Consider the following 70,815-nt stretch of genomic DNA (forward strand, 5'->3'; position numbering starts at 1 on the left):
ACTCTAACACACCTGATTTGAATGATCTGCTCGTTATCAACCAACTGAAGCGTCTCAGGGGATTGATAACGAGCGACCCCTGCCACCCCTGCTTTAGAGGAAACTCATTTTGGCTGCTTGCAGTCCCGTTCTCATTCTTTCCGTCACTACCCAAAGCTCATGACCATAGGTGAGAGTTAGAACGTACCGTAGATTGACTAGTAAATCGAAAGCTTGGCCTTCAGGCTCAGGCTGCTGCCCTCAAGTTGAAAAAAAACACCAAGAGGAGCAGTTAAATGAACTGAAACAGTAGAATTGGCAGCCACAAAACCAAAACAATGAGCTGAAAGAAGCTGGAACACTGTGGAAGATCTGTTTTGTTCTCTTTGGCGGCACCCATGGCAATAAATGGTAATTGCGGGAGCACACTTCCCAGATATACTGGACAGTGTTGCATGTGTGACGTCCACAGTTGGCTCTGGTTGTAACTCTTGATTTTCCTGGCTGACGGTCGCTTTCCTTTTCAGACTGTTTGCTTCATCTGAGCGTCGAGTTTGTTTCTTTTTCTTTGGATTTTCACTTATTGTTGAAGTTGTATCTGTAGTCATCCATCTTTTCTTTGTTTGTTCAGCCACTGCTGGCTGATGGAAAAGGCGTCACTAACTCGGCGCTGTTTGTGATTTTTTCCGCGAATGTCGCCACAGACACCCAGTCCATAATAATACTATATACTGTAAATGCAAAGGCTTTCATCAGTGGGCCATAGACTCAATCACCATTGTGTTACCTCATTTGGCGATAGAGACTTAACAGACATTTATTTACATGAAAATCTTCGAGATTACTTTAAAGTAAGGAGTGGGTGATTTGGGAGTTTTTTTAAGGGACATTAAAGAGGCTCAACATTAAAGAAAAACGTGTCGTCACATTAACACACTAAAGAAACGGAGTGTTTCAATTGAACATGATGCCTTTTTATTAGGACATTAAAGAGCAGCTTACAGAGAGGTAATGAAATACGACCTTTCAAAACACCATTGTTGCCTTATTAAACACTCGAGGCCACATGTACACGGAGGTACATTCAACTGGTTAAACTATAGAAAATGTTCCTCTTCTGCCTCATAGACAGTAAAAAACATTTCTAATGCTGTAACTTATTCCGTTGCATTTTCAAGTTATACGAAGACATTTTAAAAACACTGTTGTGTTCTCCAAAACAGCTGACCTAAGATCAGTGTTCATGTCCTATTAATAGTTTTGTTTTCATTCAAGTAAGAGCAGATACAGTCAGAACTCCAAACTCTGCATCATAAGTTATTAACTCGATTAAACCTTAAGAGCACCAACACTTCATTATACTATTAACATAATCAAGTCTGTTAAAAGTTGCTTGAAAACCAACTCTGCAGAAAAATATCAGGTTTCACAGCAACAATGTGCTGTTAGGAACATGTTAACATGTTGTAAAGTAATAATTTAATTTAAATACTTATTTTCCCTTAAGTGATCTTCTCATGTAAGACAAAGCAGATAATCTTATCCCATTCCTCACACTATGTATTTACTTCTCACATTAGTTTAAAGCCAGACTTGATGTACTGTCTATATGTTGTGCGTTCACACTATTGTTACCTAAACATGGTCGGAGTAGGAATCTGAGGTAATGTCCTTTCTCTTTAAATATTCTCTTCCGATTGGCCATCAGCCGTGACATCGTCGGGCCAGTACTCGTCCTGCATGTAGTGGTTCGAGGCGGCGAAGCTTGGCGCATGTTGAGTGTCGTCGTCATCCCGCAGTTTGTCCTGCAGCTCCTGCTCCCACTCGCCCTCCACCAGCTTGTAGAGGTCGAGGGCGGCTCGAGCGTCCTCCACTGAGCAGTGACCCCGCCTCCCCACCTGAGTCAGGGACATCAGGGTGCAGTATGGTTAATAAAGACAGACTTCACTGTAGCTACATGTACTAACTATGAAAGGATAATTATTTATTATTTATCAATAATACACGAGACAGCATCAGAATCATAACGTCTCACCTGTATTTTTCTGTTCAGCAGCTTATTGGACAAGAACTTAAGGGAGACGCAGTGTCGACTGGGGAAACCGGCCAATCGGCTGAGGAGACGGGTGGTAATAGTGTCCCTGACCATGTGAGCAGGATGCAGCAGGTCCAGTGCCTCAAAGTCGTTGTAGATGGAGTGACCTACGACCACTTTGCCCTCAAGTATGCTGTGGATCTAACAGAAAAAGGGCAGGAGAAGAATAAAGTAGATTTACCTGGCAGTACTGGTCATGAATGAGTGTCAGCTAGAATAATGGGACACTTTAAAAACTTCTTTGACCTGTTAAACCTGAACTACTGCTTCGGTCCTTTCTCAGCAACACCTCATGTGTTTACATATTTGTTTCCACCACAGGAAAGCTGGCTGCTCAAATTTTAGCAACCTTAATGTAGAGCAAAACCTACCTAACAAACTGATGTAATTGTTTGTATTGTGAGATTATCCAACTTTGAACACTAAACTTTTATACTAAATGGCTGATGTATTCCTTTTAAACAGATCTATTAAGATTGAGTAAGAGGAGAGGATTTGATAATGAATCAATAAATCTCGGATGGATAAATCAACGCAGGTCTCACCTCCTCCCTGGCCTGTGGAAACGGCGTTGCATTGCACAGGTGATGCCTTCGGATGCCACTCCAGCGAGTCCTGTAGTCTGTGACCGGCTGACTCGGTCGGACATATTTATCATACAATACGTTGCCGTGGTAGTCCAGGATGCTGCAACGTGCCAGCTCACTGCAGCGCCCACCAGGCCCCGTCCCCACCATCTCACAGTCCAACGCCACCACTGTGGTGGAGCATGCGCTGAGGCACGGGGAACTACGCCCACTGGCCGGGGGACTAGCCTCAGAGGAGAAACCGCTGTCCACCTCCCAGCTGTCTCTGAGGGCTGTGGCTAAACTGTGCTGGTCTGAAGTTTTATGCTCAGAGAGTCCAGGTTTAGAGACATTTTCAGAGTTCAGAGTGCTTTCATTGTGATGTTCTGCATCGCTCGATTTTTTAACCAGTTTATTTGTGTCCAGTGGATCATTGTGTTTGTCCGTTCTTTTCCTCTTCATGTTTGCATCGAATATCCTCTGCTGGTGCTTCCTCTTAGCTCTTGCATTCTCCATGGCGCGAAGCATCATGGTTTTCTTGCACAAATATCGGTAGTTGCTGAGAAGCCCCCACGCGCCGGCTTTAGTCCTCTTTGACCGCTCAGCCATCATCAACCAGTGCAACTGATCTGGAAGTCATTTCTGAGGATACAAATGAAAATAAAAACCTGATTTAAAATGAAAGAAAATCAATTAGCAGGAATATTAAAGAATCAAAATGTTCTGTAAACAATTAATTCACTGGAGCTGTTGCAGAACCTTGTATCATCTTATCTCACCACATGTGTACTTGTAATGTGAGCAACATAAACAACCAACATGGTAAAGTAAATGGGTTTGTGGATGCACAAGTTAATACTTTTTAACCTGTTTTAAACGTCGTATGTATATATTAATTTGCTGGCTGTATAGCTCAGAATTTCTAGCCCTTAAAACATTCATCAGAAGTGACCATACAAAAATATCTCTGACGATGCGGGGCAGGTGATTGACAGCAACACATTACAGCACGCCAAATGTGTAGCAACAAACTGAAACACTGTTATGTTAGCTTCGTGAATTTAACTCTATAATTAATTGTAATTTCAAGAAAAGTAAATAACGTCTGAGGAATGCCAGAGAGCCATTATTCCAAAACATGCCACATCATATTTCCCATGATCTTGCCACCCGACTACATTCAGAATTTCAACAGTTTTAAGTTATATTTCTTGTACTGTTAAACCACGCCCACGGACATATTCATTAATTGCTGGACTAAAGTGGTAAATACAAAATAATATAAATCTAGTATAGCCACATGTACGATTCATCATAACCCGTCACATGCCTGCCTCCTCGAGCAGGCCGTGATAGAAAGCTACGTTAGCCTGACCATACTATTGTTTAAAAAGCTTACACGTCTACAAAAGCGTGTTTAATAGTGTGGGTAAACAAGTGGAGCTGTAACTGTCAATTATTTCAATAGTTTGGCGTCCGTTCTGCAAAAGCTAAGTGTCATCAAGCAAGCTGAAGAAAACCGCGTCAAACACGACACTTAAGATCATTCCTCAAAGAAAAATAATACATTAGACTAATATCAAGCTTGTTGATAAAAACACACAAGAATAACACGGCATTAAATGTACATTACCTTCTGATTGCAGCACGTGTACAGTCCGAACATGCCTCGACAAGTGTCGTCTGCTCTAAATCTGATTGGCTCTTTTTCTTCTTCGTTTGTTGTTTAACAGGAAGTGTTTATCTACGATATATGGGGGAAGTCGCCGCCTACTGGATAGGCGCGCAGTTGTCCCCCCCTTAAAATATGTATCATAAGCGCAACATTTTAATATACTGTATATACATAATGTCATTATAAATTTGTGTTATATTTTGAGTCACGACTGTTCTTCTATTTTAAGTCGCTTTGTTTTTTATGTACTTCTTGAAAATAATTTATCAGTCAAGTGTCATTGTCTTATATTTTCACTATAATGGGTGTACTTATTTCCATCATTGTTCCTAAATGGTGCAATTCTGTACTTATATAGCCAAACAAATTCAGTTTAATTAAAATGTTTACATTAACGCTCTAAAAAAAATAATTTAAGAGGGATGACTTGTTCCTCTAAATAAAAGGTGGAACAAACCTGGATTATCTTTCTACTTGTAGCACTACGCTAAAAAATAGTTTGTTGATTCAAATTCTCAAGGGAAGAATTGCTTTTCTGCTTTTCATATATAATAGCGATGGTTGATGATGATGGTAAAGTCTGGATGACTGTGACAAGAAAACAAGATACTTGAAGACCTTTGACTCTGGAAACAGACTTTTTTTTGTATTTCCTGACATAATACAGACAAACTGATCAACTGATTAATTGAAGAAAATAATTATTTACAAATACCAAGACAGGAAGTGATATCTAGTTTTAGCACTACAAGTCTTATAATATGTAGATTCAGTAAATAAATCAAACACTTTTATGTGCAGAGGCTTTACAATAAAACATTCATGAATGACATCATACAGTTTGTTTTGGTTTTGTGGGCCTTTTTATTTCACAATCCTTCCAAATGTACAAAAACAAAGACGTTTTACAAAACAAAACAAAAAAAGAGAAAAAAACAAAACAAAAAAGAAAAAGGAATTCACCACTGCCAATATCCCCGTGACGACGACAACAACGACAATAACAACAAAAACCAGAGCGACAGATGACCGGAGACTGGTGTCTAACCAAAGTGCATCAGCCTGAGGTGTGGTAGACAGACCCGGGGAAATAAAAATCTCAATTTTCAAAAGCTGTCCCCTGTTCCCTAAAAATTTGTTTTTGTTTTTAAACATCGGGCAGGCCCTGGCCACCACCTCTCCACCTTCCACAGTTTTCCCAGAGCAGCGGAGGACCTAAAGGGAGAGCCGCGTCTCTTTGATTCGGCCTCAGAGCATTCGGTAGTTCACTAAGAGAGTGGAATATAATTTAGTTCTTTCTTTGAATGATTTCCCCATTCCTCCTCCTGTTGTGTGTGAGGGGTGTTGAGTTCTTGTATTGAGCTTTTATAGCTCCGACTTCTTCTTCTTCTTCTTGCCCTCCTCCGGCACTACCAAGGGGTTGGTGGCCTCCTTCTTCAGGTAGGAGATGAAGTCGCTCACCTCGCGACCTCCCTGCAGCACAGACAGCGAGACAGGGAGCAGTTAGCAGAGCGGAAACAAGTACGACTTAGTTTTAACGATCACTGAAGCTGATGCTCACCTCGTATTTCTTTGGGCTCATCTTACGTCCAGCTGGTGCAAAGTACATAGTTGGGAAACTGGGAAACAAAGAATTCATATCGTTAACAGGCATCAGACCGAGCTGTTTAAAGACGATCTATAATCACAGTGACCATAAGGCACCATTATCTGTAGTCCACACAGAGCAAGTAAAACTTTATTTCAATGTATTTTTAACCTGCCAAATATCAACATCTGTTTTGGTCTCAAAAATCCTCTCGGCTGAGAGTTGTTTTTTATAAACATTAATACACAAAAAACCTCAAATCTTAATACGATTCTTTAGAAGTTGGTTTTACTTTTTAAAGAAAAATCTTGACACGGATCCTTTGAATTACTTTTTTAAAGAGGGGATAAAACCAAGGCACTCTTCTGGAAAAAAAAATAGTAATGTCTTTATTCAACGAGCCGTTTCAGAGGGAAAATACAAAAACAGACAATTCAGGCTCTTCTAGCCGCATTACCGGGCTTGTTAGACATCTTGTTGTATATTGTTTAAAGTGAATTGTCCGTGTGTTTAGCATTTTCACTTAGAAATAACTTCTCGTATAAAAGGCTTTCTACTTTCCCCCCCAGGAGAGTGCCATCCCAGTGAGCACCAACCGGGATTTCAACGTTGAAATTTGATTGAAACTACAGGGTGAAATCAGGTCTGAACGTCTAAGACTTAATGTCAACCATTTTTCAAAACGGTTACGGCATCAACATGTCAGAAACACATTTTGTTACTTTATTTTAGCATTGGAAGGGTGACGAAAGTGACGATTGTAGCAGCTTTTCTCCTAAATCATTTTGCAGCGGTGGGTTAAATCTTCTCTGTGCAAAGACGTAATTTCACCACACTTTATTCTTCATACAAAAATCATAAATACGCTTTATGGGCTGTGTGCTGTTAACAAGAAGGTTCAGAGACATCGTTAAGAGTTTTAAACATTCCCCACAGATGAAGAAAAAAGAAGATTGAGCATGTGCAGCTCTGACGACGAAGGCAGAACGTCCCCTGGATGCTGACGTAGGTGATTCAGACCTGACGGGACGCCAAGCTTTAAGTGCCCTCGGTGGAGACGGGGATGAGTGCAGGACTTTGAATGACGCGCTTGAGAGACTCCGACTCAACTCATGTTTGCTCACTTGTACAATCATTTTAGCCGCTGAATATGAGAGTTGAAAATCGCCGTTAATACGCGTGTGAATGTGTGATGAATCTTGTGACAGAAGCAGGGAAATCTGGTCCAAACATAAAAAAAGTCTTCAAATAGTCGGTGAAAAACCTTTACTTTAGAAGCAGTCTTTTCAAGTCGTTCATAGTCGTCCTTTAAACTTCTCCTCACAGTGTTGTTTTTTCTGCCCTTTACTTTCTGTGATCCCGACCAGAGAGCTTCTCTACTCGACTTTGTTTTAACTCCAGAGCACTTCAGACTCTTTTCCTTTTATCAATGATTTGTGACCAGAACACATACCGTATGGGACATTACACAATTAATAATAATCTACTTGTCAGCTCTCTTCTATGACCTCAAACCAAGTCTGACATTTCTGTAATAAATCCCGATTACTACATCAAAGTGACCCGTAACTCACCCGCTGACTTCATATGGAGCTGGCACATCGTTGGCTGTGGCGTCCATCTTTGCGATGATGATGTTGGGATCATCAGCGAGCTGAAAGAGCGGAGGAGAGGAAACGGTTTGAATGCAACACATCCAATCCAACTTTTACTTAATGCTAGTTTCTATCAAGTTACAGAAGTGTTGTCATTAAATGTGGCTTTAATTGAGTATCATCTGGTAATTAAAGCAGTTGGTGAAGAGTTGGTTCCCTCACCTTCTCTCCCAGCTCTTTGTATTTGGGCTCCAGGCTCTTGCAGTGTCCGCACCACGGAGCGTAGAACTCGATCAGCACGTCTTTGCTGTCATCGTTGACGAGGGATTCGAAGTTCTCAGCCACCACAACCTGAATGTAAACGACATCGAGGACTGATGAGCACTTTGTCTTTTCTTAATTATTAATAACATCCACAAGGCAGCACGGTTTCTGTATCCGAGCGTCTGATGCTGGCCAAAGATCAAAGCTGTACAAAAATATGAAGGCATTTAAAATGTTAGAAATGCTTGAATTGAAACATCACTTTCACATGCACGCTTTTATTCACAACTCATTCCCAAGTTTAGAATCACAGTACATGAGCTATATTATCAAATGCATCCAAACACCTGCGATTTAGACCTTTCTATCTACCTATCTTTCATTTAAGGAGCACGTTTCTTGCATCTTTTTAAGATCTACAGAGTTTCTGGTTTAGTAAACTATCATTCAGCTCAAGTCCAACATTTATAGAAGCTTTCCTCTGATGTCTGTAGGGACAGGATCATTTAAATGCATAATATAAGACCTTGGTGAAAGCTCTTAAACCGTCAAAACAGTCAGAAATATGCCAAAAAAACTTTGAATGATTAAGCATTTTGTTTGTCTTCTTTACTGTGTATTTTTTCCTGGCAGGAGCGTACAGTTTCAGATGAAGTAAAAAAAATGTGGGAGCATTATGCAAAAATAGGGCTCACACTTTAAATAAATACAAACTAAACACCACTACACGGTACGCATAGAGTAGAAGTTAAAACTCGTCCTGGGTGTTTCAGCTCACCTTGACAGGTCCGTCGTTGTTCTCTGGGATGGGCTCTGATTTGAGGTACCGCTTCAGCTTGCCGTCAAAGTAGTCCTGCAGGAAACGCTCCAGAGCTTTTCCGTCACGGCTGCAGAGAACAAAAACAAAAAGGTGGTTAAGTAGCCGTTACGGAAACTTTGTGTTTTGGGAATGTGGAAGCAACATACCAAGAAGTTTTCAATCAGATAGGAAAACAGGTCCTTATCATCTACATCTTACAGTTTATTTTATCTCTTGATCTTGTGATTCGGCTTTCCAGCTGAAATGTATTTTCATTTGTTCAGCACATTTCTTACAGAGCGAAAAAGGTGTGCTTTATAGTGAAACAAAGAAAGAAACATGAAGCTTTAAAATGACTCAAAACACATCCATGGACTAACCTCGCACTGACCAACATTTACAAAGTCAAAACACAGAACAGCAGACGCACACACAGACACACTCAGGCCCTGTTTACACCTGATATCAACATGCATCCGATTAGATCAAAAGTGGACAGCCTGAAGTAAAAGGTGCAGACACACTGCCCACATGTGTCAGGCAGTGTGTCTGCACCTATCCTGGGCCGCACTAAAGGACTGCCTAAAAATATTTTAGCTATATTATTTATCATGTCATTCCCAGCATGTGCAATGTAGTGTTTGCATTAGAACAGGATTTGCACAAAATACGGGACAAATCCCGCCCAGTATTGATTCACTGAGGTTAAGTGCATTTTACATTCCAATAAGGAACGATCCCATACGGACGAGGGAAGCAGGCCGGAGGTTTAACCCCTGTGCAGTTTAACCGTTTAGAAAAATGCAGCCCTGAAGGATACAGGCGACTCAGAGAGCAGATGAGCGTACATAACCATGTCTTTTCCTCTGTATTGACATGCACACACCCGCATATGATAAATTATCTTTACATCTAGTCGGTTTATAGAGAAATCTGTTGCTTTCAAAGTTTGGAAAGCTTCTTAGGTTAGGTGTTGCTGGGGTCAGAGAGTTGTTGGCAGAGGGCTGAACCAAGTGTGGTAGAAGTAGGAGATGTGTATATACTTTGATTGTTAAACGTGCATCAGAAGATGAATAGAGGCCTGCATGCATCTGGAGAAATTACCTGTTCTGTTTCATGTCACAGAAATTAATTTAATCTTTTCATTTTTATACTTGACACACATTCTAATGTAAACACATCAGCACAGGCGCCGCCTCACTGTGTTAAATGACTGTTTACTGCACATTAAAACACCTTCAGTTCAACAGTATCTTAAAGTAAACTAGCTCACCAAAGGGAGCATGTGTGTGTATATAATTAAATTACTTAGAAATGTCATGCCATGCAGATTCAACTAAATGTTTAAAATGTGGCAAACAGGCCGAATAACATCCGACTTGACTTACGTGAACTCCTCAGCCATGACAAATTTGTCTCCCTTGACGGTACGGATGGCAACCGCGGGCAGGTCTCCCGATGCATCCAGGCCGAACTCGGACACCTCGTGGTTGAACGTGTTCTTGTTGGCCACAGCGAAGCTCAGCTTCTTGCCCTGATCCAGGAAGCTCTTGGCGACCTTCATCACCCTGTAGAATGTGAGGATCGATCAGTGTTAAAAGTGAAAGTAGCATCTTACATAAACGTCTAAATTTAGGGAGAGAAAGGTTTGTCTTTATCCTACTACAAGTGGAGAATGTGACATAAGATGACAAGCTAGCTCAGGTAAGCGTTTGCAAGGTTTAAATCAGTTAAAATTTGTGGGATATGAAGAGAAAAACACTTTATTTGCTGCTGCAGAGGACAAAAAGTTAAGAGGTTAAGATTGGAGCTCAAGCAGAGCAAGTAAACTGCTGCTGCTCGATGCAGAGGAAAGACGACTGAGTGACACGTACCTGTTCCTCCAGTAGTTTGAGCCTTTGGGATTTTTGTCATAATCAACATCATAATAAGCCACCAGCAGGTCTTTTCCCTTCAGCTGGTCTTTGTTATCGTCTGTCATGTGGGGGCAGATTCCAAATCTGAGATTAAGAGAGAAAAAAGGAAATGATCAGAACAATGTATAATCTTTTAGGCAGGTTTTAAACAACCATACAACAGCAGTATCAAGTGCAAACGTTATTTAAATATGACTGTCATTCTGTTAGGGTTAGTAGTACTAGCAGTAGTCAGTCTTTACAAAAGAGGTGTGGCTGGAGCAAAGTGAAAGTAAAACAAGTGTGAAGGGGAATTCCACAGCAGGGCTGCAAAGTTTATCAACATATAATTGTAATGGCGAAGTTCAAAAGTTTCTTCTGTAAAAAGGTGAAAAGCTGTCAGTGGAGCGCTGCGGGGATGCAAAGGAAAACGTCTGTTTGGTAAAGACCCCAACAAGTGTCACAGAATCAGGAATGTAACATTTAGCGACATAAAAACTACGTTACAAAAGTGATCCTACAAGTAATTAATCATTTGCAATATTAACATCTGTCAAAATATTAGTGTAATTTTTTCAGTATGCAGCATTACAGCAGACTCATCTAAGAAGCAGAGTCACACAGCAGTTAGTGAGCTTACTGATAAACCACATCTAGATGAGACGTGCATACGGCTGCATTCTTGTTTTAGTTAATGAAGCAGTAAGTTCTTTTATGTGAGCCACATGTAGAAGTAAAGGCCCTTGTGTTACATGTGCTGAGCAACAAATACAGAAACATGCAAAGCAGATCACCTTCGCTTCAAATGTAAAACTAACACATTGCTGTTTTAGTGCACAGGCGGAAAAGATAAACCCAGGAAGTAGCACTCTAGTGGCTTCACACTGACAGGGTCCTCGCTAAACTGTGCTTCTAAGTGAACAACAGTTGACACACTGGCGACATCAACTTAATGATGAAATAAGCCAACTGAAGTTAAAAGCCATAACTGAAAGGTTAAGAGTCTTTACGTGTCAACAATCATTAAACGGACAGTTTGAAGATAATGATTATCTGAAGGAACAGCCCCAAACACACAAAGTGGCATCACTCAAGTCTCTAAAAGTTTGCAGTCTGCCCCTTAGACAAGAGGGCAGACCAATGATTACCAAGAAATAATGCAAATAGCACTCGTTCTTTATGCAGCTATGTAGTTACCCTTTAAATGTTATGACAACAGATTGTATTTGATTGAGAGCTTGCTGTATTTGCAGAAAAGACACTTCATGTCCTGGTGGCCCTGGATCATGCATGTAAATATGTGATGTTCCTTTGCAGGACATCTTTGTGTTCCACCACAGCCAACAAGACCAACCACAAGGAATGTATTTCATGCCAAAAGGGAGCTTCTTCTCTGCTGCACAAGCACACGGATGTTTGACAATGGGGCTCAGATGATTCAACACTCACAGGTAGTCCTGGATGAACTTCTTGATTTTGTTGCTGGTGAATGTGTCTTCGGTGTATTTGACGGAGTTGTCTTCGAACTTGTTGTTGAGTCGCACTGGGCGGAACAGGATGACTCCCCTGGAAATAAAAAAACGGGAAATGTCATTGTGGTCCTGCTGCACCAACATCAGCCACACTGGTGATGTCAAATGTCTGCTCCTATGGCACATGTAAGAGCAGGAGCGATGACTCGACCGCATGCAGAAAGAACTACTTACTCTCCCTCAATGCCATGGCTGCTGAGGAGGTCCTCATTGTTGGTGTGAGCGAAGCGGTAGTTCTCCCTCAAGGTGTTGGCTGTCTTCAGGAACTCTGCCTGTGCAGTGCTTTTGTCATCAGCAAAGAACCCTGAAGCAAAGATGAGTCATGTTCAGATCAGGATGAAAAACAATCCAAGTCTTTCCAAATCTCACCGACCTTTACAGAAAATAACTTTTATGATTTATTATGTGTAACAAAGGCTTGTCACTGCAGCAGAAATAAACGGTCCCATGCTTTTTAGTGTTACTGATGAACACAGATTGATTGTTAGAGAAGGCAACTATAACTCAAAGAAACTCACCAACAACACTTGCGTCTCGGTTTCCAATGAACGTCTCAAGGTCTAATTCAACCTTGAGCTCCACAGAAGCTGGTCCAGCCTGCTTCTTGAGGAAACTGACAATCCCATCTACAGAAGGCCAGAGGGACAACACAGAGAGGAACATTTAGATGGTGAGGTGACTGAAATAATAATAATAATAATAAAAAATAAAAGGAGTAATTTTGAGAATCTTTAAGATATTTTAGACAGGTAGGTAAATCACATCAGAGGCACATACCTGCAGTTCTGGGACCTTCATAGGGACCAGACTCCTCTCCATCCCTGAAGATCTTCAGAGTCGGGTAGCCACTGACACCATATTTGCTGCATACGTTGCTGTTGGATGTGCAGTCAACCTACAGGGAAAGAAACTCATTGACTCTCTGAAGAGGTACAGAGTGCAGAAAAACAAGCAGAGAGAGTTGAGTGAGCTGTATTATGCAATACCTTGGCCAGAGTGACGAGGCCTTTCAGACGTGTGGCGGCTGCCTCGTACTCAGGTGCAAGTCGTTTACAATGGCCACACCTAAGGGATAAAGGATATGGATCCGTTAAACAGGGGAGCAAGCAGCACTTCAGCTGTATTCAGGTTTCATCTTGGCAAAGATCCTGCGGGAGATCTAGTGATTTCACAGGGAGGAATTCGATACCTCTGGGGCAGGGTTTGTAAAATACAATACAGTCAACTGTTTTGGGAAAAATAAAGGATCCACAGGACAGGAATTGTTCAACTTAAAAAGTTGATAACCACTATTAGGGGCCCGACTAACTCAGAAATGTTTTCTTTATTATCGTCTGGTAACAAAAGGTGACAGGGCTTTTGCAGTCAGAGCCCCCAGACTGTGGAACTCTGCCCATCACAATTAGACGGGCCAAAACTTTTGCTTGTTTAAAATCCTCTCAAGACTTCTTTCTGAGTTGTTTTTATCTGCTTTCCTTTTTATCTTCTGTCAAGCACTTTGTAACCTTGTTAAGAAAAGTGCTAAATAAATAAAGTTCATTATTATTATTACCATTAATAGATAAGAAACCCTGCAAATATACACATTTGGTGAGCTGGAACCTGTTAATTTTTAAAGCATTTTTTCTTGACAAACTATGTTTACACTCTTGATGAAACAAAACGTAATAAAATGTTTTTAAATCCAATGTTTTATATATATTTAAAAAATAACCGTGTTTCACTTGTACTTTATTCAAGTTTGGCAGAGTGGTACACGTCACAGGCTGGCTGGCCCAATCAGAGGTCGACACCAAAACTTCGTGGGCCAATCAGCGCGTTACAACAGTGAAAGGACACACCCCCAACTTCCTCATATCCTCATTCGCACGTAGTTTCAAGTGAAAATGTTTCTTGTCACAATAACAAGACACAATTTATTGCATTTAATTTTAGATTGTGTAGTATAATAAATTTGTGTCCACTTTAAATGTTAACCAATAGAGCGAGCTTGCTTACACCTTTCCGTTTCTAGCTAACATGCTAATGTTTGGTCAGAAGCCAATTTAGCAAAGACAATATGACAGTACCGACTCTTTAAATGTTGGAGACAAATAGAGATTTAGTTGCGAGTGTAATTCAAACAACGAATTCAATCTTTTAAAACACCCCCTTTGATAAATTCAGCGTAATACATTCGGCAAGTGATCGCCAATTAGCTGCACTACTCACCACGAAGCAAGCTAGCGTTCGCGCTTACGATTGGAAACAGTTTAATTGCGCACATACTCTGCAAATAACGCGGAAAGACTCACCAAGGCGCAAAAAATTCCACGAGAGCGAGGCTATGGTCCCCAATCCTGCTTTCGAAGTCATCATCCCCGTAGTCAAGCACATCACTGGCCCGGGAGAACCCGGCGAGAGCAGCCAAAAAGATTAGCCTCAACATCGCACACCGTGTTAGCCCACAGACTTCTTTAAGACTGTTTGTTAAACAAAAAAAACTTTGAATTGCAAATTGTGTCCGTAGCAGCCCCCCTCTTCAGCTCCTCAGACGCGAATGTCAAGGCTGCTAATGACTCGGACTGGGCCAAATGCAGACTAGTCGATAGAGAAAGAGAAAGGGATGAAGGCGGTGAAGATGTTCAGGCAGGCAGCGGGACCTCTTCTAGCCAGAGTGTGGCAGCCTCCCATTGGTCCATCCAACGCGTCACTCTGCCTTGGTGAGCCAATGAGAAGCAGGAAAATTAGACTTCGTCCTCTCAGAGCCAATCACAACTCGACAAAATCAAAACCTCTCTCTTACACGCGGAAGTGAGCATGTCACTGTTTCACTGGTGGAAATCATGAATTCAGCTTCTCGTATCTTTTGTTAGAGTACTTTAAAGATGTAACAATTAACTTATTTAACTGTCCTTTATCTCCTCATAGCAAGAGAGATTTACTTCAGAATTTTTAATGATAAATATCCTTCAGGAGGTCTCTTTAGACTAACGTTCAACTTCATCACAAAAGCTGCATCTTCTGTAATGAGGAAATGCATTACCTACTAGGATAACTAATCTATTTAAGGTCATATTTTGAATCCATTAAGTATATAAAGACATCACCTGTATTTGAGTGTTTTTGTGAGAGAACTAGCACTGTTTTGCAAATTGTTTAAGAATATATGAAGAAACAATATTGATGCCCAAACACTATTAGAAGAGACCCCTTGGCCTTGTGAGTACGCACCCCATAGATTTTTAAGATACCTGAAATAACATTGCAGACATGAAGCATTTATGCAGACAAGAACATAACTAATTTTAAAGAGTAAAGAAGAGTATGTCTTCGAACAACAGTGAATTATGCATACAGAAAAGTACAGCAAACAAAACAAAAACAAACAAAAATCGAACCATATCAAGGACGCCTAAATCACTTTTCCTACATGAAACAACACTTTTATCATGCCTAAATGCTCGATGATTCCCTCAAAAAGCTTGACGAATATTAGTTTTATTTGAAAGAAAATGTTATACAAATAAATATGTGCATTTTGTACATAACCTAAGTTTAAGTTCTTTTCTTATGTTGCCAAGTGAATGTGTACATTTGTTATTTCTGCATCTGCCAGTGGGCCACTACAATAAGAGTAGGCATGATATCAATTCCACTACAGGGGAGACTTGATGTTCTCTGCAAAGAGGTGGAAAAAAACGTGCCTGATATATCAGTATCGAAATTGGCAAAAAGAGTTGGAAAATATCGGATATCGGCAAAAAATCCAATATCGTGCATCCCTAATTAGTTCATTTAGCTGACAGTTTTATCAAAAGTAAATTACAGTAAGTGTATTCAATCATCTGGATACAACCAAGTACATTAGCTTCATCAAATGAGCTCACCTGCTTTATGGGCTGCACTTAGACAAGAATAATAACAACAATAAGAGATAGAGAAAAGGGTTTTCATTAATCTATAAACCAAAGGCCAACAAGAGAAAGTATAAAAAGTTGATTGTAATAAGGTTAATTTTCACCCTCAAACGAAATAATGTGCAAAAATAATTTATTCCAATTCTGTGAATCATTGAACATCAAGGAACAAGTAACAATGTTTGCATTAGATATTTTTCCATTTTTAAATTATTAGAGGTGTCTTTAAAAACATTATAAAACACTATTTCCTAAAAGGCAAGGCGCAGATTAAATCTCTGTCCAGTGATTAGTAGAATAATCATTGCGGCTCTAATTTGGATTATAGCTCAGCAAACATACTCTAAGTCGACAACACTACTGCTTCTAGTTCCCCAAACACCGTTCTTCAAAGCCCGCATTGATGAAATTTAGCTTAATTCCCACTGATTTTGATTTCAGATATTCTTTAGGCAGACTGGCAGCACTACTGGTAACCACTTTCATCAGCTCATGAGTTCAAGTGGACAAATCCCTCGTCTTATTAAACTAAGTGCAACTTTGGCTCAGATGTCAGAGGAACTGTCAAACACTGATCATCACCATGTGGCCTGCAGGTTTCTAAAGTCATTGTACTATTTGTACCATGTGTCTGTTGTGGAAAAACTAAGCCCCCCTGGCTTTAGTGTGCTGGTGCCATTACTCATATCATATACATTCTTGGAAATTAATTGTCATAACCCAAAGTTTGTTTTCTGTGGAATTCTCTATCTTTAATTTTTCCAGGATCTGCTGTGAGCCGGAAGAGGACTCAGTCATAACAGGAGATTATACTAAAGGTCAAACACTTGCTGTACTAAAACAGTTGAGCAAACAGCAACAGATAATTTAGGATGATGGAAAACAAGCAGAACTGCTCCCATTATGATTAAGGCTGAATTTTCACCTGGGCAAAGCAGACAGGCGTCAGCTCTTTGTGCAAATTTGATTGATTGTAAGTTTTCTTTTGTTTTACAGTGTACCAGGTTGGAGGTTGAATTTGCTACCTGAAGTAAGAAGCGACTTTGTTCTGTGCGAACCTGAAGGCAACATACTTTGGGAGGAGGGAGGGGAGACAAAGAGGCCCAAAAGCAAGTTTTCCATGCCCTGGGGGCCACTTTTTTGAGACAAGTATGTAGGCGTTCAGTGTTCTTCCACTCCTTTTAATCCCACTTAATGTTTTTAAAGCTCTCAGTGTTTCAGATGATCTCAAAATAAAAAATATTTTCTGTCTATGTATAAAAATCAAGTGAGGATCAGGAGAAACTTTAAAACAGGTGCAACAAATCACAAGTTAATGTAATGATGGTCAGCCAAAACCATCTGTTGTTTTTGCACCTCCTCATAAACATAAGTCTTTTTAAATAATTGAATATTGTTCTTAGGGAAAATATCTCGTTATCAACGAGTCGACCTTAGTAACTTTAAGACAAACCTGCTCAAGTGGATTGAAATTATTTGACCTTCATTACAAAACTCCCAAAGCAGATTCAATTCTAATCTTCTCTCTGATTATTGAAGACATGCAGGAAAGGATAAGATTCATACTGATTAAAACGTCACTTGTAGTATGTGCTTAACATTCCCCCCACTTTTTAATAATGCTGCAGTTTTATTGTCATACCAGCAGATGGCGCCCTCTGACAGGATGGATACCTGCTCAATCAGTGATATACTTCCCTATGTCTGTAGTCCATTAAGTCATTTTGAAAAATGCATTTCCTACCAGTGTTTTATACAAGCACACAAGAGACATACAAAACCTCACTCTGAGGGTAGTCACCATATTATAAGACGGCCTTTTCCTTTGATATTATGACCAGTGTGGGGTGCTCAGGGATGTAAGTGGTATATATATAAGAAACGTATTATCATTTAAACACTTTTGATTGGTCAGTATGGAAGCCCTAAGCTGACATGCATCCATGCATTTTATTTACTCAGTTTTCCCGTGACAACGAGTTAATGTCATTTTGTTTTCTCGTTTTCTCGAGATAACTCTGCACCACAGTAACGTCAGATGATCATAACTCGTATCCTCAGAGCTGCAAAAGCACAAAACAAACATAGAAACAGGCTTAACTTACCTCATCAGTGTGGGCGATGGCAGCATGTAATGTCCTGCTCTGGGATATCGCAGTGACCAGCCTGTTGTTCTGTTTTCTAGATCAACAGAAAATTATCTCGTTATCACGAGAAAACCAGCTTTGTTATCTCGAGATAACGAGATACTGCATATGTCGAGACAACTAAGACAAGATCTCAAGAAAGCAAACGGAAATCACTCGTTATCACAGGAAAACGGAATAAATAAAATGTATGGATGTATGTCCGCTTAGGGCTTCCGTAGATCAGCAACTGAAAAGGCAACTGATATTAAAAATCCTAGACTAGATAATTGATAACCCATTAGCTACAGCCAGACAACAGCTCATGTTAGCATTCAACCACTATCTTGCTAACATTGCTGTTAGCTAGGAATGCATGCCTTTCTGTCGTATTGTATAATACTATCAAAAGGCTATGTTAGCATACTAACCTTAGCTGAAGTCTGATGGTTGCTAATGGGTTATCAAATGTGCTGTTTTAAATTGAAATATGGTCAAATGTCCCTCCAGGTGTTTTACTATCAAACGTCTTTTCAGTTGCTGATCAATAAGGAAGTGGTTGTCTGATATCCCAAATTAAAACATTAGAACGGCTCTGATGTCCGCCGTGTGAACATGGTAATTGTCTAATAGGCTTTGGAACTCGCAGTCCTTTTAATAAGTATTTGAACATGGAATATATCATGATACATCTTTAGAAGACTTACTAAATGACTATGCATACCTGTGCATTTCCCTGCTACCCTGATGCCCAGTGAGAACTCCCAGAACCAAGATGTGTGAGATCTAAAAATATCTCTTTATGTTACCCGATTAAGAGTCTTTCAGCTGTTTTTTTCCCTGTGGAGCTTAAACCTTTATCACCCTATTATTATCAAATTCATGTTTCTCCTCATCACTGCATTTGTGGTTGAAAGTTACACCAACAAAATTAAGAACATTAACTCCATATTACTTTCTAATGAAATGGCTAAATTCTAGCAGTAAAAATGTACAACATATAAAATAATGAATTTAGGAGGATCGACATCAGGAAGCTTTCAGATTTGCATAACTTAACATTTCTATTGTGACCTATTTCTTATTGAGGCACAGAACACACAGCGCTATTTAAAGAGCATTTAAATCTTTGGAAATAGACATTTGTATCTGGAATATACTTCTTATCAGGTTGTGCAAAACTTCTTATCAGGTTGTGCAAAAAAAGGGTGCATTTTAGGAGCAAGTAGTGGTGTGGAGGCTTTACGATACATTGTGCACTCAGTATGTTTTACTTTCCTGCCCTTTTGACCTTTATAGGTACAGAAAAGTACAAGAAAGCAATGATTATATTTAGATAACTTACTGAACTGTCTGCCAACGTATTAATGTTACTACACATCCCTGTTTTCAGAGTGTATAAAGTCACTGAGCGTGCAATAAGATGCATATCGTCGAAAAAATGGGGATTTTGAGAAGGAAAGGGTTTCAAGACATGCTGTTTATTCACTGCAGACCCTTCAAGCTCTCAAGCTGAAGGGTCCAACCATCCTATAAATAAAGAGTTGAAAAAAGAATGTATTTCTTTCTTAGTTTTAAAGTTTAAAGTCCCTGTGAGGAGTTTTTTTTATGGTAATGAAACAGACTGAAATTAATTCTGATTACTCTCTGTGACCTACAAAAGCAAACCAGACCATCAGCGACAAGATTGATTATCAGGTGTCAGACGAAGCGATTCACTGCACATTGCCTTTGTTTACATTTTCCAGGGCTAAAATTTAAAGTGAGAGATACATGTGACTGTTAAAGAAAGTAGGATGAGATTTTTAAAATTTAAAAACCACCACTTAAATATTTACAGGACAAAATCAGCACAGAGATAAGAGGTACGGCTTTGTCCACAGGGGGCGCCAAAATCAACACAAACCAAAAGTTTCCTCACAGGAGCTTTAAATGATTATTTATGCACTGATGGACCTCCGTGACTTTAAACCCAAACAAAGCTCCACATTCAGCATCTTCTTTTCTTCATCACTGCTTCCTAAACACATCTGTTTCTTTCAGCTCACAAAGTGTCCTCGTCTCCAACAGCCGACGGGCGAGCCGAGCTAATCCTTTAAATCAGAGCGGCCTTTCTTCCAGAGCAGCCAGCGTTTACTGTAAACTTACAGCTGAGAGGCAGAAATAGACACAAATCATGCAGAGACCAAATTAGGTTATAGGACAGGCTGACTGTCAGTGTCTGTGCAGCTGTGATTAAAGAGTGTTCGTGAGCGTTACGTTGCACTACACAGCACTTTGTTTAAACGCCGGGTTGTTTCAAGGTCACTTGGAATTGTTTACTAACCGTTCTTAGGTGGAAATTTCTCAGATAGACTTAGATATTTATTTTAAGAGCTTTCATAACAACAAATTTAAGAAAAGTCCTCTGATAAGAAACCCACTAAGATCTAAGCTAACTATCTATTCACGTTACACTAAATACTGCAGGCTAAAGCATTCTCATTACTATTTAATCTAGATTTTAGTACGTCATCACTATTCACCCACCATTTTATCCTCAGAAAACCTTGCTTCTGCGCGCTCTCCTACACTGTAGAGATTTGTTTTGTGTTACCCACAAAGCCCCTTGCTTCCCAAATCGGGAGCCCCCATTGCCTCAGTGAAGTGGTTACCATCGCAACCCGCTCGCTCCTCAGCCATATCTGGAACAAGGAGGAGGAGAGGAGACGAGAGAGTCTGCAGCATTATGCTCGTGACATACTCTGAGAGGAGAGCTGTGAGGGAGGGAGGAGGAGGATGTTTGTGTGTATTCGTCAGAACCGTCTTCAAAATCCTCGCAGAGAGAGAGAGGAGCAGATTCTTCATGCCTCGCAACACCAACACTTGACGTCTCCCTCAGCTGCGTCTCGTCAGAACACTGAACCGCCTTGTTGAGCAAAACACTGGAAAAATTGTTGCCTGTTTCATCACCGGAGACAATGAAAATGTGTTTATTCACAGCGGGACAAAGCACTTGTTCCATGCTTCCTGCACTGCAGAGAAAACACGGGAAGCTTTGCACTCAATTCAACAAATAAGACACACGTTCAGGTTAATTTTCTCTCTCAAGTGCAAATGAGGCGCATGATTAACTGAGCATGTTTCTGCTGTGGTTGTGGACTTGGTGTTTGCATCATATTAGATGTGTTCAGATTTGATACTTAAAGGAAGTTTAAAGGAGTAACTCTCTGTGTTCCTCTGCCTATCAACACAAACAAATCATTTATTACTCTTAATAGTTGATATGGTTTAAATATTGCACTTCCTTTCGTATTGTTGTGGTTGCTTTTTGTTCTGTTGTCTGCTCTCCTTCTCTCTGTTTTACTGTCTCATTGCATCCATCCATTGTCTGTACCGCTTTAATGTTCAGGGTCGCAGGCAGCTGGAGCCTTTTCCAGCTGTCATTGGGCGAGAGGCGGGGGTACACCCCGAACTGATCGCCAGCCAATCACAGGCTGACAAACAGAGACAGACAACCTTTCACACTCACACATACGGGCAATTTAGAGTCACCAGTGACCCTAACGAGAATGTCTTTGGACTGTGGGAGGAAGCTGGAACTTACGCACGCACAGGGAGAGCATGTTCCACACAGAAAGGCCCACTACATCCAAACTGGGACTCGAACCAGGAACCCTCTAGCTGTTAGATGGCAGCGCTGGTCACAGCATTTCTTTATCAACTCAGACGGAGTTTCAGTACCTGATCAAATTTTAGTAATGGACGGCATGGTGGTCCAATGGTCAGTGCTATTGCCTCACAGCTAGAAGGTTCCTGGTTCTTTCTGTGTGGAGTCTGCATGTTCTCCCCGTGCATGCGTGGCTTCCCTCCGTGTACTCCGGCTTCCTCCCACAGGCCATGTACCAGCTGGGATAGGCTGCAGCCCCCCATGACCCTGAACAGGACAAGCTGTATAGATAATGGATCGATGTATAGCATCAGTCTGTTTTTCAGACACTTGACTTGCTGCTATTTATCAAATATTTGTCACTTTACTTTGTAGTTTTGTCATTATCTGCTCTTTGTATCTTTTAGTTTTACTGTCTCTCTCTATCTTTCCTTCTCTTACTGCTCGGCTGCAACAACCAAACTTCCCACCTGTGAATCGATAAAGTCTTTTATAATCTTATTCTGACGTTAATTAAATCAATATTTAATCCAGGCGCAGATTCAGAGGTGTTGGCTCTGTGTGGAAACAAGCATCCTGAGCACCAGACTTTCTAAGCACAATACAGTTTTGTTTTGCTTCTGGCTAAACATTGTCACATGACGCTTCGCAACCGCGCTGATCGCAATCACGCTCCTGGAGCTTGGTTACCACGGTAACTTAAAGCTTGGGCTTCATGCTCGGAGAGAAATCCTGCTGGAGACCAAAGAATTAACTCGAGTCCATGTAGAGACAAAAAAACAAGCGAGAGAGGCAGAGGAGGAGGAGGTACTGTTAAATAGATGATCTCTTTAATAAAAGACTTTACGGTGAGACATTCACTCATGAGCTGGAATGATATTGCTTCAGAAGCTTACAGTACATAATCCAGCCCGGCCAGTGTGTGTTAGGACTTTACATTTCGACATCCAGTGTGTCATCAAACACACGAAACCTCCGGAGAAAGCACAAGACTCCTCAGTTTTACCCTAGTCTACATTCAAATCCACTCGAAATGGTGAAAAGAAACGCACAGTCCACAATGGAAAGTAAAGCACAAATGGATGGAGTATATAAGCACCAGATAATAGTCATGACCGACAACACACAGGGCTGAGAGGGGAGGAGACTGAGTATAGGACATGCGTCAGGAGGGGGCAGAGGCAGGGTAAAGCCAGGTCAGGTGGGCCGAGGGGAGCTGTAGATACTGTGTGGCCATGCAGAGATGTGCAAACCGGCGGAACATTTTTGCTCCGCTGCAGCCTACAGTTTGTGCATCCTTCATCAATCTTTGCTGCCATGTTAGAGCAAGGTTTGTGTTTGAGATTAAACGCCTTCAAATGCATCTCAAACATATTGAAGCCCAGTGTTGTGGGACTTGGTTTGGTGTAGCCTGATAGCTGCGTGTAATACATAAAGATTATATCATAGAGAGGTATACTGAGAGGGCGGGTGAGGGAGGGAGGGGTGAGTAGATAAGTAGTAGTAGTAATAGATGAGGCAATGACATAGATATTTATGATATCTATGGGCACAGAGGGGGTGTTTGTGCATGTGTGTGTGTGTGCGCGTGCCCAGAGGTTTGTGGGGTGAGTTCGGGGATCAGTGACTACTTGAACTGCTTGAGAGGTGGGGGCACCTTGATGTCCTGGCCTTTCTCCAGTCTCTTCTCACACTCGATCAGGTAGTTGACGCCATCAACCACCGTCTGCACCAGCTGGACCTGAGGGAGGGAAACAAATACAATCACCACAGCATTACTAGCACATGGTGCAGACTCTGTGAAGCTTGATGATTCTGTATGTTTCCAAATATAAATCTGCACTTCCACATATATTTAGGTTTACTCGTCGTGAGGAGTATTAATAAGCCTGATAAAAAAAGTGGTATAATATCCCATATGTTGGCAGTGTTTTTGTCTTCAACATGACACAAACACAGCGACAAAACATAATATACTCAATGAACTATGTATGTTTAGTTATGAATTGAATTGTATATGTCTTTCAGTCTTAGCTTGCTTGAAAGCTCAGTAGAGATGGCACCATAAAAAGGCCAGGTATATAACTTTTGACAAAGGGAAAGAAAAAAGAAAGGCTCCTATAATCGTAGCTTAGCGTGAAGAATAGAAAAAGTCTTCAGGCGCTCTCACAGCGAGCCAAGGATTTAATTTAACATGCCGTCATCTTAGTCTTAATCTTAGTCATTGACTCTTTCTAGCCACGCCCTGAGAAAGACCCAACGACGGTTGAAACCGGTTGCCATTATTTCTTTCATATTGATGTATTTGTACAAGAGCTGCCCTGATTCAATAAAGGCATTTCAAACTAAATCCTTTGCTCGGTGCGAGAGCGCCTGAGGAAAGCCCAGTCTTTCAAGAGCACCTGGCGTTCACCTGGAGTTTATCACCTTGCAACCGTAAGCATCCGCTATCCCTCTTTTTTTCTAGAAAAAGACAGGCTTCAGTCTCAAGTGGTTGCCTGGCAACTAGTCACAGTCAAGAAATAATAATAATAAGTGTTTTTATAAACTTTAAATTTCATATAGATCAAACAGAAGAGACACAACATGTTAATCCGTGAGACTTAGAGGTGCTGGTTGGTGTATTTTTCTCCCTTCGGACAGGGCCAGACTCTCTGCTTCCAGTCTGAGCTAAGCTAACAGTCTGCTGTCTCAAGCTGCATATATACAACACAGACACAGGAGTTGTATTAATCTATTCATCTAACTCTTTGCAAGAAAAGGAAAAAGTTAATTTCCCAAAATGTCAAACTTTCCCTTTAAGGATAGTGACGACGTGCGACTGTGAGTAGCTGCAAACACAAGCAGCCTGCAGGTCTGACACCTGCATTCCCCTCACAGCTGATCCGTGGACATACAGACACTGCCAAATCTTGTATAAACACAAACAGTCTGCACTCATAACTGAGCTGTGAGGGAGCATCAACCAGAGGCTGATAGCCTTTCCTACAACTGTCGTTTACAAAAACAACACGGCTGTTTAGATTACGTAACAGGGATTTAATTAATGTAGATGTGTGTGATGAAAACAGCTCTGCAGCTTAGAAACAAGCAGCCTGAGATAGGTTGTATGTTTTGCTCTTAAGAACCAAATCAGATTTCAGGTTAGTTCTGATTAAAAAGTCATTAAAAGTCACCATGGACGTCTTGTGAGCTTGTGTTGTGCACATCCAGGGTATCGTATCTGATGGACTTCAAGAGGAACAATTTCTTATTATTGCCCTACTTCTCCGGTTCCTCCATCTATTAACGTATTGACACAGACTGCAGAGTGCTCCTCTCCTGAGTGCTCATCAGTCTGTGATCTGGATGATGGAGGACCAAACAGCAGTGAGCGGCCCACGCGCTCCAAAAAGCTTAGAAAAGGAGTGGATGTAGGAGCCAGACGGGCCACAGTGCTTCTGTTTACCTCCCAACACTTAAAGCTCTCCGTCAAAGTCCCGGATTTATTTCTCCTGCACAGAAGTAATGAGCAGACTGTGCTCCCTCAATCACAAAGAGTCACATCTCCACGTTATGTAACAGTAAGAAAATCCGACGAGCTAATTAGAGCAGTGCACCCCAACCAACAGGGAATAAAAACAGCAGAGAACAGCTCCATTGTTCTGTATGACTCTGTCACATAGGCATGACAGCATTACCAAGGACATAACAAAGAAACACAACATGTGCAGCCTGGACGAGAACACTTCTGTCTTCTCCTCTCAAAATTGAGAAAAACATCTTCAGCTTTGGTCGGAAAAATACGCTCCAACTGTTTTTGTCCCGTTTGTGCCCCAAAGAAATCAAACAGTCTTTCGGTAACGGTCAAGCTGCCGTCTGATACGTCTTTAGTGTTTGCAAGGCAGCATGTTTGGCAGTAAACTGTGCTTTAAATGACACACTGATGACACTGAATGCTTTTCATTAGGTTGCTCACTGCCCTCACGAGCATCTCTTCCTCATTTTACGCTCCTCAAAGTGAGGTAGCATGTGAGAAGAGAGGAGCCGAAGCTGCTAAAAGAGTAATCATTGCCTCTGCGTCAGTTTGAAGTCATAACAGACTAAGTGCCACACGGGGAGGTGCAGCATTTATACGGCAAGCACTTGATAAAAGAATTCAATGTGGGATAAACATGCGTTTCCTGGCTTTGAGCTCCGCCAGAAGCCTCCTCTTCTCTTGCTTCTAGTCTCCTGAAGGTGCTACGGGAGTTTTAGAATCCTAACTGATTAAAAAATCTGGTTCCATCAAGAAGAAGAAACCACTTGTCTGAAAACAACAGCACATCAATCAAGACAGGATATTATTTCAATTATTCATGTGTGCCAGAGGAAGCCACCTCACATGATCTTGTATGATCTCACAGTGAAGCAGATGTAAACAACTCAGAGACTGACGACAACCTGCTGTCATGATGCTTGGCAGAGGGAAGAAACAAAAGTCTGGATGATAAAATGTTTTGGGGGGCGCGGTCAACGCAGGTTGTCTATTCTTCAGCAAGACCTGGAGGTGATATTGTTTTCTTTTAACAGCAAAATGCTAGCTAATGTTAGCATCAGGGCTAAAATGTGTATTGTTTAAAGACACTGTCTGCGTATCCTTCTCTCTGTTATCATCCAGATTTCATTGTCAAAAGCCGTTAAGGGGAAATAAAAGTGGAACTGTAAACTCTTACATTACCAGGTAATCTGACCCGACCAAGGACACAAACCAGATTGCTTCTCTGATTTCTTGAAAAGGATGAATCAGATATAAATTGGACCTAGCCTTAAATGGGAGTGAGGCAGGACGAGGAAGGTCGCAAAGGAAGCATAAGCAAGCATGATGAAAAGCACCAGGGGATGCAAAGAGTAGTTAGACTACTGAACCGTGTTTATACAGGAGGACTTGTCACTGAAGAGTTTTTCAACACATTCAGATGTCATAGTCCTATTAGCTCTTACACACTCCGGTGTCGTGTCTCTGCAGGTGAATGCTCTGTTAGTAAAGTCTGTTTGTGCATTCTTCAAGTCGAGCTGAAACGGCATTTCGAGAGTATCTATCTTCCGTATCGTGACGTGTTTCCGAGTGAAACAGGACGTGCAGGCGGGACATATCATTAGAGGGATTTGATTTGATCGTTGAGAAGTGGGCGTAGACAGACGTTCTCCACAGCGCAGCAGCTAGCTAACTGACCGAGCGTTCTTGGTGCTCTGCGGCTAAATGTTGCAGATTGATTGGTTGAGATTGTTTCGTGCTAACTTACGTGAGCACGCGTGAAATTTAGTTTTACCGGAAGAAAAAATGATCAGATTTTGATATAAGAATATGAAGAAATGGATTTTCTGTATTTTTTTGGCCTATATTGTCAAATAGATGCACAATATTACCGGGGATGTGATCTAAAAGGATTAAAATGACATTTTTCATTTCACCTCGACTTTAAATATACACAACGTGTCCCTACCTCAGACTGTCCCAGGCGGTCCAGGTTGGAGATGTCAAATATACCTCCCACAGCAGCCGTGTCCACACCACCCGTCCCTCTCTTCTGCAGACGCAGGTTGCTCAGGATCTTACTGAAGCGGGGATCCTGAGGGTGGGGGAGAGGAGTTAGTGTGCTCAATGTACAGTTAAATATATTTTCTTGTAGAGTGAGAAAACAATTTGACGGGTTATCTTCCATAATTTAATTCTTTGATGTTTTTAAGGCCATGCAGACGCTCTGTTTTCAGTCAAAGTGACACAAATGCTAAAACAACACAAACAAACCTCCGTTATCTACAAAAGAGTGATTATCAGATGATTATCTTTCCATATAAACTCTTGTGTTACCTTGCTCACTAGGGGCAGTTTGACGTGGACCCCGGCCCTGAGCCCTGTGCCCAGGTTGGAGGGGCAGGTGAGGATGTAACCGAACCTCTCGTTCCACATGAACTCCCAGCCTCTCTCCTGGATCAGATGCTCCACCTTAAAGAGAGACAGAATCAGTTGCACCACAATGTCTGTCTGTTTTATTCATACATTCTGTGACCTTTGGTGTGTTTGATTAATGTGTTTATTCTGTTCAGACACAGGACACTGTTAGGAGCTGTTAAATTTACATTTTTTTTGGAGCTGTCAGGTAAAGAAAGGACACTCGTTTACTTGTTTGACTTTTAAATGACTCCTGGTTGGAGTGAGCAGGGCAAACACTGGCATGGTGGGGGAATTAAATCGGCACTAGTCTAGCAGTGAGGTGTTTTGTCACATCCTCAGTGTGCATCAGATATTATATTAGTTGGCCTTTGCTGTTTCACTAATAAGCAATTTGATAAATAACTAATGCTTGAACGGCCATGTCCAGACAGTTTGTCTACAGGCTTGAGACAAGGTTAAAACTAATATAAGTTCTTTGCTGTTGCAAGCATAAAATAAATGCTTTTACGCTGTGTTAATACCGACACGTTTGGCTGATTTAATCTGCACAATCATTGGATGGCAGAGGGACATGTCTGTTACAGCTGCTCACTAAAACATGCTGCACAGAAGTGCACTTTAACTTACTTCAATCATGCTCAACTAACCCCAGGATTCTGCAAACCAAACTGTGCCCTTTGACCTGGTAGTGTTGGTGTCAAAAACAAGTCATGACCAATACCAGAGTGCATCGGGACCGAGACAACACAAAGACTTTAAAGGGACCTAGACCAGACCAGAAGCATTTATGTCAGAGCTAACATTCGATGTAACAGAACTTATTTAGCCGCATAAGGAACAGCAACGTGTCCCCACATGCCCTGTACCCTCAATCTCCCCTCAAGTGAACACTGCACAAGCAGAGTCACTCAATACACAGTATATTTACTTAATTAGATAGCTTGTCGTTTTGCATCCAATCATGATGTTATAAATATCCAAGCAACTCAGCAAAATCCAAAAGAGTGGTTTCAGACAGGTTTTGAAACCAAATGCAGACGTATATGTCTGAAACTGAGATAAGACCCTCGCTACTTCCTGAGACGCATTGAAAACAGAGTAAATGAAACGTTTCCTCTCCTCATTTCAAACTCAGCTGAAGTCTCTCACGACTTAAAATCTTTCACAATCACACATGTACACAAACACGGCCGTACCTCCTTCAGGCCTCTGCAGAACCTCTCAAAGACCCGCTTCATGTTCCCTCCCTTCTCCATGGAGATGACCCTGGTGTGATCCTCCTCGTTGACCCAGATCAGGAAGGTCTTCTCATTGTTGTGCCTGCACAGAGAGAAGGTATATTGAAAGTGTTGATCCTCATGGGTCAGGGTTTTTTTTGTTCTTCAGTTATTTACTTGTAACAGTTATTTACTTGTAACTCCCCCAGTTGCTGAATGTTGCATAACTTTATTGTACAAGTAGCGTTGATCAAAATGTCTGGTCGTCCACACAGGTTTGCTCTTAGTTAAATCATCATGCTTCAAATTATAAAGCGCACACAGCCAGTGTCAGCCACTACAGAGGCTTTTTGTCCAGACTGACCTCCTTAATATTGTTAGAGATTTAATAAGGTAATAGAGAGGTTATGGACACAGCGGATTTGGGAGCGGACGAGAGAGAGAGAGAGCAGCTACAAGAAAAACAGCAGTGCAGGATACTTAAAAGACAGAGAAGGAGTGAAACAAAAAAGAGTATTAGAAGGAATGAAAGTAGAGCAGACTGAGCCACAGCTGCCAGTGAAACTGAAGGAAGGGATGATGGAGGGATGAAGTGAAGGTGAATTATTAAGGAGAGCAGAGGAGGGAGAGGCTGGCTGATACCGGCTGGCAGGAGGAGAGAGGAGGGAGGGTGGTGATTGATTTTGGCTGGCTAACACGTTGCATTAGGCTATTCCTGGGCACACGCTGAAACTCAATGCTGAGGCAGGCCTGCCTGCTAATAGACCTCCAACAGAGCTCAGCGATGGGGTGATGAGATTATTGGTGGTATCATGTCAGAGTACAAGTGATAGGAGAGTTCATTAAAAGCCCCTAAAATTAACTAGGGGTCAATTTTCACAAACTGTTAAATATGAAAGTGAAAAAAAATCTGCTTTAAAAAGACTTTATTCGGGACAGTGGAAGATTATGGTTACATCATTTTTTTGCTCTGACCTGCTTATAGCCTCCAGCAAGAGGAAAAAGTGAGAGGGGGGTATTATGCCAATTTCAAGCTTCATATTTCACTCTGTCTGTAATACCTGTGGAGTAGCTTAGCATAATTAACAGTTGAAAAAACCTCATGTTTCTCACACTGGTGCTCTGCAGGCCCTCATACAGCCTCTGCCTGAAACCACTCAGTCAGCTCTGTCCCTTTAAGAAACCCCGCCCCTACAAGCCCACTTTCTTCTGATTGGCCAGCTCTCCGAAGGCCTGCTGAGGCTGCACTTTGTGACGTCACAAAGTGCAGCATGTAGAAAAAACTGTGTGAAACCCGGCGTTCACAGCAGCCTGCAGACTGAGCTGAGGAGCCTGGGGATTACTCCGACAGATACCTACAGATTTGAAACGTCCAACATTGTAACATTATATATGTGTCTTAAAATGTGAAACAGCATAATTCCCCCGCTTTATCAAAAATATGAGTGGATTCTATTGATATTAATTTACTCAAATGTTATAATTATCAACGAAAATCAAGTTATTGACTTTCCTAACAAAACAGCATTAATAATCAGATAAAAAAAACCTTTCTCCGATAACTTTGGGACAAAACAGAAACATCAGGATGTTTAAGAGTTTCTGATGGAGCACTGCTTCGATATTTTGGAATCTAAAAGTTGAATCTAAATTTTGCAACCTTAAAGCTCCTGTGAGGAACTTTCGGTTTGTGTTGATTTTGGCGCCCCCTGTGGACAATCTCATCCTGCTTTCTTTAACAGTCATATCTATCTATCGCTCACTTTTGTGAGTGTTAAGATTCGCCAGTTCCTTGTGTTTTCCCTGTGTTTTTTCCCTCCCTTGTGTGTGTTGTCTGTCTTGTCCTTGTTTTCAGGCTGGGCGTGGTTGACCTACTTTTACTCCACTCTCACACCTGCAGTTCATTCTCATCAAGCCATTCTCCACCTGCTGCTGTACTTAAGCCTGGTCAAGCTCTCTACTCTTCGCCAGTTCGTTCCGTCTTCTCCAAGTGGTAACTCGACAAGGCCGATGCAGATGCTAAGTGTTACTACTGACTCTGTAAACCTGTTTTTTGACCTTGTTTTTTCCTCGCCAAAGATACCTGTTACACCAGCGTCAGTCTTTCCACGCCAAGCCTCACCTGTTCTCCGTCCTGAGCCCAGGAAGTTTTTTTTTGTGCCACAGTTATTCTGCTGCCTGTTACCTAAGTTCTTATTAAACAGGATTACCTGTATTCTGCCTCCTGTGAGTGTGTCTGCTTTTGGCATCCAGTTCTACTATTAAGCTTAACACAAAGACAGCGTGCAGTTAATGGCTTCATCTGACGGCTACCCCCTGCCCGGAGTTTCAGACATTAAAAATAACTATATAGAATTCAACCTTGTCGCCGATGGTCTGGTTTGCTTCTGTAGGTCATATAGAGTCATCAGAACTATTTCAGTCTGTTTCATAACCATCGAAAACTCCTTAAGTTGACTTTATATATAAAGCCACTCTATTTACAAATAAATTAAAACAGCAGATCAGTGATCAGACAATCAGCAAGCTACAAACTGACCATCAAATACATTTTTTATAATACAAGAACAATTTCTTACTTCTTGAATACCTCAGGCTCACCCTACCCTTCTCCTCATTGGCAGTCAACAGTTCACGGTGTAATTCTTCTCGTACTCTAGAGATCTTGAGTGAATGATACAGCAGATGAAGTCTTTAACCTGCTCTGTTAGGTCTCCTAAAGGATAATTATGGCCGTCTGAGACATCTCCTTAAAAACGGACAAACCTACATGCATCCCAAATGGTCTGTCTTAAATGGAGGGAAGGATTTCCCTCTTAATCCTCTCTTCAGCGTGATATTATCTCACTTTTACCAAAGACAAACAACTGACAGTGCATCCATTTGGAATTATTTGCTGCGGATGAATCTAAAATATCACACTTTTAAGCTGAATACTTCACAAAATATTTTTAAATTGACGATGTTTAGGAAGAGAAGTAGTAGGGAAACATAAGATAATACTTTATTGATCCCCGGGGGGGGGATTCATGAGGGTTAGGGTTAGACATCATAATCAACACTGATTTTAAAAGATCCTTGGAAGAACCTTGGAACTGCCTTTGACACTGCTGATCATGTTTTAATTCAAAGGCTTAAAGATTCAGTTGTTCTCTATTTATTTATAGGAGGGATGACTCTGTTGATTCCATCATTCTTTAATAAGGAGCCTGGAAACCACATGAATGTTGATGATCCTGTATTTGTTCTGGGGGAGGTGTGTTTGGTGCTACTTCTGTTCAGACAGATTTACATCCATCCTGATTCAGGTTGCGCCATGTTCATTTGCCAAATATTTGGCAGGTCTAAGCTTCACTGAGTTGTTACTGTAAGCAAGATGGGTGCGGCTGATGTGGGATATTCTAAATCTTTAATTGTGTCATTATTTTGTCTTGCAAAATGTCTTTTTATTATGTTGAACTAGAAGCCATAAGAATTGGATGTTTGAGCCAGCTAATTAATTCAATAGCCTAGTTTCCAGAGGAACTTAGGTCTGCGCCTGTGGATAACGAACAGACAGGTTCAATACTAATTTGCATTTGGGGATTGGTCTGGCGATGTCAGGTGAACATATGTATGATCAGGTCAATCCTGGGACCTTGAGATTAGTTGTATCTTATGATTTACATTATTATCAGTCCTCGTAATGATCACACATGACTGTATTTTCCTTTCCACCTGTGATCACAGTTTAATGAACAAGCAAGTAAGTTGTCTTAACGATTCGGCACCAAATCACCTAACTAGGGCAGCTTTTACCCAAAGTTACAGAATTCACATCTCAAACAAGGAAAGGTCACATGCCACATGAACTGACGCTGGAATACCAATGTAAACAACAGAGAAGTTGTACAAATGATTAACTGAAGGTTTCAATACACGACTTATTGTTTAACGTTGAAAGAATACTGTGCTTATGACATGTAATAATATATAAAAAAAACAACCCTGTTTTGTTTTAACTTACCAGATACCACGTGCATCTGGCCAGTCTCGAGCCATACCAGCACACGTCAGGAGGGGTGACACAGGCTTGTCAAACAGGAAGTGGTCCTATCATAAATACAAAGAACAGCAGTTTTATATTCAAAGAGCCAACAATGGGTATAGCTGAAGCAGGGAAAATGTAGAGTGGTCAGTATTCAATCAGTCAATCTTTAACATTGTGGGTGGGACAAAAATACCACTGCAGATGAATTCTGATTGCTTATCATATAAACATGTGCTCTGCTTTTCCCCCTCTGCAAGTTAAATCAAGTCTATTTAAGTTATATATAGCCCAATATAACAAATCCCAAATTTTCCACTTTCCGCGTTATGCACATGACACCCTCCCTCCCACTGGACTGAGATAAGGAAAAAATCCACAAAACAAACAATATACAAGGGGAAACTGGAATTGTCACATAACTGTCTTCTCCCAAACAAGTATTTTAATGAAAAGAAGCAAAAACGTGGTATATTATCAATGTTACACATACAGCAGCATCCCTGCATGACTCACATCAATGAGCTGTTGCTGCTCTTTGTCTGTCATCTGGGTGAGACTGTAGTACCTCCCAGCCAGGTCATCCTTCAGGCCTGAGAGGGCGTCTACCACCACCCTCTCCACCTCCCTGCGCTCCGCCCGAGTGCAGGCGGGGGGCAGACTCAGCCCCCGGATACTGCGGCCTGTTCTCACCCTGGACGACAGCACGTAGCGCTCGTCAAAGTGGCCCGACTGGAGCTGAAAGAAAGACGGACAGGAGTGTGAAAGACCTACATTTGTTCTTACTAAGACCTACTGGAATAAAGCCCAATTAAATACACATTTGATAAATAAAATAGGAAGAGGTTCTGTGAGGCCATGTTTTCTTAAGTCCTGCTGTCTCTCTGAGTAATCATAGCACTGGTTATCCAAACATTACATCCATTGACTACTGAATATCTTGTGTATTTGATACTGGATTGCAGTGTGAGCAACAGTATAATAAGGTGCATGTTATATCTTGCCAAACCAGTTAAATCCTAGCTTTACTTAAAACAAATAGTAAGTCATAAAACATTTGCTTATTGAGATATATAATTGTTTATAATAATACATTACAGTTACCAGCCTGCAGACTGAAATGATCTGTCTGTGTTTCACTTATAGTATCACCTTGCTGGAGTCCAGGTCGGTGGGGTGTGTCATGGTGCGGGGGTCGTAGCCGTTGTGTCTCTCTTTGATGACAGGGTCCAGCAGGTCTGAAAATACCTGCAACACACAATTATAAGTTTAAGAAAAGACTTCTCAAGCTGCCATTGTGCACTAGATATTTGAAATCTGATGATTAACAATCGTCAAAAAAGTGCACTGTCAAGAATGATTAACATACTCTTTGGAAATGACACGACCTCTCCCCTGACCTGCAGCTGAACCTTAAAACTCCCACTCCGAATCCATAGTTGCTATCCATTTAACAATACAAAGACAACTGTAAGAAGTCTTATATTTTAGTGGCCTTTAAATGGAAATAAAGTAAGAGCCAAACTATACATAGACACAGAGACATCCCAAAAGAGGTGTCCTAACCTAAAATTGTAAAACCTCATCTCCTGTGCTGTAACAATTGCTTTCTCTGAAACAGGACATGGAGGTTGGATGTATTTTTTTGGTTGGGGTGGGGTCAATTTCCCGAACGTTTTGGATGAATAAAGAGGCGTCATCTATGTTGAAATAGTCCTCAGAGTAATAGGGAGTAGGAGTGAGCCTGAGATGTAAAAGGAAATTGCATTTGTACTGGTAAATGACAAATGGCCAAAGTGGAAGTGCCTCCTCCAATGGCAAGGTGAGGCTGGTGTCACAGGTTAGTCATCAACATTAAGACCCATTACAGCAGAAGTGACCATGTTTTTAGCCTGACATAAAAACTGTTTGTGTCTCTACAGTGTTTACCTATTTACCTATTCATGACAACATTGGTGTTACTACACCTGCAGCGTACGGTGTCGGATCAGCTGTTTGTGTCAGCGGTTTGGTAGAAGAGACAACAAACTAAAGCAAATACAATATTATGGAAACGACAAAGTGACGATCACGTTGGGGACTGGGGGACATTGTTTTCCTTTATGACGTATGTCAGCTGTTTGAAAGTGGCATCAAATGAGCTACTGTGAGTCACTGAACATGACACCTCGGCTGCCTATGAGGTTGTTGGTGCCAGTGGTTTGGAAAACAGACCTTCCAAGAAGTCTGTGCCAGTTTTTTTTAAAACTATGTTTATTTTATTTATATGTTCGTACGAATGAGCTGGTATCCATGTCTGGCTTTTTAGCTTGCTAACTAGCAAACAGCCAGTTAATAATTTAGCCATGGCCAGTGACTGTATAACTGGATAACTTTGGATATCATTTGTTTACCCCTTGCGTACTCTCTGGCTCCAAAAAGCCGTCTATGGTCCAATCAGCTTTGCAGTAGATGCTTTGCAGATGTCACTTCAGGTCTAGTCAGTTTCATTAATGTAGAAAAAATCATAACAGAAACTCTTTTAATAAAGGTAAGGTCTAGACTATACGCTTTATAATATAAAAGAAGTGTCAGTCCCTTCTGTTCACCCACAGTGTGGAGATGTCTGTGTTTGTGTTTGAACAGGTAAAATAATGTCTGACCTCGTAAGACTCCTCGTCTCCTGCCACCATGCCGACGGTCTTGATGAAGGGGTGTCCTGGGTTGTCCACGCCCGTCTGGATGGCCTGGTCCAGCGTGTAACCGTTGGGGGTGGCCTTATCACACAGCTTGGCATAGATGGCAGGTGTCAGGTGACTGGCCATGCAGTTGTTGTGTTTGCGCAGGTCAGGGTACTCCGCACTGCACACATACAAACGTAAGATAACATATTACTGCGTCGATCTTTGTCTCTTTAGTAGACAGCCTGGGTACAGTTTGATTATGGAGCTGTGCCCTCAGCGCAGGTGTGGAATAAGTCACTTACTCAAGGTCACTTCCTCATTGGACATACACAGGTTACTGCTGTCCAAACTGTAAAATACCTGGCTATGGGACGCCTCGGTGAGAAAGATGTAGGAGACGCAGGGACATTAGGCGGGTACTCGCAGACATGAATGTGATAAAATACTAAGTACGGTTGTATGTTAAAGTGGAACGATTTTTTTCAGCCTAAATTTGGCTTGTTTGATTTTCAGTTTCTCAGCACGCCATCGCGATGTTCTCTCAGATGAGCCATCCAGGAGAAAGAGGGGGCAATGAGCCTTTTTGAGTCACATTCTGATGTTATCACACCAATCCTGTTAAACCGACAATACAGCATACTGTAAGAAGAATGTTATAGAAGTCTATCCTGCAGCAAATCACGATCTAGGTTTTGCTTGTTAGGCTTCAACACAGCCTAAAATGCAGCATCAGGTAACAGCAACTACGCCTGTCAATACTCTGATTCGATATCATTGTTTATCAGCCCCCAAAACATTAACTGGTTTCAGCTAAGTTATCCTGTGAGTATAACAAAGAACAACAGTGCAGTGCTGGCGGAGAGAGTAACATTAGTCACAGCTTGCAGAATATCAGCAACCAGTGTTTTAGGTACATTTTCTTTGTCACTGGTATCGGAGGGGTACTCAGTTTGCTGTCTAGGTATAGGAATCAAGGGTACCAGGAAGGAAGAAACGGTAACACAACATCTCTAATGCTATGTGGCATACATTGATGACAACTGACTTTTGGGCTGGAGGATGAAATGGATGAGCAACCTGACAGGCAGAGTTCACTTCCAACAGGCTGGCTAAATTCAACCTTTAAATCTTCATGAGATGCTAAAAGTGCCGTTATTTCACTGCTGAAGGCAAAGAAAGCTTTTAGATTTATATTCATATTGTGAAATAATGCTGCTGAATAAACAAAAACAGACTAATCACCAATTCACCTCTATATTCATATGAATTATTGAGGCTTTAGGCAGGCAGGTACACAAACACAGAGAGGCTGCTGTCCCAATCTGGCTTTCATCCAATCACATACTTTCTTTTATGGCCGAGGATGGAATTAAATTGGGGTTTGCATGACAAGACTGCAAAAGCAGCACAGACTAAGTAGCTTAACGGTCCTGCTGTGTGCTAACAGACAAGGTCGACTTAGACATATAATATGACACAATAACTGATGGTTATGAATAAGATATTTTTTGACATGGAGAAACTTGGCCTTTTCCCATCCTGCTACACAAAAGCAAAGATCCCAATTGTTCCACAACAATGAGCTGAAAAGATGGTCAGCGTTATCTTTGCTAGCACAGTGTCGGCTACTCCAGTGTTCTTGTGTTAATCATTACCATTTAAAAGCTCCAGGAGAGATTGCAGGAAACGAGGGCGAGAGATGCAACGAAGGCTGCACAGTGCCGCATCCAAAGCCACAGGGGTATGTTTCAGAGCCAGAAAAAGACAGGTGGCTGCAGGTGTCATTACACTGAATGTGCTCCAATATGTGCTCATCATGCAATATGCTCTGGAGTCTGTTGTTATTGCAGGATTTAAAAAGGCCAACAAGCTGTCTGGTCAGGGTGCCAAGGCACATATTTCTAAAAGGAACAATAGATGGATGACTCACTGGTCACTTGTGACCCCCTGCAGGGCGATGCAGTGCAGAACATTTATTGCTAAAGTATCATTTTAATTATTATTACAGCAGTATTCAATTAAAAAAACATGATCTATGCTCTTATTGGTGTTACATAGTTACTTTGGTAAGAAAACTATCTAATACCAATGTGTAAATCTCTAACCCTTTATAAGCCTGTAAGATATGTGGTATAAGTGCTTTTAAAACAATTATTTGTCTATTTTATTTGATTCAAAGAGCACAATTCTTGGCTATTATTCTCCAGACAGCCCCGTCCAACCATATTTTCAGCTTAATAGTTGTTTTAATGATTGATAGTAGAAAGTAGGACGTACGTGAGCAGCAGGATTCAGGTTATACTGTATCAATAAGGCTTGATAAGAGAGAGCCAGTTGTGTTGGCAACTGATTTTATGATTTTCCTTTGGTGGAAGTGGCCTTTGGCAGTTAAATCATTAAGAATGATTTTTCAAGTGATCTAAAAATACAAAGTTGTACTTTTAGATACTCACCCAAAGTATGTCCACACCTGATTGCAAGACTTGGAACAAGTCAGAAGAAATGGTTTGGCATTTTTCCTGATCATAGTAAACAGAGTCTTTTGGCACAAATGGGTGAAGCACTGTTTGGTTACTCCTCAGATAAACAGCTGAACTCATCTGCAAACCAATGTCAGTGCCTTTATAGTTTGTTACATTGAGAAATAGATAAATAAATAATCATGGTGCTGTAGGTGCATTTTCAGCGTGACAGTTATGCAACACTCTGGGCTGGGTTTTGTATCAGAGCAGCAGTTATGGTTTTACTGACCTGTATATATGCACTGCTTTATAAAGCATGCAGACGTGTTGCAGGACACGTACGCATCACCACACCAACCTCTGAATATCTTTTATTATTCTATTGCTCTGTCGTTACAGTCATATCTATATCCTCCTATACTGCACAAGTGACGAGGTAAAATATGTCCCCTGAGATCTGGTGCAGGGGGGGGGGCACCCTTGTAGTTCTTTCAACGACGAGTAAAATACAGGCAGACATTTTTATATGTGACATTTACTTTACATCATGCAATAAGTGGTGTGTTAATTTAAATCTGTATTATATTAGAATGTTTGTGTAGTGTGCTTTTTCCCTTTTGTGCCCCTATGATTAAGAAAACACACATACATTTGTTACCCGACAAAACACTTATATGACAGAAACATACGTAGTTGTACTGTTAGAAATGGGTGCGTTCAGTGTTAACTGGCTTTGGTTCGCGTCGTATGGCAACCTAAATTAATATTCCTTCTTTGTAAATTGCTTTGAAATAACAGCATATTTAAATTTCTATATTTCTTATCATTTTAAGTATTCTTTTTTATAATGATCATATTTAATTAGAAAATGTTCCAATTTTTCTCGATGCCAATGTTATTGACGCTTCTGGGGTGGTTACCTTAAATGCCCCCTTTTTCAGATTGCGTTCTGTTAGCAAGGTTACTTTGATGACTCCAACTCCGCCATGTTTATTAAATTACAAATAAACTAACATTCTTAATATCAAAAAACAAACCTTATAATGGACATAATGACATACAACGTATTTATGAACCCATGGCCGGCGGGGTATCGTTACCTAGCGGGGTAACTCCTGCGTACAGGCACTCCTGCGCTGACATGTTCCCGGTGGAGCAGGAATCCAGCCGTTACCGATCCTCCAACCAACGACAGGATCCCAATTTTTCGTTTGGAAGACAGGATTCTTGAGAAGCTGCTTGCCATTTTTTTAAATTAAAATCCCCTTTAAAAATGTCAAAAAGAAATGTTTTCCTCGGTCACAGGGAGGGAGTGACAGGTGGATGGGTGAACGTCAGTGATGAAGTCCCTCTGTTGGAATGATAACTGGGGAAACGGTTTAACCAGAGCTGCGTCAAGATAGATACAGTGAGAGACCGGAAATACAGCTATAATTTCAAATTAAAAGCACAAATATTTATCATCGAAATACTGTGTTTATATCAATTTGGAAAGTAACTTGTAATTATTGACTGTTCAATTTTTCTGTTGTATCTATTTGAGTATTTATATTTTCGTTTGTTGTTTGTTGTTAATGTTTTACCTTATAACATTTCAGAGGGAAACTTTTTATTGCACTACATTTATTTACCAGCTATAGATACTGGGTTCTTTACAGATTCATATTTCACTATCTAAACTTATTGTGTTAAAAATTAGGATAAATTGTTGTAGATTTATAATGCAGCTGCAGCTTTGCAAAGCCGTACTGTAATAGTTACAACCACTGTATTTACATGCAGAAATATACACACACATTTACCCATCCACCCTACATCTCTTTACAGAAAGGCTTTCATAAACAACAGGTAAAATCATTTATAACCTCAAGATTTAGCATAGTACAACTTAACTGATAGGCATACAAATAATACAACTCTGTGGAGGCACTTAGATAACAATCTGCTTTGAAACTCATGTCACATTAAAGCAGCTACAGAACTAAACAAAACTAAAAACACGAGATGGGTGCAGACCAACAACAGCTTTTTATGCAGTAATATCTGTACTTTCTTTTAGCCCCTTTTCAGTGTTTCAGTCAATAGCAGCTAATCAAAAATACCTACAGAATAGGGGTTAAAATAAAATATTCTGGTTCTAAATAGATCTATTTTTTTTTCAGTTGCACACTCTACCAAACGGTGATCACTATGAATTTTATTTTGAAATTTGCTTTGTACAGGAAGTCACGAATCTTATTTTGGCAAGTTTAACAGTGGCTGAGAAGTGCGTGGTCTGAATACTGAAGGACATCAGTGAGTAAGCCTGCAGCACTGATACCCCTTTTCCACCAAGGCAGTGTCGGGGCCGGTGCTCAATTGCGAACCATTTTTTTGTGTTTCGACTGAAAATGGACCGGCTCCCAGCCGGGGAAAACGGGTTCCAGAGCGGCCCCAACTCTCTGCTGGGATTTCACATCACGCTGGGCTACTCTGCAGCTACCAAAAAAACAAAAACACACAATGCAGTCACTCATTTTACTTTCAATCAGGCGACAATACGACAGCTGTTTCTGCATTAAACTTATCACAAGGTTAATGCAGACATTCAGATCATAAAAAACTGCTGCAACTTCCTTATAACGATGCGTCACGGCTGATGTGACTTAACTAAAGAGAAAAGTGGGGGCATTCAACCGAATATCACTAAACGGTAACTTTCAAGTTAATTTTAGCATAAAAACAATCAATCTTTCCTTTTAATCTTTAAGATCCATAAAAATCTTTGTTATCATTCGTTTTTTAAAGCTCCAGTATACCCTTATCTGTTAAACATCTGACAGACGCTTCAGAGCTGGCAAAACACGAACCAGACTAAGAGACAGTTTCTTCCCCACAGCCATCAGCACATTAAACAAACAATAAAATACACTTTTATATTATATACTTTGTATTTATTTTTTGCTGTCCTATGTCGTGTTTTTACGTTTTTATGTTGGAAATGCATCACTTGAGTGTCGCTGAACTTTTCTGGCAGCATAATCAAAGACAGAAAACATAACAACACCTAAACTTAAAGTCTGGTTCCACAGACCTCAGATCAGTCTTTCACCTGTAGACTGACCTCATCTGACCTTTCCAGTCCTGCAGTGGTGGAAGAAGGACTCAGAGCCTCAGTAGGTAAAAATAACAATACTACAGTGGAGAATTAATCTGTTACCAGCTAAATTCAAGCACTCAAAATGTGATTGAAGTAAAAGTACATAAGTAATGTTGTCAAAATATACTTGAGCCAAAAGTAAGGGATTATATAAAGATAATGGCCCGTACTGTTACTTTATTGATCCCAAACTGGGACATTTTTGGTGTTACAGCAGCAAGTTGTCAAAGCAAAAATATAGCACAATAGAAATATAAAGACACATCAAATAAAAATAATAATAAAAATACTACGCTAATAAGTACGTAAGTAAATAAGGAATTATTCAAAACTATAAAATATAATAAAAAATATAAATATAATGTATAAATTATACTTATTGATGCACCACTCTAATGTTAAAGCTGGTAAAGGTGGACTTAATTTTAATTTTTGTTTAATATTCTGTCAGGTACCTTGTATTATTTTATCATCTTGACTGTAGATAATAACATACAAATTATATATTACAATAAAAACACATTCAAATCAGAATATGCCTACTGAGTAACAGTGTAAAATAAATGTAGTCAAGTAAATATTATTTTATATATATAATATAATATCACAGACTTTAATTAGAATTTTCAATTTTCTTTCAACAGTATTTCAAATCTTTTAAAATATTTTTATTTCCTATATTTGCCGACACTGTATTGACACATATTTTCTTTCTTTTTTGAAGCAGCTTGGAGCTTTTTTCTTATTACTACTATTACTTGTCAATGCTTGTAAAAATGTTGTACTTTAAATCAATTTGTTAGTTATAAGACCGGTGTCTTTCAGGCAGAAGTTTCCAGACAGAGTTCATACTGTTGTATTTTCAGGGCCTGAGCTCCTTGTGGAGGATAACTCAGTAATCTGTGGATTATCAAAGAGGAAATCGTGGGCATACAGCACTCGGATCAAAGTTCACATTGTATTTCTGCAGGACGTGGTATTAGCTTACAACACACAGGATATACTTGAACAAAAAATGTAGTGCTGTTCTGCTTATCCATAAGTAAAATGGAATAATTCAATCACATGCTTTGGACTTGATTTAAACAGTGAATGTAAATCGGCTCCGTTTCCGTCGATATTCAAGACTAATAAAACACATTTATTCCAATTAACTACAAGTATAAAATGTATTTGCTACTTTGCTATAACAAAAATCATGAAGACATACAACTTGCATGAAGTTCGCCCGTGAGGAATCAGGGTGTGATAACTGAATATCACTCAGAATACATTCGGGTCAATCTGAAAGAAATGAGACTTTGCCTCAGGAAGGCCCAAGTGAGCGAGGTCAGCCGGGCTTCAGCAGCTGCAGGCTGTAGGGAAAGTTCCTGAGAGAATTCTGGAAGCACATTACAGCACAATACAACGATGTTAAAACCGTGGGAAAGCCAAGTCACAGTATAGACCTTAATGCAGGGATTTGACAGTAGCTGTTAGGTCACAACCCCTCAAGAGCTCAAGTAAATTTTAACGCAATCATATGTAAATGTATTTGGAATAATGTGTTGTTACTGTTAAATCTGTCAGAGAGCAATTACACTCTGTGGTTCACTAAACTGGCACAAACAAGGTGTGTCACTATGATTTTATAACAGCACCTGGTGGCGAGCTAATCTCAGGAGTAATAATTAACCGAGCAGTTCTGTTGAAACAATAAAATCAAACATCCTGATTGGATCACAATAAGCAAGTTTGATTTGAGGGTTATCAGCTACTGTGAAAATTTTATATCCTGTGTGCAACAGCCTTTAATGCATCACCAGCCCACATATGAAGAGTTTTATATTTGTAGAGCACCGACCTTTGGACAGGTAGGTGATATCAGGACAGAAGTATCAGGTGTCCTTTTACTTGCTGCCGTCTGAATAATAGCAATTATATTTGAAATTGGCGCCATAGCTGTGGAGAAAGTTGTATGAGCAGCTTCCTTACACATTCTTACAACACCCAGGGTGCATTGCACCCCTTCCTCTGAAAGGAACGGCCCAGCAAGAGATGCTGGAGTGAAATACTGCCGTTTTCCAGTCAAGGACATTGATCGCTGCAGGCAATGGCTCAGAGCGGTACACAATCCGAAATATGGTGAGAATATACCGGTGGGTCGTCTAAAAAAATCTACAGGTCTGCAGTCTACATTTCAAACCTGATGATTTTGAATGAGACATGACATCGGAGCCGGGCGTCCTAGATTGAGGAAGTGTAGTTTAGCGAGCTCCCTGGCCTCCATCAGATGACGCGTTTTACGTAATATGGCGGAGGTTTTCCAGGGCCCATTGGAGAAGCGGATAGCGTCCTCCAAAGGCACAGAGTGAAATTGCTTTTTTTTCTGACCGTAATGGCATTAGCTCCTCATAATAGCATTATATGACTGAGGTTGAAAATCTGCGAACTGGCCCTTTAAGGTTTAATCCTGACAAAGAAGGATTTAAAAAAGGCACATTTCCAATCACTTAATTCAGAAAACTGATATTTATTTACATAAAACTTTGGCAACAAAAGATATTTACAATACGACCTTCCCTTTTAATTAAAAGCAACTTTATGACACGAACAAACTAATAAATAAACATGAATAGTATTTATATCACCAAATTTAGGCTTAAGACTTGATTGTGAAAAGGCTGATTACAAATCTGAAAAACAATTACATATTTTCACCATTTCTCGAGCCTCCAAAACACCTCTGCACAAAACATGACACGCTTAAAATGATAAAATCCTTCAGAGGAACACTCATTTTAAACTCTGGCAGAACTGCACAGCATGTCAACACAGTGCAATACTTTAATCTAAAATGTCCGGACTAAAGCATAAGTCACAGGTTTGAACAGAACACGTTTGGGTCAGAGGGTTGGTGGAGAAGACTGATGAGGCACTGTTCATCTACAAAGACTTTCAAGTGGTGTTTGAAAGACATGTTTCAAATGTGCCATCAAAAGAAGGCCAGACAAACTAACTTCACAGTAACACACTGAACGGACAGTGCATGTGCTTTCTGTGTGGTTCAGGGGAGCAGTCTCTTCCTGCTGTAGGTCTTCCCTGTGTTTGAGCGTCTGATCGGCTGGCTGAAGGGAGAGAGCTCCACACCGTCAACCTCCACCCTCCTCCCTGATGCAGCTTCATCTACAAAGTGAAAGAAAGAACGTAGACTGTTGGTTAAAGGGAACGCGAACTTCATTGTGTTTAACAGGTTGTTTAGTTTTGGCTTTTAGGAATGAAAGAATGCAGTTTCATTACAGAGCTGTACTAGGAAAACAATGATATCTTTATTTTTCTGGCATCACAAACACAAGCGATCACTCTGAGCTATCACAAACCATTAATACAGTTTTGTCTGATAATTTACAAAAAGATGATAATATCAACTTAGAAGGTTCATATTCTGCATTTATACCGTGAAGATGTGAAGGTCTGTTTTGTTAAAGACCCCCTCCAGTGTAAATCAAACATCTCCATGTGGTGATTTTCATGTGCTACTAAAGATATCAGGGACAACATGAGCAGTCACCTCCATGGCTGGGCCTGTCTGCTTTTAAACTGCAGTGTACCAAGGACAGGCTGAACAACACGTGTTCACATTGGCAGGTTTGAGACGTTACAAACCTAAGGAGCCAATCCCGTTAATGGACGGTGACTGCATATCAATATGTGCAATCGATGGCAACCACTTCGGCAATGTGTGAGCCAGCTGTAACCGTCAATGTAATTTTTGCAAACTCACTACTGACTAACGTTAACGTTACTACGACTAAATACAACATTTTAAGCTAGATAAGTTTCAACAAGTTGCCACTAAACGATGGCAGAGACGTGTTTTGTTTTCGCGGCGGAGGGGGCGGTTAGAAATTTGCATAATGGGCGGGGCCTACGCAGATTCTGATTTTTATTGAGGGAGAAGGACATGCCTTGGGAGGATTTTTACAAGGTAATTAAACATACAGACACAATTTATTATTTCAGGCAGAGCATTTTATATGTCTTAAAACGTGACTGGAGCTGCTCTTTAACATGTGGATAGTAGACAGTGCCTTTAATAACTGGCAAGAATCAAAACATAACTGTAAAACCCAAGCTCCACATCTTACCTTTAAAATTTGGCGTTCTCTTGGAAGCAGAGCCTGCTTTGCCTTTGAACAACAACGGAGAGTGAGTGAGGGCCAAAATCCCGCTAGCTGTCACCGGCTTCCTCACCTTTGAGCTGGGAGGGGTTGCCACTGTCGAAAAGTAGAAAACCGCAAAGATAAACAATTTATTCCGTGATTTAATGTTATTTTATTTATCGTGCGATATCTCAAAAATGATAATCATTGACATTTTTATAACAAAATACCTTTTCTATTTTTAAACGGGGGATATTTGGGTCTTAAAAAGTAGTGAAATATTTCACAAGCCACATTGTTAGATTCTTTTAAATTTGACCATATATTTATTGATCATAGCTTTACATCTGCTTTCCTCTTATGTCATTGCACACTTAATATACTTCAGAATAAAGAAGCAATTCTAAAGCAACAATGAAATTATCTTAGCTGTAGCCTCAGAGCTCGGGACAAACGTATTGTAACAAGATAAGTCAACCATAGCTTACCTGACTTGGCATCTTCATTTTCAGCTGCCCAGATCATTTCTTCTTCTGCTCTCTGAGGATCAGCACAGTCACCCTGCTGAGCCAGCTTCTCTATCCAGTACAAGTCCTCCAGTGGAGAAAGAGGAGACACATCCGCTGCAACTGAGGGCGACTGTTTGGAAGTCAAAGCTAATGTATCAGCTTTGTTGTTTGAGGGCTCATCCGTGTCCTCAATGTCCTGCAGTCTGCTCACTCCCAGCTCAGCTTCCTCCAGCAACTCCACCAGCAGAGGCTCCCCTTTCAGGCAACGATCCTTACCTCCAAACACTCCAATCTGAGCTCTCTTCCTGCGAGGCCAGCTGTTGAGGTTGTCCGGGGTCACCTTCCCTACAGCCTGAGGTGAAGGTGTCAAGGGGATGATATCTGTAGTTGGAATTGGGGACACTGTTCCTGCAGGATGGCGCGTGGGGGTGTAGGATTGGCAGATGTAAGTTTGGACGCTTCCACCCTTTCCAGGCGTGCTTTTAGCCGGGGTAACATGAGTGCAGATAGAAGGTGATACACATCCAGGATCTCTGTGCTTGGAGAACAAAGCCATGGGGCTTTCCAGCTGAGAAGGTTTCACAACAACCAAAGGACTCTGAGCTCCAGGTCGAGGACCTCCATCTGAGGCCAGATCACCCGCATTCATGGAATCAGTGCGTTTGAATTTGAGTTTGGGAAGTCCTGATGTTTGCATCTCCATTTCTACTTGGTAAGTCAAAGGGTTCGGGGTGCCTGCGCACTTTTGCCGACTAGTTCTTGCTGGGCCTCTTGGGGTTGAAAATCGAGGGGATTCATTTCCGTACCCCAAGCGAGCAGCAGCCTCCCTCTGTTGGCGGTCCGGAGTCTGTCGGAAGCCGTAGCTCCGGCTGGGTGTGCCCTGAGGAGGCAAGCGCGGTTTAGGAGAAAGTACATTCGCCAGAAAGTCTTCACCGGACTTTGAAGGCTTGCGTGAAAAGCTAATGTTCATCTTGAGTCCTCCGCTAAACTGGGTCTTTACAACTGATGCATCTACAATGTCCATACTATCATCGTCTGTGGATGCAGAGTTAAAACGTGAGGTGTCAAGTTGCTGAGAATCTGAATGGGAGCTCGAGTCAATGTCAGAGGTTTGGGAAGGTTCAACAGGTACCTCTTCTTCTGAATGTGACTGCAGGTTCTTTTCCACAGGGTCACAGATCTCTGAAATCTTTGTGTTCAGTTTGATGGGAATATTGTCACCAGAATTTGATCTTAAGTTATGTCTGGTGGTTCTAGCACCTTGACCAGACCTTGTTCCTCTCAGGGACTTTGCTGGAGACTTTACTGAAGCATCTGGACTTTCTGAAACAGCTGTAACTCCTGGTGGTGTAAATTCTGGTTTACATGGAGATGCAACATTTGAACTTTTGACTGGAGTTCGTCCAGAGCGCGTCATCATTTGGTGAGTGGGACTAGGGGTTTTTGATTGAGCTTTAGTGTTGGGTTTAGGTGAGAGGTAGTGGTTTAGAGGGGGTGTGGATTGTGGAGGAGGCATTTCCAGTAGACAAACAGTGTCCCGTTTCTCAGGTGTTTTCATATTGAGTTTTTCAGAGGACCTCGGATTGTTCTCCTTTGATAAAACATCTGCATTTTCAGAAAGCCTCACCAGGCTTACTTGACAAGTCTTTTCTGGGGTCTTGAAAATGTCTCGTTTAGTGTTTGTGATCCTGACAGGACTGTGTGTGTTCATCAGTCTGGGAGAGGTGCGGGATGCAAAACGAGGAGACTCAGGCACCTTGAAAAGACTACTGTTCTCTGCCAATCTACATTTCCGAGGAGATGGAGACCATGTGACGCTCTTCTTGGGAGTCCTGGAAATCGGGCTAGTGACCGTATGTAATCCAGAGTCGACCAAGGCCTTGACTGGAGTTCTGAGAATTCCCTTCAGTGGGCTCCTCACAGGGCTTTCCTTAGTAGGTGTCTCTATCACAAGAGTCCTTCTGGCTGGAGATCTGAAGGGGCTGCCTCTCAGAGACATACCAAGGTCACGAGAGCTGCCTGCAACAGGGCTCTCTGCAACAGAGGAAACACACATCCTGGATGTAGGCGGGGTTTTCAGGGTCCCTGTGGTACGAGGGGTCTCTGGTGTCCTGGGAGTCCCATGGCCGGCCCTCCCACGTTTGCCAGGTGACTTCGTTGGTGTTTTATTTGGACTCTAAAACAAACAATGTAATAATGTCAGTAATTTTATCAAGCATTTTTCAGTCTCTTTTACCTCTGTGTGTTAATGTCTTTAGCTGCCAAGTGCTCCACTCTGTTCGTACATGTAGGACAACTATGATGAGAGTTTAAAAATATATGTATGAAGAATTTAGCGGTAAAATAAAAACATCAGTGCACTCATTAATCCTTATTCCCATTCGAGCAATTGTTATGAATCTGCTGCTGCAAGAACAAATTGTCAGAGGTTAAACTATGAATAAAAGCAGAACTCACCTCGAACACACTAGAGTCTGTGAACAGCCGTGACCTGGTGGACCTGGTTGCACGTGGCGGGTCAGAAGGACGATTGGGGGATTCAGCAGCGCCAAAAAGAAGACGCATGGGAGATCGGATGTTTTTAACATTAAGCCCACCGATTTTGCTATCGCTGAGAGCCAGCTGGGATGCAGAGAGAGCGCGGTCCAGGTTGCGGGAGCGAGCCTGAGAGCTTGAGTAGAAGGTGTTTGAGTGTCTTCTGGCAAACTTCTTAATCCTCGGGCTCCTCCTGAGGTCTGATTCACAGACAAAGAAAAACAACGGTCAGGTGCAGTGCTTGATTGTGTCAAAATTCCCTGCGTAGTCCAATAAAGTGATTTCAAATATCAATACATACATGTCAATCTTTAATCCAAAAGGATTGAAAAGCATTAAAAATATAAAACAATGTGTTTTACAGGCGAGTGAATAACACAAGATACATTTTATAATTAATGAGTCATTTTATATTTAAGTTAATCAGATTTAATTTGTGTTTTCTTCAATTCTTTTAAATAAAAACAATTAGTTTTACAGTATTAACCTACAAGGCTGCTGCAGTGTTTATACTGGACTCTTCATTTAAATAGATTTTTTGTTGTGTGTATATAAACATAAAAACAACAGATTATAATTCTTGCATTAATGTTAATATTTTTGTCTGGAAAAAAAAACGTATCAGTCAAATACCTTCTGCAGGCTTCACTGGTGACTCTTCCACAATGCACTCCTCAGTAGGAACAGATCTCCTTTAAAAGAAGTCAAAAACACAATTGTTAACATTTTTTTCAGAACATTTTGAGTCGTACCATAAATAAAATTAAAAAGGAACAGAAGAAGAACCACCAGAATGCATCACAATAAAGCAAACTTTAGATACATAAAACATACCTTCCCATTCTCTGTCGGTACAAGAGGCGACTGGACACTTGCTTGTGATGGGGTGTTTCACACACTGTCTTTGTTAGAAGTTTGTGTCTCTCTGAAAAGGAAGAATTTTCTTTCAGATTAAGGCTGCCGGACAAACAAAAAACATTTAAAAATACACAAAAACTTAACTTTCTTCTGTCGGCCTGTGGAGGATCTCTGAATTTTAAGTTAGCATACTTAAAGGGGGAGTTTATGCTAACTTCAAGCTTCACATGTGAGGCTATGAGATACCTGTGGAGTAGCTTAGCATAATTTACAGTTAAAAAAGGCTCTTCATGTTTCTCACACTGGTGCTCTGTGCAGGCCCTCATACGGCCTCTGCCTCAAATGACTCAGTCAGCTCTGTCCCTTTAAGAAAACCCGCCCCTACAAGCCCACTTTCTTCTGATTGGCCCGCTCTCCGAAGCCTGCTGAGGCTGCACTTGGTGACGTCACAAAGTGCAGCGTGTAGAAGAAACTGTGTGAAACCTGGCGTTCACAGCAGCCTGCAGACTGAGCTAAGAAGCCTGGGAATTACTCCGACATACTTTTCCAGACAGATTAGAAACTTCACCCACATTTAGTCTGGACATCCAACATTGTAAAATGTGAAACAGCATAATACCCCCTCTTTAAGTAAAAGTTTGTCTTATTTTTTCAAGATCAAAAGGCAGCTTTTCTTCTTCTTTTTTTTAGGTAATTTAATGTAATTTATTTATTTATTGAATTAGGCCAGTGCACATTTATCAACCTATCAGCAATATGCTTCAAAGTATATATGCCGGAGTTAGCACAATAGCTAAAGTTTATTCATAGTCCTAAGGCAGGTCAATTTGTCATGATGAATCAGTTTACCTTCAGATTCATTAGATCGTTTGCGTTTAAGTCCTTCCACAGCCGACACAGACTGGCTCCTCGGCAGCTTGGCTTTCTTTGACGGGGAAACGACCTCTTGGTTGAACAGGTTTCTTCTGACCTTTGTCACCTCTGTGAACAAGCAGAACATAGTCTGTATTCAGGACTCTCATATCAGCATGTTGACACTTGGTACTAAACTTGTCCTCAGCTTCCAATCTAATTTCATGGTGTTAAAAGGGAAACACTCCCCCTGCCAGCTTGAAAGGAGGTTGCAAAGAGTTTAAAGAGTGCTTCTGAAAAAACACAATTTATTTCAGCTTTATTTCAGTCAGTATGAATGCCTCAAAGGTCCACCAGAAGGAGAAGCCACGTTTTGCCAGAACTATGAAAAATAATTACAACACAATGGACAAACTAATGGAAAGCAGAGGAGTGGAACATTTTGCACAAGTGGTTTGGGGAGGTTTTTGACACAATTTGAACCACAGTAATTCAAGCAGTCCACAGTTGCTTTGATTCATTAAGAAGCAAACTGCACACTTTTTACAGCCACAACTGAAACCAACAGAGGATTCGCTTTTATGACCAAAAGATATACGTTTTAGTTAATTAAGGTAAGTTGAGGTGGAGGGTTAGATGGGAAAACAGAACATACCTTGTGTTTCTTGTTTCTGAGGTTGTGGTTCTGCGACAGGTTTCTCCAAAGCAACACAGGTCTTTGATTTTGACTAATGAAGACACAAAATAGTAGGTAAAGTAATGTGGAAAACACAGCTAAAATAATAGGGTAACACAGTATGTCCAAGAGCCTTAATCTCACAAGCAAGGAGCAAGTTTATAATGTCATATGCCTTTGGACAGTTCAAGGAAGGTTAAAGTAATAATCTCGAAGATTTTCATGTAAATAAATGTCTGTTAAGTCTCTATCTATCGCTGAATGAGGTAACACAATGGTGGTTGAGCCTGTGGCCCACTGATGAAAGCCTTTGCATTTGCAGTATTACAGACTGGGCGTCGGGGGTGACTTTCGTAGAAAAATCACAAGCGGCGCCCAGTTAGTGACGCGTTCTCCATCAGCTAGCAGTGGTTGGTCTGCCAGAGAGGGTAGGCGGAGCTAAGCGGCTGCTTTTCCGCTCTCTGCAGGTGTTGCGAGTAAACAGTAATCTACTATGGCTGAACAAACAAAGAAAAGATGGATGACTACAGATACAACTTCAACAAGAAGTGAAAATCCAAAGAAAAAGAAACAAACTCGACAAGAATTAGAAGAAGAGTTATAACCGGAGCCAACCGTGGACGTCACACATGTAACACTGTCTGGATATCTAGTTAGAGTGCTAACACAACAACCGTTTATCACCATAGGTGCTGCCAAAGAGAACGAAACTGAGATCTTCAATATTATATCTTTAAAAACCAAACCATTTTAGCATATTGAAAAACAGCATATGATCACATTTGCATAATAACACGATATACCGTATTGGTCAGAATAAAAGACAACCTTGATTATAAGACGACCCCCCTTTTCAGGACTAATTTTTCGAAAATATTTTCTGAAGACCAAATTTGTTTTTGTAAAGAAAAACAAAAATATTTTACCTTTTAAATAAAGTCGCGTTTTCAATATCTTTAAGAGTAAATTATCACATTAAATAAAACGCCTTTCAATGTTTCAATAAATCATTAACTGTCAAAGTGAGGTCTTTTTATAGAGCAGTCTTGAAACAGCTGGATGACAGCTCTGGTTACAGGCAGACCTTTGTTCTGTTTTTCAGTGACACGCTCACACACTCTCCTTTCAGTCTCTTGGAAGCGACAGCTTTAAGCACCACAGTACGATTGTCACTGTTAGCTAGGATTGTTAGTGTTTTTAAGACTCGCCATCTTTGTTCGTTTCACTCTGTGACACTGTATTTTTTGGCTGCTTGACAGTTGTTTAATGACTCTATTGTAGTGATAACCATTATCTAATATTAGCATCATAACTCCGCCTCAGTTGTTGGTTAACTTGGCCGACTTTTGAGCCATTTGTACCGGACAATCACCGTATCTTTCATCCCCTTGGCACTGTAGTTGTGAGTGACGGCTGGCCTCAGTCATGAGGGGTTCACAGATAAGTGGCGCCGTCTACTGTTGAGATCAATATTGGCCTTTAAAAGTCTAGACCCCGAATATAAGACGATCTCACTTTTTCAGATGTATTTCAAGGAAAAACAACCCTCTTATATTCAGAACAATACAGTAGATATCAGCAGTGATTAATTTTCTATGTTCATCTTACAGCTCTTGTGGTCTTCTTGAATATCTCTATTTGGCGAAGACTCTGTGACGATTCAGTCATACTGCGATGACGGGTCAGCATCCCGCTCCTAAAAAGAGCCAGAAAAGAGGGACGTGAAAAAATGTAATGACTCAGCTTCCATCACAAAAAGACATTCAAAGAGCAACATCATCGTCTTCCCTTAAATGTTTTGTAGTAGAAAGATAATTTAATTATTCCAAGCACAGAACTAGTGCTCTTTTCCCATAAACAAACAGCCTCCACTCACCTCCTCTTGCTGGCTGAGCGATTTCGCAGTTCCTGCAGGCGACCTCCGCCGTCTGAAGCCAGACTGTGTACGGAGAGGGGAGGCGAGGAGGCTGAAGGAGAAACGCTGTCTTTGGCTACTGACTCGTCGCTGAAGAAGTCAGCAGGCAGAACAGCCACCAAGGCCTCAGGGAGCTGTGTGCCCAGACTGTGGTAGATGTCTGCGAGCACTCTGGGCACGGCGGTCAGGAACCTGCCACAACAGAAGAGGACTATGGTTAGATTTGAACAACTAAAGGTGAATATTTAGCTCATTTAAAATCTGTTTAAATCAAGAAGCAAAAGCATGTACTGTTAGCGGAAAAAGTTACAAGTATAGGAAAAAGTCAATTATGTAAATATCTAGCAACTCTACAACGCTTTTATTATAATTACATACTTCTGGGGGAATACAAAAGGCCCATAAACTCACCCTGGCAGGACCTCATCTTGTAGGAATCTTGTCATGCAAACGGGGTCTTTGGTCAGAGAGATTATCCTGAGCATTTCAGCCACCTGAGGAACAGAAGAGGTTAGAGTTTACTTGTTGTTTTTTGGAGTTCTAGAAATACACTTGAGGCCAAAAAAGTAATTAAAAAAATATATTGAACGTTGGAATAATTAACCACAATTAGTTATCTTATTATTTTGAGTTTATTAATGTGGGCAGCTAATTAAATATGGCCTAGTTCCATTCACGACGTTTACTGTAAGAAGAGCATCAACAGCAACCAGCAAAAGTGCCTATTTTTTATCAGTATAGGAAGCAAAAGTAACGACCATTCTAACTTTTACAGAAAATTCCAATCTATGTAGCTACAGCGACTCTTCTGCCCTTAGCAAAAAACCTACATTGAACACTCAATGGCGAACATCTCACCTCCTCTGCCATCTGATCAGCATCCAGTGAGTCAGACTGCTCCGGGGAGAAAAGTCTGCACAACTCCAGCCTCAGCAACGCCTGAAGCTGGCAGCTAGAGACAACAACCTGTGTTACTAACTCTTAAACATAACTGAGTTTACTTTATAATAGCATGACTTTAGTAGCTGTTATTCAATAAGAGGCTGGGGCACACATGTTCAGCGATAACATAACATACAAAGGATGAAAAGCACTCACTCTCTGACTTTGCTATCAACATCAGCAGCAGTGCCATATTGCTGCCTGATTGATTTGCCGGTCTTGAGGAGATGCTGCTGGACAAACTGGGATGTTTTTACCTGCAAAGAGAATTTGACATGAGCAAATCACACGGTCCAGTTGGAGTTTTGTGTACTTTATGTGATGCACTGAATGATTCTTTAACCCCGATAAAGACTTCTGCATCATATAAAAACATTGTGAATGTTTTTCCCAACAGTGGGCATGTTAATCTTAAAAAACAAACCAATCTGGCATTTTATCAAAGTGTACTAATTAGCATCTGAAATCACAGTGTGTGATAATGTTGAATTATGCACAACACATATCAATACATCCACCATCAAATAACTAGGATGCTGTAAAGATGAAAGCAGGTGTCAGAATCTTGAAACACATTTAAAGCCATCGTGTGCTCACCTGCAGGTCTGATTCTGCCACCAGGAAGGTTTTCACAGCAGACAGGAGCTGCTTGACACCAGTGAGGAGGGACAAGTCTCTCTCTACCACAGCCTTCTCATAACTGGACTTCAGATGGGACAGCAGCTCTGCCTCACTAGTGAAACCTGTGCAAAGAGAGTTGACACATTACTTGATTTGCTACGAAATCAAAAGCAGTTTGCTTTCTTGCAGAGACAGATTGCAAACTCACTGATGGTTTTCGCTCCTTCACATTTGTTCCTGTCACTTGACCGCTTCTTTCCTTGTCTGTCTGACCCCCTCCCCTCGGGTCCCGGCTGCTCAGCGTCTGCCTGGTTCTTCTGTGCTTTTACATTCAGACGGGCAACATTCAGCATCTGCAGCGAGCGGCTCATGGTCTTCATCTTCTGTTTCACCGGTGTGCGCTGGGTGCCACCTGCAGATCAAAGGAGGGAAATGATACAGAAATATTTTATACAGCTTCCCTGCAGGATACAGTCCTGACAAAAGGGAGCCAGAATCGATAGATTTCTCTTCCATCTCACGCTCAAAGAAAAGATATGTATACAAATTTAAATGAGGTCTCTCACGTTTCTTGCCCCTCTTGTTGTCTGTGCCCCTGGATGTTTGGTACAACTCAGCCAGACCACTGACAAGCTCCTGCTGTAGGACAGACGACTCCTCCTCTTCTCTCTGCTCTGGCACAGCATGCAGCAACCTGATCAAGAAAGTAAGTAAAACATCAGCACCAAATTTCGTTGATATTTTTGTACAGCTTAAATATTTACAATTCCTGCTTCAAAAGCACTGTATCAAACATTGGAAATCATAATCTCCTTACCTCATTGACTCCATTAAATGGGAAGTCACTCCTGCCTGGTCGCACTGAGGGAACCAATTCTCCAAGACGCCCGTTGTCAGAGGGCGATGGTTGACTTCTTGCTGGGCCCATTCAGGAACCGGAAGATCCTTTGACTTGTCTTTAAAAAAAAAAAACAGACACTAAGCCAGCCATATAAAAGTTTTAAGACTTTTAATGCCTCTTACATTCACAATTACAATGAGACACACACATAGATATGAATCATAACCTGCCTAAAAAGCAAGCAAAGTGATTGCATTACACAATTTAATTTAATGTTGCCAGTGAATAGTGTATCCAGCGAGCATTTTTCTGTTGAAAAGATGTTTGAAACTTGTTCAAAGTCTTTTCACTGAATATTTGAAGACGTTAATTAAACGTTTGTTTCGATTTCACCTGCTTCTGTCACAAAATTCATCGCACTTTTGCACACATAATAAAGTTTTTTACTGTTTATGAAACAGAAATTAATTCTGATTACTCTATATGACCTACAAAAGAAAACCAGACCATTAGTGTTAAGATTAAATGTAAAAGATTATTTCATTAAGTTATTCCATTAAGTTAAGATTATTTGTATATAATTATTTTTAATGCCTGAAACTGCTGGTGGGGCGTAGGTGTCAGATGTAGCGGATAACTGCACTCTGCCTTTGTTTACATTTTCCAGGGCAAAAATTTAGAGTGAGAGACACATATAACTGTTAAAAAAAAGCAGCATGAGATTTGTTAAAAACCACCACTTCAGCATGTACAGGACAAAATCAGCAAAGAGATAAGAGGTAAGGCTTTGTCCACAGGGGGCGCCAAAATCAACAGAAATATAAAGTTACACACAGCAGCTTCAAACGGTTGTTTTCAAGTCGCATAGCAGCTAAAATGATTATATAAGTGAGCAGTGCATCACAGTCAGACGACATTTTATTTTGCATATATGGCGGGAGTTGTATTCGACCTCACGAGAGCTGCATTCAAGCCCATCACCATCGGCCACAGAGGTTTCCTGAGTCACGTCGTTCTGTCAGGTATTAATTGCCTACCTCAGCATCCAGGGGTCGTTCTGCCCTCATAATCAGAGCTGCACAGCTGAAGTACCTGCCGTCTATTTTCTTCTCCTGTGGTTTGTTTAAAACTCTCTCTGAACCTTCTTGTTAACATCACACAGCCCATGAAACGCCCTGTTTTTGATTTTTGTATAAAAAATGAAATGCTTTGGAATTATTTCTATGTGTAGACGGGATTTAACCCACCACTGGACAATCATTTTGGAGAAATGCAGCTACAATCACTTTTGTCACCCTTTCAACGCTAAAATAAAGAACTTTAAAATAAAACTATGTTTTCTGACACGTTGATGTCATAACTGGTTGAAATTAATTTAGACCCAAATTTCAACCAAATTTCAATGTTGAAATCCCGGTTGGCGCTCACTGGGTACGTCTAACAGCTACACGTCAAACAAAAACCTTTATTTGACATAATACTTGAATCTTGGTGACATAAATATGTGTGTTTTTTTCCAGAGATATGCATTTCATGTTATAAAATTGAATATTACTATTCTATCCTCACCATCGACACCGTCACCATCCTCCTCCATGATGTCATACACCACTCCCAGAACACTGCTCACAACTTCTGGCAGTTCAGCTGAGGTTTCAGTCGTGGCGGGGGCAAAGTTTTCAGCACTGGGGAACTGATCGTGCTGAGTTACTCCAGACTGGATAATGGTGAGTAGGGCTGTAGAGTGTGACAAGGGGGAGAGGACCGCCGAGCACACCAGGCCGCTGTCATTCACCTCAGAGAGCTGCAGTAGGAAGACAGATGAGGGGAAAGCAGGACAAGTGAATCAGTAAATGCACACAAATAAATGGGTAGATTTGCAAATGATGCAGTTATCCAATGGCTGGATATTGTTCTAAATAACCTCTGCATTTCAATGTTCTTCAAGTAGTCTTGTCGTGTCTGAAATTTACATGCCACTTCATCATTTTAACAGCATTTGGTTGGTGAATTTGCTAATTTCCCACCCTGCCGTACCTCGTTGATCAAGCTAAGTTGGAGAACAAGTAGTGAGATAAGAGGGAGAGTTTATTCGGTAAGCTAATGTTTATTCTAGTTCAGTCTGTAGCTCTAGTGTTGTACAGCAGGCAGCCGTCTGGCTCAGTGTGTCCGACTGCTCTGCCTATGATTGAATGCTGACAATAGCCGCTTTCCCACTGGTCAAAAAAACACCCGCTAACATCCGCCTTTTTTGCTTAATGGGAAAGGCTACAATCGGCATTTAGACCCAGGTCAAATGACTGCAGTAGATCCGGTTAATTATCGCCTCGGCTCCGATCAGCACTGATGGGAACACCAAACCTGTGTGAATACGCTAATCTCCTACTCCTTCCAACGCGATGCCATGCTCCGTCGGTAACTTCTGCAACTCCTTGTCATCTCAGTGACAAATTCCACCCGTCTCCGTCGGCACTCGAATCATTCCAAATTTGTCGCACCGAGTTTAATAAACAGACTGACTGAGTAATAGATACAACTAAGACCTAACCACCATAACATCTTCACTGTTTGCTACACCTGTTTCGGGCGCGTTTGTGACGTCAGACAGTAACGCAGCAGAAAAAAGACCAAAAGGAGTATACTCCCCTGGCAATGGTAAAAGAGACAATCTATCTATAATCTATAAGCAGGTCTTTCTGGGTCTGAAAAACCCACGTCAACATGCTAAATTTAGGTGGGAAAGAGGTCTATGTTGTTACTGTGTTATGCAAGATACATTGCAGGCTGTTGCAAAATAAGGTATCCAACTTTGTAGACCGATAATGAAATAGTATCCCAATATAAATTAATCCTTTTTTCCTTATATCCTCTGAAGTCTCACTGGGGCAACTGTACTTGTTTACTCACCACGTGCAGACCATGAGCAGACAGTTCCCTCAGGAGATGCTGGAGGGCAGCAGCTTCCTGGTCACTGCTGCTGGAGCACTGAAGCACCCATGACTCTGTAGAGGTCTGCATCAGTGACGAGGCATTCCAGCCCTGAAGCACTCCTTTCAGACACACTTCCACCGACTCCGGGAGGAGCCTCTGTCTGCGAGACACTGGTTCAAACGAGATGCCACAGCTCTGTGACACATCACCTGGTTGGATGAAGAAACAAAAACACATATTCACAAAGGCAGTCCGAATTTAAGTTTAATATGCCCAGTTTCTCTTGCCTGCATTAATGCAGTTTTAAATATTTCTGTTGGCATGTATTTTGTTAATGTTCAGATGAGATTGTCTTTATAATCTTGACTTGTTTCTTTTTACACAAGACATTTTTATGAAGCTCCTCTTGTTCTTGCATGTGTCTTCGTTTTTATCAGTCTTTCATATAGACTGTTAAATATTTGCAAAAAACATCCAAAGACAATAAGATTAGACAGCATAATGTCTTGTGATTATTTAGGACCTGTATTTAGACTACAGATATCTTAAATAGTTTTAATAGCTGCACTACTTCAGGCAAGTCTGGGTCATAAGAGATTAAATATTTTAGATGAATAAAATGCTAAACAGTCATCAGAAGATAACTGATGGATTTTGGGCTTGCGTAACAGCCAAGGCAGTTCACCTATTTTGCTCTCTGCACAGACGGTTTTCCTGCATACAACCAAAGCCTGCTGAAACTGGACTTGACAATACTACTCAGACTACAAACGGAAAACAGATTGCTTACAACATCAAAATTCTCGTCCCTCGCCTACAGATTCTGGATACATATGCAGATAGCTGATTGTAGAGATCAACTCCTATTTTACCAACCTTGCTCCCAACGCAGAACACCACCGACAACATGAAAAGCCAGGCGGTAGAGCCTTTCTGACGACAGCAGGTATCCAATGCTGGATCTGAATGCAAAGGCGTCTCCCCTGCAGCTTGAGTCCGGCTTTTGGGCGCAGCAGAGGTTCAGCAGAGCAACCACGGGGATCATTCTGCCACCTGCCTGAGCTAAGACCTCAGACAGCTTGTCATAGCCGAGGTGATCCTCGCTCCTCAGGACCTGCAGTTGGACAAAAGATCAAAGTTACTTACGTACATCAGTGATGCATTTTAAAAAGGCACTTTGGTGGACATTTAAAACTTCACACTGAAATTCAATTAGTTATGTTAAATGCCTCGACCATGTAGGTTTTAAAACGTGTTGCTGATCTTGTCTCCGCAAACCCACTTTTAGATCAGACATATGATTTGTAAAGGACAAAAAAACATAACATTTTTATATCCCTTGCCACCACCATCTGCATGGCTGTGACATTCTGCTACATGTGCTGCAGACAGTGTGTTAAGTGTAAGTATGGGGGAGGATGAATTACATAATAACACAATTTCTGGAAAAACCCCAGGCATTGTTTGCAGCATCATATGTTCTGTAGAAGTTTTTTATATTGGCACATATGGGAAAATGTATACAGTAACACCAATATATCTGTGATTGTCCCATATCGACCTAATAGGCCATAGTACATTGATCAGAGTCTAGTCTGAGTCTACACAACTTAAGTGAAATACAGTTCAGTACAGCAACATTATTTATATCCAAATGTTTATTTATCAATACACTAATTTATAAATATTGGGATCTTTGTCTAGCTCTTTTTGTTGCACATTTGTGTTACCTGTTTTGTACTCACCTGTACATGTGATCTACTGTCAATCCAGTGCAGCACAACCCGTTTCTGCACCAGCATGTCATGAAGGCCCCTGGATATAATAAGCTCTGTCACATCTGTACTCAGGTCATGTTTTCCCAATGAAAGGTAATCCACAAGCTGTGTCCTGGAACGTGGACACTCCGAGACAATAAACACCACATTCTTCCCGTTGTTTGAAGTATCATCCTCCTGTGAAACACTGGGCTTCCCAGCACGGCTCGACTTCCTGGGCCTCAGGGACAGTTTAGTTGGAGAGGTGATGTCTGGTCTGTCCCATTGGAAGTCCAGTAGGGTTTCTTTGAGTGCATTTTGAACTGAGGCTGATTGACCGAATTGTTGCTTCTGCTGAGAAAGGCATGGTTTATCCTTCACGTCAAACTTGGCTTCAAACTCGATTTCAAAGTCCTCAAAAGTTTTGTGGCGGAGCTCCTTGAAGTCTGATCCCCTTGATATGAGGCTGGCATTACGACCAGACTTGGATTGAAAGAATTTATAGCCCCATCGTACTTTGTCTAATCCATACTTGCAGCTGAAATGCAGCAGGACTTGCAATATTCCTCGTTTCAAGAGATGATTCCTGACATCCAGTTGGTCGTCTGTGTTGTGACCTCCATAGTCCACATCGATAACAAAAACCAAGTTGTGCAGCATTAAAGCCATACCGTCATCTGTAATCACAACGATAATCCATAAACACAGGTGTGCCTTGTTTAAATGCGTTATGGTCCGCTGTCACTGGTTTCACACATTTACTCCAACATGTTGCTCATTGTGTGTGAGCAGAGGGACGCCATTTACATCTGCCAACATAAGGACATTTCATGTTCCTATGCTATCGCTAGCTAGCTACCGTGGCTACCCGAACAAAAGTTTACGGGATAACAAATTCGTTAGGCTAACGTTACCCTCGCCGTTATTTAAAATAGAAGCACCAACGGTACAGGAGAACACACACCATCTTAATTTGTCCAACGTATGCATAAAGTTTCCATTAAAACGCTCCAATATTCGCCATTTACCCGAAGCCGTCAGTCAGCCCTTAACCGTTCGCGCTCCTTGAACGAGAGTCCACCCCTTCGTAGTGATTGGTTGGAGCCTATGAAACCAAGAATCTAATTGGTCCAAAATAAGGTGTTAGACAGCCAAAATTTCGCTTCAACCGTCTTATTAACTTTTCATTGGTCAAATGCGCAATCAATCAAATATGTGAACGCGACAACAACAGGCAGTAATAACGATGCATTTAAGTAGTGTCGGAATAATCGTTTTAAGAAAGCTCAACTGGGAAAATTCACGTTAGGGATCCCATAGGTCGGACCAACAACTCGGAAAGTTGGAGAAAATCTTCCGACCCGACTTGACGACTTGACGGACGTTTCTTACCTTTTTATTGCGTCCTTTTTGTTTTCTACATTAAGACTGGAAGCTCGTGAACACATTGTACTCGGAATTCCGAGCACCCAGGGAGCATGTGAATGCATGGTAAATGACTGACAGGTGCCACCCACTTGCATTTAACTTTTAAAAGCTAGTTTCTTGTTTGTAACGGACAATGTAAAACAAGATAGGTAGACGTTGAAGGATTTCCACTTTTTAATGTTTTGGGTTAACATTTGCTCCAGCAATAACAATGTGAACTGAAAAATAGCAAAGAAACAGGGTTAAATTATCTTCAAAATAAGGTTTGTTTGAAAAATGTTTCGACACTTGCACATACTCTACAGTGCACACTGCTTGACCACTGATTATCACATATTGTGGAAGAAAGCATTTTGTTCATTGAAAAATATTGTAGATAAAATATAATGAATACAATAAAATCAATTAAAATAATATTAAATCTAATAATGTGATAGGTATGTGTACAGTATTGCTAAAATTAAGAAATAATGCGGACATCACATGGACAAGTATTTTAGACAGGAAGTGCACTAATACATATATACTTTGATGCTTAAACAACTTAACTAGATACTGAATTAGAAGTATGTCAGTACTGTGATGTCTGCCAGTAAAAAAATTAGTGATAAATATATAGGCTACTTTGATGCTTAAACAGATATAATTGTACAATTATGTGATGTATGCAAGTATAAACTATAGTTATAGATATGTAAAAATGTAGATGTAAACAGGAAATAACCACTAAGTAATAATAGTATAATGGTAAAATGACAGGAGCAAGATAAAACAGAGAACAGGTCAAGGACTCAGATATTTATCGTGTTGTTCCTCTGATGAATACTTGCTCTAATGTGCCAAGTAAAGCACTGAGAATGAGAGCTTGGCATCTTCAACCACTCAGTCTTTCATTGCCTAAAATGGAAAAAACCTTCATTCAGAGCAGAGTTTGGCTTTGATCTGGAGGTCTGGGTCTCCTCACTGGTTTCCCCACACGTTTTAAGCAAAGATGGATCCTCTCAGTCCGTCTGATGATCCATGTTTGTTCTATGCCTTCAAATACAAATGAGCCTCTACTTGGCATTCTGAGGGTATATTAAGTAAAGAACTTTATACAGGAACATTTATCTTTGTATTTGAAGTAATTTTAATAAATAATAACGTTAAAACATTGTACAGTCATTGATTATATCGTCATCTTTCTCATTCTCCCCAGGGATGGAGGGCAGACCAGAAAAAGAAAGATTTCAGGAAATAGAACAGAAGGAGGCGAGGTATGTGGGTCACCTTATGTTTTGCATTCATAATCACCTCTTTTCTGCAGCACCAGGGGGAGATGAAGAGCTTAAAAAAGCCCTGACACACAGAGAGAGAGATGAAACAACCAGCTGAATGTTCTAGACTCTGCTTTCTGTGTCCTGAAGTCATGAGAGGAGGATGTAGGTCAGAGATGCTGCTGCTAAGACTAAATACACTTTAGCATCCGCATATGAATGCATTAATATTGTGTACACACCTGTGCTCTTATGCACGCATTTAAAGGGGTCGAAGTTCATGCAAAGTGGAGTAGGAGATGATCAGAAATGTTGCTTGTGGATGAAAATAAAGACAATGTATAAAAGGACACATTTGAACTGCTTATTTAATAGATTACTGGTTTTTCTATGTTTTCACAGGCTTAACATACAGTAACTACAATACTGTGATCCAAAGTGAAAGGTCAAACCAACTATGGATTAGATGATATCTAGCTACCGTCCAAAAGACTGTGGCCAAAATCGTGTTACAGTTTACAACATATAGCCCCCAAAATGTCCTATAATAACAACTATAGCAACTTAAAAAACAACAGTTAGTGCAAGCTAGATGGTAGAAGTATCCAACAGGAGAATGCCATTTTGCCGAGGCCAGTCCACCATTACATGAACGTGCACTTGGTCACTAATGGTGCATCATTGCTTACCATATTAAACTACCTTCATCTGCCTTTCTTGTGCAACTAGCTCACTAGCTTTAGCTTGTGGAAGACTCCGCTCATGTGCAATGAGAACACAGGCAGAGTTTTCAGGTATGTTGTTTTAAATGTGCTATATGAATAAACTTTGACTTGCTTTGAGTAACACGGGAAAGTGTCAGCTTGAGTTGTCTGATGGTGCAAACAGTTTCTACAGCCAATACGATCTGATGTGTCCAAAAATTGCAGCTATATTATAAACTCTTTTGTTTAAACATGACCTTTCTGTAAAAAGTTGCTTTAGGTTTTTTTCACAACATGTTTGTTTGTCCTCAGTCTTTAAGTTTAGTTTAAGTAAGTGTAAGAGGGTTCGGCAAGTAATTGGGAAATCTTGCTAACCATTTCTGACACCAATCGGGCAAGTGGCCATCGTGCATCAGTCACAACAAATATCAATAGAGTCATCAGAACGCAATCAGGGCGATTGTGCAGATGTGAGCTCTGACACAGAACACACACAGACAGGCTGTTTACCATCACGCTCTGCGGGCTGTGGGTGGAGTCACTGAGCAGATGCTTTCAACATGGCAGAGGTTTGTGCCACATATTATTCATGCTGACGTACGTATGAGCGCTCATCACAACAACAGCCTCACTAAGATGTAAATAAGGTCTTCTGTTTGTCACTGAAGTGGACAGTCTGTGTTCAGGCCTTCTTAAAAACAGTTCTGATCCTAATGACCCTAAAAATAAATCCTTCGGTCCCCACAGGCCACTCTCCTGGCTTCTGTTTGGATTACAAACAAGGCAGAGGACTGGCTTGATTTCAGGACATTTCTTAAAAAAAAAGTATTATTATTAGATTATATTTGTAATTTTTGCCTTTTTAGGACCGTTTTGCTAAGAAGAGGAAACCAGGGAGCAAGGAGAGAGGAGGTGACTGCATGCAATAAGGTTCCTGTAGGAGCCAAACAGGCAACTTTGTGGTCCTTGGGGACATGCTCTACTTGTTTTGATTACCACAGTTGGGTTCATATAGTTAAGAAAGATGAAAATAAAATCAAAAAACATTGAACAGAATAAAAGAGAGAATATAATAGGTATATTGTAGTATAACAAACCCTTAAAGGAGTAGATAAGTGTAGGACGACAGTGGCTAGAATAATAAAAACAGGGGTGAAATAGTACCACAACAAAAAAACAAGAGACGGACTTAAAATACATTTCTTTTCTAACAGGGTACGCATATACGCACATGTCCAGTGTTTGTTTTATGATACGGTGAAGCTTACATGCATCAACCAGTTTATCAGAATGTCGGTGACGATTACGCAAACAGTGTTTAAACTTTAAACAAAGTGTGGGAGGGTAATCCATCTTTGTGAGTGATTAAAGTGTCTGCTGTTACGTTACAAAGCTGCAAGTTCCTCTTTCAGCCATTTCACTGAGAGAGAACCAAATCTGATTTAGTATAATGAGATTTTAAATGTTATATCTTGATTGATTTACATATTAGTTGTCATGAGGTTGAGCTGTTCTTGTGAACCCACAGGTTTCTGTTTTTATAAAAGTGACTGTTCTCAGTCACAGCTGTCTCTTTTATCTCCCTGTGCTGTCTCTCTTTATATTATACATATATTATATTATCTTATATTATATAACATTATATTGAGTCTTTTTTAAATCTGTATTTACAGTATGTTTAGTTGAATTTCCCCATTTACAGTAAATAAAGATTTACATGAGATTCTGAAAGTGTGAGACATGGTCCCCTGGTGGCCCTTGAGGGTACTGCAGGTGGGCAGCAAGGGGAGAGAAGTCATCCATCCATCCATCCATCCATCCATTATCTATACAGTTCAAAGTTGTGGTGGGGCTTGGGGGGGCCCAGCTGTCATTGGGTGAGAGGCGGGGTTACACCCAACCTTTCACACTCACACCTACGGGCAATTTTAGAGTCGCCAATGAACCTAACGAGCATGTCTTTGGACTGTGGGAGGAAGCCGGAGTACCCGGAGGGAACCCACGCATGCACTTGGAGAACATGCAAACTCCACACAGAAAGGTACACTATGTCCAAACTGGGATTCTAACCAGGAACCTTCTAGCTCTGAGGCGACAGCGCTAACCACTGCAGCACAGTGCAGCCCTGAGAAGTCATTTACAAAAAATTCATACCCATAAGCAATTTGGGGTTCAGTGTCTTGCCCAAGGACACTTCCACATGTAGCCTGAGAGAGCTGGGGATCGAACCTCTGACCTTTTGATTGAAAGACGACTGACTGTACAACTGAGCCCCAGCTGCCCCTTATGTGAATAAGGATAGGATTATTTATTTGGACTGCATTGCCGTAGGCCCACTTTCACATTGAATAAAGAATTTCGGATTCTGATTGAGTCTATGGCCCACTGAGATTATTACTTTAAGTTAAAACAAACAAAAAGTAAAGTTACTTAAAGCAGAGATAAAAAACAAATCAGGCATATTCTACTTCTAAGGAAGCAGGGAAATGTTTAAGTGGAAGGATGGAACAATATAACAAATCTGAAGTATTTCTAGAAGGTATTCTAAAAATATTTGGTAATTGCGACGCAGTGTTTCCGACAGATCTTTATGTGATTAATTTGCTCCTCCATTTACAGAAGAGCAGATGTACATTTGTGTCTGTTAGCTGTCGGCTCCGTCTCACTGCTCCAGCTCTCACACTGTCATTATCAGCGTGCACTTAGAGCTGTGACGTTCTTTCAAACATCTTGGCATCACACGGACATTAAGGGGACAAATGGCACTTTAAAAAGATTCCGTACGTTCAGCTCCAGCGTTCCTTTGATGCTTTAAGATTGTAACATGTGAGCTGGTCTAACAGTACAGTGTGTCTGTACAGTTTGTTCCATGTGCTGTAGGTTCTCTTTAACAGATGATTGGGCTGTTATACTCTTCTGTCTGCAGCCAGGCGGTTCACAAACACAGCATGTACGTCACAGGGTCACATGACCCTCTTTGAACTCCTCCACACACGTTTTCTGTTGATTTTAAGATTTAACTGGTTGCTTGTAGGGATCAGCTTGGACTGGTTCCTACCTCAGATTTTGTAAGGGATGAAAGTTTAACCCTTAATTAACTTCAGTTTATAGAGCTTCAGTGTCAGATCTACAGGAAAACACGACAAAAGGTGACTGACAAAGCCTCTGGTTTTAAATGTACTTCTTCAAGGAAAGAAGTTTACAATAAGTCACACTTTTAACAATTGTAAAAATACATTATAGTGGCAGTATTTTGGTAATAAAAAGTCTTAAAACATGTATTTCCAGTGGGAAACAGAACATCTGGCATGCAACTGGAATCAGACAGAGAAACTAATAAGGAAGGAAAATCGTGTCAGCTTTACTTTGTGATGCTGTGCACGCTCCATAATCTCCGTGCTCAACGTGGAGGAATGAACTGGATCAATCCGTTAACCCAACACACAATGACAAATATATTTCTCTTCCTGTATCTGTAATCTCCGTCTCTTTCTCAGAACTGTCTCACACTCCTTTAGCAAAGTCTCTGTGACGTAAACACCTCCAGAGTTGCACCGTCACACTCAATAACAGACAGTAACTCTGCCGTGGATGTGCTTAAGTATGACAGCTCTACAAGCACTAGACAAACAATGACTAATGTGTGTGAGAGAGGACAGAGGAGCAGAGAATGATGGTACCTTTTTTTTTTGCCCTTATATGCCTTTATTGACAGAGAGGACAGTGGATTGTGTTGGAAACAGGGGAAGAGAGAGTGGGGACGACACACAAGCAAAGGGCAGAGGGTGGGAGTTGAAGGACTGTAGCCTCTGTATGTTTGACCCGTGATTTGGAGATCTTTTAATGTGCTAGCGGCTGGTCTTTGCTAATCCTTCCTATTGGCTAAGAGACAGGAAGTGCCTCCTTGTGCTTTGTTTTATGTCGAACTTAGCGACAGAGTCGGCGACCTCAAAGCTTTCAATGATGATTTCCTTTGTCGTGTTTCTGCAGAAGATGAAAGCGCCCTTATTACAGCAAAAAGTAGTATATGCCAGAGTTGTGGACTTGAGACTTGGTGACTTGGACTTGAGTCGACTCGAGTCACTGTTTTGACTTGACTTGACAAAAAAGAAATGACTTGAGACTCGACTTGGACTTGCAAGTTAATGACTTGAGACTTGACTTGAGGCATGATGACTCGGATGACTTGCGTGTGTTCATAAGTTTGAATTTTAGCTGTTAAATATAAAATGATCAAATTCAATGTTGTCAAGTTTCTGTCTGACGATCAAGTATGTACGCAGCGCAAACTGGGAATCATGATTGGACGACTGAGAAAGCTCCCCGCTACGAGATTGTCATGATTGGATGGCTGGCAGACCATCATCATGGCTGCGTCTGTGCCAAGATAATACACATACAATTCACTGTCATACTTTTTGAACAGGTTATATAAATTGGCCAATAATATCATTATTAGACGGGCTGCTAACACCTTGTGTTTTCTCTTTATAAAGACCGGATACTACAGGTAAGAGTGCTGGATCTTGGGTGGAAAAAAAGTGACTTGATTCGGGACTTGACTTGACTTGAAATGACTCGAGACTTGCATGAGACTTGGACCAAATGACTTGAGACTTACTTGTGACTTTAGCAAAGATGACTTGGTCACAACACTGGTATATGCACACATTTAGCTTCATACAGCTTGTTGCTCTGTGCCATTTTATTAAATGTTCCTTCATAACAGTGTACATTGGCCCTGCAGCTTACTGTGAGGAAACCAAATATATTTTTCATATCTGATTCAGAGCATCCATCCATCATCTATACCACTTATCCTGTTCAGGGTCGCAGGAGGCTGGAGCCTATTCCAGATGTCATCGGACGAGAGGCGCGGCTACACCTGGACTGATCGCCAGTCGATCACAGGGCTGATACTCATGCTGCGTTCCAGACAACTGGGAACTCGAGAACTTCCCAGTAGAAATGTCCGACCTCAGAGCGTTCCAGGTGCATGACGTCAAACATAAATAAAAAACATGGCCGACCTTGACAAAGTGATGTATCTTTTTTTTCAGAGATTATTTATAGTAACCAGCTACCTTATCACATTAGCAACATTTTCATCCAGAACATGTTATTATACGATAGTAGTAGGTATTTAAATTAAATGCAGCCAAATATATATAACGTTGCTTTTCAGTTGATAGTTTACCATTAACGATGTGCCTCTCCATGAGTGCGGCCATTGTGGTGTGACATCAGACATCTGATTCTCGTGAAGTCGGGGTAGATGAATCTCCTCTGACCTTGAATGGCGTTCCAGAGCAATTTTTCTAGTCGGAAAAACTCAACTTCCAAGTTGTCTGGAATGCAGCAGTAGAGACAGACAACCTTTCATGCTCACATTCAAACCTATTAGACTCACCAAAGAACCTAACGAGCATGTCTTTGGACTGTGGGAGGAAGCCAGAGTACATGGAGCTCACACAGTAGAACAGAGAACATGCAAACTCCACACAGAAATGCCCACTATGTCTGTACCGGGATTCGAGTTAGGTACCCTCTAGCTGTGAGGCGACAACGCTAACCCCTGCACCACCGTGCAGCCCCCTATTTGAACATTTAAACTAAATCTGCAATGCCCAGCTGTTCCAAGAAATTACTTTAAGAAATGTAAAATCTGTCTGTTCAGCGTGAGCTGAAAATTTTGTGAATTGGAAGCGAGGCTGGCAACTCTCCCTCTTCCACGACCTCGTCCTAAAGAAACAAAGCAAGATAGCGTGAAAGAATTGTTTCCCTTATTGACGCTGACTCATATGAAGGCAGCAGTCGCTCCAGATTCTGACATATTACTGTTTATTAGATAGCTGTGAGAGTTGTTTACCTGCAGATGCACAAACAGGAATTTTGCGGGCAGACTTTCAGACTGTTTGTTAGTCTGTTAAGTTCAAATGTCTTTCAACAATCTTTCTCCACTCTCCCTAACTCCACCTTTGGCTGTTTAAAACAATGACACTATATATTTGTCTTTAAAGACTTAAAGTACGTACAGGCTCGAGTCCAAGTGCCACAGAAAGGGTCGAGTGTTGAGAGATGAACTCTATATATTTGGTGGTAGTCTTTTCAGGGTGTCTGTTATCAAATAAAGAAAGAATAACACCTTATCTTTATCTTTAACTTTAGTCACCTCCTCTTCTGTTCCTTTCACACGTGTTAATCTCACATCTGTGTCCCTCTGAGATTACATCTCCTTACAGCACACACATCACTGCCCATCACTGACCCATCATACCTCCGCAGAGAACGTCTCTCATCTTACACGTTTACTTAATCAGACTCTATTTTTAGTCAAGCCACCGAGCTGCAACCCAAGCAGGTTGTGCACTAAAGCCCCTGCAGCATCGTGTCAGTCTGCAACACGCTGCTGACTCGCGCTCGGAGGGAGGACATGCATCACGTTTCACTTGTCTTCGAGTGGATTAGAGGAGCAGGGTCATTAGGAAACAGGAGGGACGGCTGCAGCGGAGGATCCTCTCTGCAGGCCGGAGGAGCACTGAGGAAAACCTTAGTGAACGTGCATCACCAGCCGAGCAAGCATGCAGTTGACGCTGCTCAAGTGTTTACATACGAGTCAGAGTCAGTTTATGTTAACGATAAGCCAGTTTAAGCTGCACATCACTTTCTATCGTCTCCTAACTTCCTCTTTTATGTATTCCTGATTTTCTGATGAGATTTTACCTCTTCTTTTAATCCGTTAAACATCAACCCCAACGGCTAAATGAAGTTTACTCCTCTCAGTCATCTTGGCCCTGAAACTTGTTGACCTTTTCACTTTATTTATTGTTTTACGTTCTGTAAAACTGGATTACAGCTAAAGTTTAGTTCAAAAACAATCCTGAAGTACACACACCTACGTCAAAACTAATCGCTTGTTTCAGCAATAACACTTCTTATATTGAAGTTTAAAGAGAAATGAAAAGAGGGAAACACTCAGAATACTTGAAAATATTTATTAAAGTATATATATAACAAACATTGTAGCATATATGTATAAAGAAAAACAAATATACAGTATGAAGGTTATTTACTTTGAAAGTCAAAGTGACTTTAGAAGTCAGAAAGAGCGATAAAATCTACATCTCCTCTTGGTTACGTCAAATAAAAGAATAAATTAAAACATTTTGAAGTTTGCTCAGGAACTGAAGCAACAGCAGAGATCAAATCTTTTGTCAGGGTTTTCTATGATTCAGTGACGTCCAGGTGACGCTCGATGGTCGGGACTTTACTTAGTCAAAGTATTTACAGTGTGATCAATCAGAATATTAACTTTTTTCATCAGTCCTTCCTATAAGTGACTGGTCGAGTAGAAACCTTTTAATCGAAACAAAAATATGTGTACAGCTTCAAAGTGGAAAAATATCAGCAAACTGTCATCAAGTCTTCCTCATGGAGCTCTACAGTAGAAAAGGAATACATCTGAAGATGTGTGTTCAACGCTGCGTCATCTCTTACACTCATCACATCTATACAGCAGCCGGACCAGCAGCCTGAGGCACTGCTACAGTTCTGCATCACAGGTGTGCATCAGGAGCATCTTGGAGCTACATACTGTATGTTGGCATGTTAGTACATATTAAAAGTAGACGTGTGTATGACAGCAGCAGCTCACACACAGGCAGGCTGGTAGAGAGGCCAGTTTGGTTCAGTTCAGTTGGCCTCTGTTTGAAGCGGCGTCAAGGTGAAGCGAAGAACATGGGCTCCCCTCACTGGGTGGAG

General features: G+C 40.9%; 5 protein-coding genes across 5 annotated transcripts in view; all 5 read right to left on the reverse strand.

Annotated features, from left to right (window-relative positions):
- Positions 1-937: 937 nt before the first annotated feature.
- On the reverse strand, positions 938-4,322 carry isg20 (interferon stimulated exonuclease gene). Its single transcript, XM_069686847.1, has 4 exons — positions 4,274-4,322; positions 2,620-3,282; positions 2,015-2,215; positions 938-1,877 (listed from the first exon to the last, which is right to left on the reverse strand). Exons 2-4 carry the CDS (start codon positions 3,250-3,252, stop codon positions 1,659-1,661), a joined length of 1,053 nt encoding a protein of 350 aa, XP_069542948.1. The 5' UTR covers positions 3,253-3,282; positions 4,274-4,322; the 3' UTR covers positions 938-1,658.
- A 772-nt stretch (positions 4,323-5,094) lies between these two features.
- pdia3 (protein disulfide isomerase family A, member 3) lies at positions 5,095-14,586 on the reverse strand. The gene is made up of 13 exons (XM_069686581.1): positions 14,283-14,586; positions 12,975-13,053; positions 12,766-12,883; positions 12,507-12,614; positions 12,163-12,292; positions 11,906-12,022; positions 10,436-10,561; positions 9,950-10,129; positions 8,541-8,649; positions 7,721-7,849; positions 7,478-7,557; positions 5,877-5,934; positions 5,095-5,788 (listed from the first exon to the last, which is right to left on the reverse strand). The coding sequence occupies exons 1-13, from the start codon at positions 14,414-14,416 to the stop codon at positions 5,681-5,683; spliced, it is 1,476 nt and encodes a 491-aa protein (XP_069542682.1). The 5' UTR covers positions 14,417-14,586; the 3' UTR covers positions 5,095-5,680.
- Positions 14,587-22,470: 7,884 nt separating this feature from the next.
- On the reverse strand, positions 22,471-39,312 carry LOC138612542 (creatine kinase U-type, mitochondrial-like). Its single transcript, XM_069685859.1, has 9 exons — positions 39,049-39,312; positions 35,466-35,664; positions 33,976-34,071; positions 33,340-33,561; positions 32,803-32,888; positions 28,776-28,899; positions 27,496-27,630; positions 27,128-27,253; positions 22,471-23,403 (listed from the first exon to the last, which is right to left on the reverse strand). The coding sequence occupies exons 1-9, from the start codon at positions 39,192-39,194 to the stop codon at positions 23,290-23,292; spliced, it is 1,248 nt and encodes a 415-aa protein (XP_069541960.1). The 5' UTR covers positions 39,195-39,312; the 3' UTR covers positions 22,471-23,289.
- Positions 39,313-44,083: 4,771 nt separating this feature from the next.
- On the reverse strand, positions 44,084-60,335 carry ticrr (TopBP1-interacting, checkpoint, and replication regulator). Its single transcript, XM_069686952.1, has 21 exons — positions 59,655-60,335; positions 58,786-59,023; positions 57,886-58,118; positions 56,548-56,782; positions 54,955-55,093; positions 54,704-54,831; positions 54,346-54,549; positions 54,114-54,259; positions 53,673-53,773; positions 53,433-53,526; positions 52,986-53,068; positions 52,536-52,766; positions 52,268-52,355; positions 50,639-50,711; positions 49,981-50,112; positions 49,108-49,198; positions 48,907-48,965; positions 48,196-48,473; positions 45,718-47,914; positions 45,215-45,343; positions 44,084-44,252 (listed from the first exon to the last, which is right to left on the reverse strand). Exons 1-21 carry the CDS (start codon positions 60,333-60,335, stop codon positions 44,134-44,136), a joined length of 5,679 nt encoding a protein of 1,892 aa, XP_069543053.1. The 3' UTR covers positions 44,084-44,133.
- A 9,700-nt stretch (positions 60,336-70,035) lies between these two features.
- The window catches only part of cunh11orf96 (chromosome unknown C11orf96 homolog), a 1,491-nt gene continuing 711 nt past the window's right edge, over positions 70,036-70,815 (reverse strand). Inside the window, exon 1 of the mRNA XM_069686835.1 lies at positions 70,036-70,815. This exon is cut by the window's right edge and continues 711 nt beyond it. Within this exon, the coding sequence (XP_069542936.1) occupies positions 70,803-70,815 (13 nt within the window). The 3' untranslated portion in view covers positions 70,036-70,802.

This window comes from Semicossyphus pulcher, unplaced genomic scaffold, assembly GCF_022749685.1.
Source record: "Semicossyphus pulcher isolate SPU_LCO1_2020_fin unplaced genomic scaffold, fSemPul1.0.p SCAF_8, whole genome shotgun sequence".
NCBI lineage: Eukaryota > Metazoa > Chordata > Actinopteri > Labriformes > Labridae > Semicossyphus > Semicossyphus pulcher.

What these genes read in the sequence shown, in the direction of transcription:
- isg20 (XM_069686847.1), bottom strand. Translation starts at nt 3,252, where the DNA reads ATGATGGCTGAGCGGTCAAAGAGGACTAAAGCCGGCGCGTGGGGGCTT. An exon ending in TTCCACAGGCCAGGGAGGAG is followed by an intron (nt 2,216 to 2,619) that starts GTGAGACCTGCG and finishes TTTTTCTGTTAG; the next exon opens with ATCCACAGCATACTTGAGGG. An exon ending in TGCTGAACAGAAAAATACAG is followed by an intron (nt 1,878 to 2,014) that starts GTGAGACGTTAT and finishes TCCCTGACTCAG; the next exon opens with GTGGGGAGGCGGGGTCACTG.
- pdia3 (XM_069686581.1), bottom strand. Translation starts at nt 14,416, where the DNA reads ATGTTGAGGCTAATCTTTTTGGCTGCTCTCGCCGGGTTCTCCCGGGCC. An exon ending in ACAAAGAGCTGGGAGAGAAG is followed by an intron (nt 7,558 to 7,720) that starts GTGAGGGAACCA and finishes CCGCTCTTTCAG; the next exon opens with CTCGCTGATGATCCCAACAT. An exon ending in GCTCCATATGAAGTCAGCGG is followed by an intron (nt 5,935 to 7,477) that starts GTGAGTTACGGG and finishes TTTGTTTCCCAG; the next exon opens with TTTCCCAACTATGTACTTTG.
- LOC138612542 (XM_069685859.1), bottom strand. Translation starts at nt 39,194, where the DNA reads ATGGCAAGCAGCTTCTCAAGAATCCTGTCTTCCAAACGAAAAATTGGG. An exon ending in CCGACCTGGACTCCAGCAAG is followed by an intron (nt 33,562 to 33,975) that starts GTGATACTATAA and finishes TCTTTCTTTCAG; the next exon opens with CTCCAGTCGGGCCACTTTGA. An exon ending in ACCGCCTGGGACAGTCTGAG is followed by an intron (nt 23,404 to 27,127) that starts GTAGGGACACGT and finishes TCCCTCCCTCAG; the next exon opens with GTCCAGCTGGTGCAGACGGT.
- ticrr (XM_069686952.1), bottom strand. Translation starts at nt 60,335, where the DNA reads ATGGCTTTAATGCTGCACAACTTGGTTTTTGTTATCGATGTGGACTAT. An exon ending in CATTTAATGGAGTCAATGAG is followed by an intron (nt 54,832 to 54,954) that starts GTAAGGAGATTA and finishes TTTCTTGATCAG; the next exon opens with GTTGCTGCATGCTGTGCCAG. An exon ending in TCAGAAACAAGAAACACAAG is followed by an intron (nt 50,113 to 50,638) that starts GTATGTTCTGTT and finishes GCTTGTTCACAG; the next exon opens with AGGTGACAAAGGTCAGAAGA.